The sequence below is a fragment of the Triticum aestivum genome, chromosome 7D, assembly GCF_018294505.1.
Source record: "Triticum aestivum cultivar Chinese Spring chromosome 7D, IWGSC CS RefSeq v2.1, whole genome shotgun sequence".
Lineage (NCBI taxonomy): Eukaryota > Viridiplantae > Streptophyta > Magnoliopsida > Poales > Poaceae > Triticum > Triticum aestivum.
In genome coordinates, this window is record NC_057814.1 from 362,289,647 (window position 1) to 362,361,735 (window position 72,089).

Below are 72,089 nucleotides of genomic sequence, written 5' to 3' on the forward strand. Positions count from 1 at the left end.
CTTTCCTTCCCCCTTCTCTCTTCCTAGTTGGACTAGGAAAGGGGAGTCCTACTCCTACTAGGAGGAGGACTCCCCCCCCTTCCTTGGTGCGCCCCAAGGGCCAGCCGGCCTCCCCCCTTGCTCCTTTATATACGGGGGCAGGGGGGCACCTCTGAACACACAATTGATATACGATATTTTAGCCGTGTGCGGTGCCCCCCTCCACCATATTACACCTCGATAATATCGTTGCGGAGCTTAGGCGAAGCCCTGCGTCGGTAGAACATCATCATCGTCACCACGCCGTCGTGCTGACGAAACTCTCCCTCAACACTCGGCTGGATCGGAGTTCGAGGGACGTCATCGAGCTGAACGTGTGCTGAACTCGGAGGTGCCGTGCGTTCGGTACTTGATCGGTCGGATCGTGAAGACGTACGACTACATCAACCGCGTTGTGATAACGCTTCCGCTTTCGGTCTACGAGGGTACGTGGACAACACTCTCCCCTCTTGTTGCTATGCATCACCATGATCTTGCGTGTGCGTAGGAAAAATTTGAAATTACTACGTTCCCCAACAGTGGCATCCGAGCCTGGTTTTATGCGTTGATGCTATGCACGAGTAGAACACAAGTGAGTTGTGGGCGATATAAGTCATACTGCTTACCAGCTTGTCATACTTTGGTTCAGCGGTATTGTGAGATGAAGCGGCCCGGACCGACATTACGCGTACGCTTACGCGAGACTGGTTTCACCGTTGCGAGCACTCGTTGCTTAAAGGTGACTGGCGGGTGTCTGTCTCTCTCACTTTAGTTGAACCGAGTGTGGCTACGCCCGGTCCTTGCGAAGGTTAAAACAACACCAACTTGACAAACTATCGTTGTGGTTTTGATGCGTAGGTAAGAACGGTTCTTGCTAAGCCCGTAGCAGCCACATAAAACTTGCAACAACAAAGTAGAGGATGTCTAACTTGTTTTTGCAGGGCATGTTGTGATGTGATATGGTCAAGACATGATGCTATATTTTATTGTATGAGATGATCATGTTTTGTAACCGAGTTATCGGCAACTGGCAGGAGCCATATGGTTGTCGCTTTATTGTATGCAATGCAATCGCCATGTAATTGTTTTACTTTATCACTAAGCGGTAGCGATAGTCGTAAAAGCAATAAGTTGGCGAGACGACAACGATACTATGATGGAGATCAAGGTGTCACGCCGGTGACGATGGTGATCATGACGGTGCTTCGGAGATGGAGATCACAAGCACAAGATGATGATGGCCATATCATATCACTTATATTGATTGCATGTGATGTTAATCTTTTATGCATCTTATCTTGCTTTGATTGACGGTAGCATTATAAGATGATCTCTCACTAAAATTTCAAGATAAAAGTGTTCTCCCTGAGTATGCACCGTTGCGAAAGTTCTTCGTGCTGAGACACCACGTGATGATCGGGTGTGATAGGCTCTACGTTCAAATACAACGGGTGCAAAACAGTTGCACACGCGGAATACTCAGGTTAAACTTGACGAGCCTAGCATATGCAGATATGGCCTCGGAACACGGAGACCGAAAGGTCGAGCGTGAATCATATAGTAGATATGATCAACATAGTGATGTTCACCATTGATACTACTCCATCTCACGTGATGATCGGACATGGTTTAGTTGATTTGGATCACGTAATCACTTAGATGATTAGAGGGATGTCTATCTAAGTGGGAGTTCTTAAGTAATATGATTAATTGAACTTAAATTTATCATGAACTTAGTACCTGATAGTATCTTGCTTGTCTATGTTAATTGTAGATAAATGGCCCGTACTGTTGTTCCGTTGAATTTTAATGCGTTCCTTGAGAAAGCAAAGTTGAAAGATGATGGTAGCAATTACACGGACTGGGTCCGTAACTTGAGGATTATCCTCATTGCTGCACAGAAGAATTACGTCCTGGAAGCACCGCTAGGTGCCAGGCCTCCTGCAAGAGCAACACCAGAAGTTATGAACGTCTGGCAGAGCAAAGCTGATGACTACTCGATAGTTCAGTGTGCCATGCTTTACGGCTTAGAACCGGGTCTTCAACGACGTTTTGAACATCATGGAGCATATGAGATGTTCCAGGAGTTGAAGTTAATATTTCAAGCAAATGCCCGGATTGAGAGATATGAAGTCTCCAATAAGTTCTACAGCTGCAAGATGGAAGAGAATAGTTCTGTCAGTGAGCATATACTCAAAATGTCTGGGTATAATAATCACTTGATTCAACTGGGAGTTAATCTTCCGGATGATAGCGTCATTGACAGAATTCTTCAATCACTGCCACCAAGCTACAAGAGCTTCGTGATGAACTATAACAGGCAAGGGATGGATAAGACAATTCCCGAGCTCTTCGTAATGGTAAAGGCAGCGGAGGTAGAAATCAAAAAGGAGCATCAAGTGTTGATGGTCAGTAAAACCACTAGTTTCAAGAAAAAGGGCAAAGGGAAGAAGAAGGGGAACTTCAAGAAGAACAGCAAGCAAGTTGCTGTTCAGGAGAAGAAATCCCAAGTCTGGACCTAAGCCTGAAACTGAGTGCTTCTACTGCAAGCAGACTGGTCACTGGAAGCGGAACTGCCCCAAGTATTTGGCGGATAAGAAGGATGGCAAGGTTAACAAAGCTATATGTGATATACATGTTATTGATGTGTACCTTACTAATGCTCGCAGTAGCACCTGGGTATTTGATACTGGTTCTGTTGCTAATATTTGCAACTCGAAACAGGGGCTACGGATTAAGCGAAGATTGGCTAAGGACGAGGTGACGATGCGCGTGGGAAATGGTTCCAAAGTCGATGTGATCGCCGTCGGCACGCTACCTCTACATCTACCTTCGGGATTAGTATTAGACCTAAATAATTGTTATTTGGTGCCAGCGTTGAGCATGAACATTATATCTGGATCTTGTTTGATGCGAGACGGTTATTCATTTAAATCAGAGAATAATGGTTGTTCTATTTATATGAATAATATCTTTTATGGTCATGCACCCTTGAAGAGTGGTCTATTTTTAATGAATCTCGATAGTAGTGACACACATATTCATAATGTTGAAGCCAAAAGATGCAGAGTTGATAATGACAGTGCAACTTATTTGTGGCACTGCCGTTTAGGTCAAATCGGTGTAAAGCGCATGAAGAAACTCCATACTGATGGACTTTTGGAATCACTTGATTATGAATCACTTGGTACTTGCGAACCGTGCCTCATGGGCAAGATGACTAAAACACCGTTCTCCGGAACTATGGAGAGAGCAACAGATTTATTGGAAATCATACATACAGATGTATGTGGGCCGATGAATATTGAGGCTCATGGCGGATATCGTTATTTTCTCACCTTCACAGATGATTTGAGCAGATATGGGTATATCTACTTAATGAAACATAAGTCTGAAACATTTGAAAAGTTCAAAGAATTTCAGAGTGAAGTTGAAAATCATCGTAACAAGAAAATAAAGTTTCTACGATCTGATCGTGGAGGGGAATATTTGAGTTATGAGTTTGGTCTTCATTTGAAACAATGCGGAATAGTTTCGCAACTCACGCCACCCGGAACACCACAGCGTAATGGTGTGTCCGAACGTTGTAATCGTACTTTACTAGATATGGTGCGATATATGATGTCTCTTACAGATTTACCGCTATCGTTTTAGGGTTATGCTTTAGAGACGGCTGCATTCACTCTAAATAGGGCACCATCAAAATCCGTTGAAACGACACCTTATGAACTATGGTTTGGCAAGAAACCAAAGTTGTCGTATCTTAAAGTTTGGGGTTGCGATGCTTATGTGAAGAAACTTCAACCTGATAAGCTCGAACCTAAATCGGTGAAATGTGTCTTCATAGGATACCCAAAGGAGACTGTTGGGTACACCTTCTATCACAGATCCGAAGGCAAGACATTCGTTGCTAAGAATGGATCCTTTCTAGAGAAGGAGTTTCTCTCGAAAGAAGTGAGTGGGAGGAAAGTAGAACTTGATGAGGTAACTGTACCTGCTCCCTTATTGGAAAGTAGATCATCACAGAAATCAGTTTCTACGACACCTACACCAATTAGTGAGGAAGTTAATGATGATGATCATGAAACTTCAAATCAAGTTATTACTGAACCTCGTAGGTCAACTAGATCAAGATCCGCACCAGAGTGGTACGGTAATCCTGTTCTAGAGGTTATGTTACTAGACCATGACGAACCTACGAACTATGAAGAAGCGATGGTGAGCCCAGATTCCGCAAAATGGCTTGAAGCCATGAAATCCGAGATGGGATCCATGTATGAGAACAAAGTATGGACTTTGGTTGACTTGCCCGATGGTCGGCAAACCATTGAAAATAAATGGATCTTCAAGAAGAAGACTGACGCTGATGGTAATGTTACTGTCTATAAAGCTCGACTTGTTGCGAAAGGTTTTCGACAAGTTCAAGGGATTGACTACGATCAGACCTTCTCACCCGTAGCGATGCTTAAGTCTGTCCGAATCATGTTAGCAATTGCCGCATTTTATGATTATGAAATTTGGCAAATGGATGTCAAAACTGCATTCCTGAATGGATTTCTGGAAGAAGAGTTGTATTTGATGCAACCGGAAGGTTTTGTCGATCCAAAGGGAGCTAACAAAGTGTGCAAGCTCCAGCGATCCATTTATGGACTGGTGCAAGCCTCTCGGAGTTGGAATAAACGCTTTTATAGTGTGATCAAAGCATTTGGTTTTATACAGACTTTTGGAGAAGCCTGTATTTACAAGAAAGTGAGTGGGAGCTCAGTAGCATTTCTGGTATTATATGTGGATGACATATTGCTGATTGGAAATGATATAGAATTTCTGGATAGCATAAAGGGATACTTGAATAAGAGTTTTTCAATGAAAGACCTCGGTGAAGCTGCATATATATTAGGCATTAAGATCTATACAGATAGATCAAGACGCTTAATTGGACTTTCACAAAGCACATACCTTGACAAAGTTTTGAAGAAGTTCAAAATGGATCAAGCAAAGAAAGGGTTCTTGCCTGTACTACAAGGTGTGAGATTGAGTAAGACTCAATGCCCGACCACTGCAGAAGATAGAGAGAAGATGAAAGATGTTCCCTATGCTTCAGCCATAGGCTCTATCATGTATGCATGCTGTGTACCAGACCTGATGTGTGCCTTGCTATAAGTTTAGCAGGGAGGTACCAAAGTAATCCAGGAGTGGATCACTGGACAGTGGTCAAGAACATCCTGAAATACCTGAAAAGGACTAAGGATATGCTTCTCGTTTATGGAGGTGACAAAGAGCTCATCGTAAGTGGTAACGTTGATGCAAGCTTTGACACGGATCCGGACGATTCTAAATCGCAAACCGGATACGTATTTACATTGTACTGTCAGTTGGTGCAGTTCTAAGCTATTATTTATTTCCTTATATCATGATAAATGTTTATTATTCATGCTATAATTGTATTAACCGGAAACATAATACATGTGTGAATACATAGACAAACAGTGTGTCACTAGTATGCCTCTACTTGACTAGCTCGTTAATCAAAGATGGTTATGTTTCCTAGCCATAGACATGAGTTGTCATTTGATTAACGGGATCACCTCATTAGGAGAATGACATGATTGACTTGACCCATTCCGTTAGCTTAGCACTCGATTGTTTAGTATGTTGCTATTGCTTTCTTCATGACTTATACATGTTCCTATGACTATGAGATTATGCAACTCCCGTTTACCAGAGGAACACTTTGTGTGCTACCAAACGTCACAACGTAACTGGGTGATTATAAAGGTGCTCTACAGGTGTCTCCAAAGGTACTTGTTGGGTTGGCGTATTTCGAGATTAGGATTTGTCACTCCGATTGTCGGAGAGGTATCTCTGGGCCCACTCGGTAATGCACATCACTATAAGCCTTGCAAGCATTGTGACTAATGAGTTAGTTGCGGGATGGTGTATTACGGAACGAGTAAAGAGACTTGCCGGTAACGAGATTGAACTAGGTATCGAGATACCGACGATCGAATCTCGGGCAAGTAACATACCGATGACAAAGGGAACAACGTATGTTGTTATGCGGTCTGACCGATAAAGATCTTCGTAGAATATGTAGGAACCAATATGAGCATCCAGGTTCCGCTATTGGTTATTGACCGGAGAGGTGTCTCGGTCATGTCTACATAGTTCTCGAACCCGTAGGGTCCGCACGCTTAACGTTACGATGACAGTTATATTATGAGTTTATATGTTTTGATGTACCGAAGGTTGTTCGGAGTCCCGGATGTGATCACGAACATGACGAGGAGTCTCGAAATGGTCGAGACATAAAGATTGATATATTGGACGACTATATTCGGACACCAGAAGTGTTCCGGAGAAGTTTCGGATAAAACTGGAGTGCCGGAGGGGTTACCGGAACCCCCCGGGGAAGTATTGGGCCTTAGTGGGCCTGAGGGGAGAGAGAGGGCAGCAGCCCAGGAGGTGGCGCGCCCCTCCCATGAGGAGTCTGAATTGGACTAGGGGAGGGGGGCGGCCCCTCTTTCCCTCTCCCTCTCCCTCTCTTTCCTTCCCCCTTCTCTCTTCCTAGTTGGACTAGGAAAGGGGAGTCCTACTCCTACTAGGAGGAGGACTCCCCCCCCCTCCTTGGTGCGCCCCAAGGGCCAGCCAGCCTCCCCCTTGCTCCTTTATATACGGGGGCAGGGGGCACCTCTGAACACACAATTGATATACGATATTTTAGCCGTGTGCGGTGCCCCCCTCCACCATATTACACCTCGATAATATCGTTGCGGAGCTTAGGCAAAGCCCTGCGTCGGTAGAACATCATCATCGTCACCACGCCGTCGTGCTGATGAAACTCTCCCTCAACACTCGGCTGGATCGGAGTTCGAGGGACGTCATCGAGCTAAACGTGTGCTGAACTCGGAGGTGCCGTGCGTTCGGTACTTGATCGGTCGGATCGTGAAGACGTACGACTACATCAACCGCATTGTGATAACGCTTCCGCTTTCGGTCTACGAGGGTACGTGGACAACACTCTCCCCTCTCGTTGCTATGCATCACCATGATCTTGCGTGTGCGTAGGAAAATTTTGAAATTACTACGTTCCCCAACAGTTCCAAGCAGAGCGTCATGGCGGGATCTACGTGTGAAGCGGAGTACATAGCTGCTTCGGAAGCAGCGAATGAAGGAGTCTGGATGAAGGAGTTCATATCCGATATAGGTGTAATACCTAGTGCATCGGGTCCAATGAAAATCTTGTGTGACAATACTGGAGCAATTGCCTTGGCAAAGGAATCCAGATTTCACAAAAGAACCAAACACATCAAGAGACGCTTCAACTCCATCCGTGATCAAGTCAAGGAGGGAGACATAGAGATCTGCAAAATACATACGGATCTGAATGTGGCAGATCCATTGACTAAGCCTCTTCCACGAGTAAAACATGATCAGCACCAAGACTACATGGGTCTTAGAATCATTACAATGTAATCTAGATTATTGACTCTAGTGCAAGTGGGAGACTGAAGGAAATATGCCCTAGAGGCAATAATAAAGTTGTTATTTATATTTCCTTATATCATGATAAATGTTTATTATTCATGCTAGAATTGTATTAACCAGAAACTTGTACATGTGTGGATACATAGACAAAACACAGTGTCCCTAGTAACCCTCTATTAGACTAGCTCGTTAATCAAAGATGGTTTAGTTTCCTAACCATAGACATGTGTTGTCATTTGATGAATGGGATCACATCATTAGGAAAATGATGTGATGGAAAAGACCCATCCGTTAGCTTAGCATAATGATCGTTAAGTTTTATTGCTATTGCTTTCTTCATGTCATATACATATTCCTTTGACTATGAGACTATGCAACTCCCAGATACCGGAGGAATACCCTGTGTGCTATCAAACATCACAATGTAACTGGGTGATTATAAAGATGCTCTACAGGTATCTCCGAAGGTGTTCGTTGGGTTGGCATAGATCGAGATTAGGATTTGTCACTCCGAGTATCGGAGAGGTATCTCTGGGTCCTCTCGGTAATACACATCATAAGAAGCCTTGCAAGCAATGTGACTAATGAGTTAGTTGCAGAATGATGTATTACGGAACGAGGAAAGAGACTTGCCGGTAACGAGATTGAACTAGGTATGAAGATACCGACGACCGAATCTCGGGCAAGTAACATACCGATGACAAAGACAATAACGTATGTTGTCATTACAATACGACCAATAAAGATCTTTGTAGAATATGTTGAACCAATATGAGCATCCAGGTTCCGCTGTTGGTTATTGACTGGAGAGGTGTCTCGGTCATGTCTACATAGTTCTCGAACCCGTAGGGTCCGCACGCTTAACATTCAATGACGATTTTGTATTGTATGAGTTATGTGATTTGGTGACCGAATGTTGTTCGAAGTCCCGGATGAGATCACGGACATGACGAGGAGTATCGAAATGGTCGAGAGGTAAAGATTCATATATAGGACGATGATATTCAGACACCGGAAGTGTTCTGGGGGTACCGGGTACATATCGGGTCACCGGAAGGGGTTCCGGGCACCACCCCCCGACAACTAATGGGCCTAATGGGCCAAGAGGGGGACAGACCGGCTGGTGCACCCCCATATAGGCCGAAATAGGAGGAGAAGGAAAGAGGGGAAGGAGAAGGAAAGGGGAGGATTCAGCCTCCCCCTTCCTTCCCTCCCCCCTCTCTTTCCTTTCCCGTCCGATGAATAAGGAAGGGGGCGAATTGGGGAGGAACCCCAAGTAGGATTCAGCCTACTTGGGGCGCCCCCTTGGCTGCTCCCTCTCCCTCCCACCTATATATATGAGGGGCGAGGCGCCTAGAACACACAACAACATCTGTTAGCCGTGTGCGGCGCCTCCCTCCAAAGATTACACCCTCGGTCATATCTCCGTAGTGCTTAGGCGAAGCCCTGCGTGGATCACTTCACCATCACCACATCATCGTGTTGATGGAACTCATCTCCGTCGACACTTTGCTGGATCAAGAGTTCGAGGAACGTCATCAAGATGAACGTGTGCAGAACTCGGAGGTGTCGTATGTTCGGTGCTTGATCGGTCGGAGCGAGAAGAAGTTTGACTACATCAACCGCATTGTCAAACGCTTCTGCTTTCGGTCTACGAGGGTACGTAGACACACTCTCCCCCTCTCGTTGCTATGCATCTCCTAGATAGATCTTGCGTGAGCGTAGGATTTTTTTTGAAATTGCATGCTACGTTTCCCAACAACTGTCACTAGGGTTTGCATGTGTTGCGAGTATCCACCTCCACTCGCCGGCGATTGTGTGATCAGACCTAGCAGTCCGCCGCACGGTGTTCCTTCTGCACGCTCGAATACTGTTAGAGGCGGTGCACCTGCGCCGCTCCGGCAAACTTGTACGTGGGATCCGACGACGGGCTGTTCGAGGGAGATCGGACGAGGAGCAGACGATCCACGCGGACGCGTTGCCCCAACTCTTCTTTTGCTCCATGGCATTGCGCATCTAGTGGTAACAATCTGTGATCCATCTCCTGTAGCATGTTCTTGGTCGTTTTATGTGTAGGAAATTTAGATTTGCAGTCGATGCACCCTACCGTAGAACCCAACATTTCTGCGCTGATCTAATCTTGCAACACAACTATTCGATTGTTCTCAGCGTTGAGATCTACCTGGGCCTTGGTCATCTGATCCCGCACCTTCACAATTTCCACATTACGGTGTGCCTGGTTTTCCACGGTAACCTCGGTTCCCAGTAAGCTCGTCAGGGCAGTGGTTAACTCGAACAGGACCTGAGCCGGCGGTGTTGCTGAGCCGGACGATCCAGGAGCCGCCCTAGATGGGTCAACTGCACTGCTGCTTCCATGGTTGTTGACTTTGGATCGGCATCGTGCCTGCCATGTAGATGGCAGCTCGGTGCGGCGCCTCATAGGGGTCCGGAATATTGTCGCCATCGGAACAGCCCCCAAGCCCGCCATCTTCAAGCCGGTAGATTGATTCCGTCTCTCCAGCCGACGACTCGCCATCTGAGTAGATGAGAGTCTCTCCTCCAGACTCAGAATTCACTAGAAGTTCCATGCCTGCGTAAACCCTACGAAGACATGCTTCGGGGTGGCTTGGGATTTGGCGGGTTGCGCGCGCCGAGCCGGCTCAACGATGTTGGTGTAGATGGTCGGCTCAGGTTTAGACCCGCCGATCTTGCCGATGAAGGCATGAATTCCGCCAAAGGGGACCCGGTACCCGTACTCGATTGAGTCGGCCTCGGGGCCCCAGCCGGCATCGTCGATTTAGAGCTTGCCGTGACGACTCTTGGTCATGCTACCGATGATGTATCCCTCGAGCCCTGGGAAAGTGGCCTTCAAGAACTCGAAACCACCGTGCTGAGGCCCCATGGTGGGCGCCAATTGTCGTGGTTTTGTCATGGCAGATGCCCTAGTGAAAGGACTTAGGTGCGAGGCCATCGCTATGGTGGTTAGCTTGTCAGGGTTGAACGGGACAGGAGACACGAGTTTACCCAGGTTCGGCCCCTCACAATCGAGGTAATAGCTGATGTCTACTATGCAACTTTATTCTTGTAGACACATGTTGGGCCTCCAAGTGCAGAGTTTTGTAGGACAGTAGCAATTTTCCCTCAAGTGGATGACCTAAGGTTTATCAATCCGTGGGAGGTGTAGGATGAAGATGGTCTCTCTCAAACAACCCTGCAACCAAATAAAAAGTCTCTTGTGTCCCCAACACACCCAATACAATGGCAAATTGTATAGGTGCACTAGTTCGGCGAAGAGATGGTGATAAAAGTGTAATATGGATGGTAGAAATATATTTTTATAATCTGAATAAATAAAAACAGCAGGGTAGCAAATAGTAAACGGGCACAAAAACGGTATTGCAATGCTTGAAAATGAGGCCCAGGGTCCGTACTTTCGCTAGTGCAATCTCTCAACAGTGCTAATATAATTGGATCATATAACCGTGCCTCAAAGAGCGATGAAGAATCACTCCAAAGTTCCTATCTAGCGGAGAACATAAGATGGAATTGTTTGTAGGGTATGAAACCACCTCAAAGCTATTCTTTCTGATCAATCTATCCTAGAGTTCATACTAAAATAACACCAAGCTATTATTTTTGATCGATCTAACCAAGAGTTCGTACTAGAATAACACCAAAGCAAATTCAGATTCATAATATTCAATCCAACAGAAAGAACTTCAAAGAGTGCCCCAAGATTTCTACCGAAGAAACAAAGACAAGAACGTGCATCAACCCCTATGCATAGATTACCCCAATGTCACCTTGGGAATCCGCGAGTTGAATGCCAAAACATATATCAAGTGAATCAATATGATACCCCATTGTCACCACGAGTATTCATATGCAAGACATATATCAAGTGCTCTCAAATCCATAAAAGTATTCAATCCGATAACAACGAAATATCAAAGGGAAAAACTCAATTCATCACAACAAGATAGAGAGGGGAAAACACCATATGGTCCGACTATATTAACAAAGCCCGCGATACATCAAGATCATGACATCTCAAGAACACGAGAGAGAGAGAGAGAGAGAGAGCTTAAACACATATCTACTGGTACAAACCCTCAGCCCTAAGGGTGGACTACTCCCTCCTCATCGTGGTGGCCGCCGAGATGATGAAGATGGCCACCGGAGATGATTCCCCCCTCCGGCAGGGTGCCAGAACAGGGTCTAGATTGGTTTTCGGTGGCTATAGAGCCTTGTGGTGGCGGAACTTCTGATCTAGGTTAACCCCAAGGGTTTTCGGAATATTTGTGAATTTATAGGGCAAAGGGGGTGCGGGAGGCCACCGAGGTGGGCACAACCCACCTGGGCGCCTGGGCCCCCAGGTGCACCTGTCGGTGTCAAAACCGGCGGATCTCGGGTAGGGGGTCCCGAACTGTGCGTCTAAGGTTGATGGTAACAGGAGACAAGGGACACAATGTTTACCCAGGTTCGGGCCCTCTCTATGGAGGTAATACCCTACTTCCTGCTTGATTGATCTTGATGAATATGAGTATTACAAGAGTTGATCTACCACGAGATCGTATTGGCTAAAACCCTAGAAGTCTAGCATGTATGACTATGATTATTCTGTGTCCTCTACGGACTAAGCCCTCCGGTTTACATAGACACCGGAGGGGACTAGGGTTATACAGAGAAGGGAATCTTCATATCCATATGCCAAGCTTGCCTTCCACGCCAAGGAGAGTCCCATCCGGACACGGGAGAAAGTCTTCGGTCTTCGTATCTTCACGGCCCATCAGTCCAGCCCATGTCTAACAGGTCGGACGCCTGAGGACCCCTTAGTCCAGGACTCCCTCAGTATCCCCTGAACCAGGCTTCAATGACGAGGTGTCCGGCGCGCAGATTGTCTTCGGCATTGCAAGGCGGGTTCCTCCTCCGAATACTCCAACACAGTCTTCGGACGCAACGGACGTGTCCGGCTCTGCAAAACAAATCCCACACGCAACCGCAGAGAGTATAATATTTCACGAGTCCAATCCGCTGACAACTTTTCTGTAGCGTGACATCACGTCCCTTCCCGGTTATTATTTCGAACCGTTTTTGGCCTGTCGCTCCATGTTTCGAGACGCGGTTTTATTGGCACATCTTGTCGAAGCAGAGATCGTGTCCCCTTATTGCGGGATTCTCATCAACACGAGCGTGGGTAACCCAACCGTTCGATTGGCATGATTCCTTAGGAGTAGGCAAGTTTTAAGGCCTAGGAGGGGTCGTTCGATATTCATCGCCTTTATAAAGGAGCTAAGACCCGTCCCTCCCTTCTGCATCAAACCTTTCCTCAACCTCTCCAACCTCGAGTTCCATCACCCAAGGTTCAATCTAGTTGCTTCAAGCTTTCCAGTCATGTCTGGATCCAGCCCTCAAGGCCGGTGGGTGGCTTCTTCTGTCACAGAGGAGGATATCGTGAAGCTCCGGGCAGCAAGATACCTGACCGCGGAAATCCCCCACAGGCTTCCTGCCCAAGGGCAAGTTATTCCCACTCCCAGATCTAGTGAGAGGGTCATGTTTATTGCCCACTTCCTTCGAGGGCTAGGGTTTGCGCTCCACCCCTTTGTTCGAGGGCTCATGTTCTATTACGGGCTAGATTTTCACGATCTAACTCCGGACTCCTTCCTTCACGTCTCGGCGTTCATTATCACGTGCGAGGCCTTCCTTCGTATTCCCCCACACTTTGGCTTGTGGCTTAAGACCTTTAATGTGAAGCCGAAGGCAGTCAACGGGAAACAAGCGGAGTGCGGTGGTGCTGCAATGAGCAAACTCATCAATGCTCCTTGGCTAAAAGGATCCTTCTCAGAGTCTTCCGACTTATGGCAGCAGGAGTGGTTTTACATCACTGAACCCCGCGGTACCAAGTGGGTAGCTACACCTGCGTTCCGATCTGGCCCTCCAATTCAGCTCGCATAATGGGTTAATAAGGGGTTGGACTGGGGATCAACTGATGAAGTGCAGACTTTACAGAGCCGCATACGGAGTCTCCTTGAGAGGAACACCGAACTCATCGATGTGATTCAAGTAATGTTAGTCCGCCAGGTCCTCCCGTGCCAGCGGCGGCCACTCTGTATGTGGGAGTTCAACCCGGAAGGACCACGAACCCTTCAGCACTTCTTTGGTGTGACGCACAGAGGAATGTGGAAGTTATTTTTCGGGACACGAAAACAATGGCCGGATACGAGAGAGGACATAGGCCTCGATTGCAACCATCCGGATACCTCGGTAAGCACTTGACTCCCGACTTGACTCCCGAACACAATTTTAGTTAAACATCTCATAATAGGATACTGAGAAAACCACCTTTTCCCAGGGCTGGATAAAGAAGGCGGAGCGAATCCGGTGTTCGGCCCCTCTTCCTGAAGACTCGGCTAGTCCTTTGTTAACAAGGATGCTGGTCCCAGCACTATGCCAAGTGCCGGTGAGGGAGGACAATAAGGAGAGCGAGGGAGTCAAAGGTAGCCTCGGAGGTACACCAACCACCGTGTCCGGGGAGATTACGGCTCCTTCTTCCGAAGACAAAGGAGAAGGAGAGGCTGTCATCCTTTCTCCTCATAGTAAGAAAAGGGCCGCCTCCGAAGTTTGGGAGGTAAAGGCTCCTAAGCGAGGCAAGACGTCCCTGTCTGGCGGTTCGGGCTCGGAAGGTGACGTTGTCGCACAGTTCCTCCATAAGGACGAGCCTTCAGCCGAGTTGTAAGTGAATCAAGGTGTTTTAAACATATCCCGTTGCTCTTCCTGTTACAAGGGTGACAATTAATATATATATTTGCAGCCCGGCGCGCAGTCTTCCTCAACAGTCCTCCTCCTTGGGGGATCTGCTTCCGGAGATGATGGAAAGCGAAACGCCTCCACAGGCTTCCTCGCCCAATAGGGCAGACGACTTCGAGGTGTCATCCCGGAGGATCCTTCCCGATCAACAAGTGGTGCGGGGGACATCGAAGACAAGGCCCAAAGGTGAAACTTCGGTCGCCCAGGGCCCGGGGTGTGCGGCCCCGACGGGGATCAACCATAAAGGTCTCGGGCTATCCGGTTTACAGTCGGGGGCGACTCCTGAGTCGAGTGATCATACCCCTTCAAAGGGAGTCTGCACTCCCACGACCGCCCCCAGGAATCCGGAGGCGCCGGATACAATGAAGGGCATGCTGCAACATGCATCCGTCTCGGAGGAACATCGTACCTTAATGAGTATGGTGGATGAAAGGATTCTGTCCGCGAAAAGCGGGTTGAATGAAGCCTTCATGAGCCTGCTAAGAGGCTTCAAGGTACGTATTATAATATTTTCAATTGTGCTCTATACGCAAAATGCACCTGTGTATAGGTAGTAGCCCCTGAGACTCTGGTTGGCGTCCAAAGGGAGGCAATCAGAGGATCGAAAAGATATGCCCAGGAGATAGTCTAATTAATTGAAACACAGGCTATTACCTTCATGACGGCTGCCCACGCTACGGAGGTTGCAGGCCTGAAGCAAAAACTTGACGTGGCGGATGATGACATCATGCTTATTAACAGGCGGCTCGACGAGGCACAAGGTATTTGTTTGGGGCAGTCAGTATATTTATGTATGATAACATGAGCATGAAGCTAGGGTTGTATACTGAGACATGCATAACTTCAGATGGTGCTGCCGTGGTGGAGACCCTTTGGGCTGAACTTGCCCGAGCCAAGGAGCAAGCCCGTATGAGTAATTTGGCTGCCAATAAGGCAGCTGATGAGTTAAAAGCCGAACAGGCTGCTCGGCGCCAGTGTGAGGAGAGAATTTCCGTTATGGCGTGCGAGCTAAAAGAAACCACTGCCCGGTGCGAATTCCTCGAGAGGGATAACAAAGCCAAAGCGGCAGGCCTTGACAAGGCCTTACGAGAGGCAAAAGAAGCCCGATCCGAGTCTAGAGCGGCTCGGGAGGAGATCCGGCAAGCTGGGGAGATAGCGGCCGGTAAGCCTTTCTTATTACAGACTAAATTCGGTGATCCGAAGTATGCCCCGCTTAATCAAATGTGGAGCTCCCCGGACGCATTCTTGGACTTGCCGAAGAGTGCCTCTGATGCAGCGCAATTTTACCAAGCGCAGGAAGGATGCGCAACGGAGAAGCTTTTCTCGTCACAATTCGGCGCACCAAAGCGTCCGCTGTTACTGAACGAGCAGATGGCCCAGTGGGCCGAGCTCCACAAGATATCCGGCTCTGCCATGAAGGACATCATAGTCCAGCTGTGGCCGACTAAGCCAATTCCGAATAGTTATTTCGGTTTGGTGCAGCGACTTGTTGATGTGGTGCCGCGTATCGACGCCGTTAAGTGGTCGACGTGCATTGAAGGTGCACGGATGGCCTTTGCCCGCATCAAAATGTACTGGGCGAAGATGAAGGCCGCCGATATTGTAGCGAAGAGTCCACCCAAAGGCAAGGACCATCACATGCCAGAGCATTATTTCGAGGACATCTTAGAGGGTGCCCGCTTAATAGAGGGTCGGTGCTCGAAAGATATGGTATTCGAGTGAAATGTATTGGGATTGTAAAAACAATATTATGATACTTTAAGTTTGTTCCCAAAAGTTTTGGCTCCTCCTGTGCGGCCGTTTTTTATATAATCTGAAAGTTTTCCAGTCGTCGGCTTCAGCCCCCTCGCATAAAATGCGGGGGTGTTCGGAAAAGCACTTGGTCACTCTTAATCCAACGTCTTGGTCCGTAAAGGAGGTGTCAATGCGGCGAACTAGGCAATCGGACTATAGGGCTTTAACGCTTTCACTTAGCCATAGGAGTTTTATGGTGGGTCTACGATATAGCCCCTAGTATGTACGCAATTTATCCGAATACGGTGCATTACATGGGTGACCCTAAGAACGGCCCTTCGTTTAGTACGGAAAGAATCACAAAAGATTCGAATAAGTCATCGAGTGGTTGACCAGCTCTCGCCATATCATGATAGTCAGTTTTCGGCTTTCTCTACTGAGGTGCTCATCCGGATAAACCGGGACACAATCGCAGTAGTTCTCCCTTTACTACCCTAGCCGATGTAGCGGAACGTAAGGTAGTAAGCACAGGAGCCGGGCAACCCAACTATTGACCAAAGACATGATTCGGAGCTGGTGCATATAAGGCCAAACTCGTGACGCCAAAGTTTGCTATAAAGCTGTTCGGACTTTGTCGGCAACTCATTTGTTCCCATATCGAGCCCCTGGCGATGTGCCAAGGTGCAAGTGTGAAACAACCCGAGAAAATTTAGCTCTTGAAAAGAAGAAAATACTGGACACGGATTATGTTCACTGGAACTTGATTGATATGTCAATTGCCGTTTTACAAGTAACAATGCCACGACCCAGGCTATTTGACATGCCAGTGGTCGCAGGCTGAGGGAGAAGGCACTTTACAGGCTTGAAATAGAGAGTGTGGTCTACACAAAATTATTTGGACCTCCTGTCGCACGTCTACGTTGCCTTCCATGGTGGAAGGATTCCTTAACAGGAATAACCTTTGGGTGAGTGTATGAAGCCTAACTTCGAAAGAGTCTGTGGGATGACCAATGTTTGAGCCACCTGTGATAAGAGATAAAAAGTGGTTAGAAAAGAAAAGGAGGAAATGGGAGTGCTTGTAGGTTATTCCGTATTGTGCCAACGCCGATGACCAGGGTATTTTGAGTGCATAGTTATGCCTGCGCGGTGTAAACCTCGCGAGTGTGTAAGGCGAACGGCGGAGGCCGAACTGCTAATCCAGCTCTGAGATTAATCGGTTCCATTTAATGGAGACCGGCGGCTTAATGGCCGATAAGTTATGCGGCTCGATGAGGCCGCTTTGTACTGCGGTTGTAATAGCCGTAGTGTGGTCGTCTATACGGAGGGAGTGTTCCGTATTTCCATTTACTGTTATGATGCCGCGTGGGCCGGGCATTTTAAGTTTTGCGCGGGCGTAGAGTGGGACCGCATTAGCAAGAGCGGTATGCCCCAGAAGTGCATGGTAGCTACTGTGGAGCGGGGCAATATCTGTCAGGACCCCGATCCTAAGTCACACCGATCTAGCATGTAACACACCATATCACTTTGCGGCCTCACGCACGGTATTCCCACGGGTGCCACCTTACCTGGCCCAGGACCGTTTGCGCCTTTTGGCTCACGTATATGATAGTGTCGCTAGCATCCATATGACAGAGAACCCGGGCCGACATGACTAGTCGTGAACCCAAAGTGGCACTAACTTATGGGGACAGGCATACATGAAACAACATCGAGCATGTCGGTCAGCAGCGTGTGAATCCGGGTTGTAGCAACTGGGCTAACAGGACTCCGGGAACCCGGGCTGCAGCAGGCTAGCAGGACTCCGGATGTCATCGCATGACATTTCCCCGAAGGGACAGACACAGGAACGAAGTGTATCACATGCCGGCCAGTCTAGGTGTTCCGGAGCAGTAGTACTGGGCTAGCAGGACTCCGGTAAACCGGGCTGTAGCGGACTACCATGGCTCAGTGGAAGCACCAGACTACATTTCCCCATAAGAAAGGCTACCAAGGATAGACAACTACGTTGTCGGATCCCACACATACCAAGCATTTCAAAATCATACACAGAATATGCTCGCTATGTGCAAGTACAACATGGCATCACAACAAGACGACTCAGAGTATTCATTCATTAGGCTCCGAGGAGCCAAGTATTATGAACATGGGTCTGATGACCCAGCATTCAAGTCATACAAGCAACAAGCACATGCGGAAGCTTAACTTGTCTGAGTACAGACAACTACAAACGAAAAAGGCTGAGAAGCCTGACTATCTACAAGACCCTGCCGAGGGCACAAGATCATAGCTGAGGTAACAAGCTAAACGTCGAAGTCCACGCGGTACTACTAGTGAGACCGAAGTCTCTCTGCAAAAACATAAATTAAGCAAACGTGAGTACAAATGTACCCAGCAAGACTTACATCAGAACTAACTACATATGCATCAGTATCAACAAAGGGGTGGTGGGGTTTAACTGCAGCAAGCCAGCTTTGACTCAGTGGCTATCCTGTACTACGACTGCAAGTAACTCTTTTGAGGTGGTGCACACGAGTCCACATATTCACCAAATCAATACACCACTATGGATCCGCTCCCATCTCCCTACGAGAAGGCCATCCATAGCACTCACGCTTATCTTGCGCATTTTAGAGTATCCACTTTCACTTGTCTATGAACTGTACAGGCAACCCAGAAGTCCTTTACCCCGGACACGGCTATTCGAATAGATGATGTTAACCCTGCAGGGGTGTACTTCTTCACACACGCTCTCGCCACTTACCACCATGTACACGTCGTGTATCTTGGCAACCTTCAAGCGGAAGCCTGGCGAGGGAGTCGGCCACAACCTGACTAACCACACAAGTCTCTAGTCCAAGTTTATCACCAATTCGGGTTCCATCCGCAAGGAGATCCGGCCGGGGTGTCGCTCACGGCCCCAAACGATGTGAGCAGGGTTCCCAAGCCCAACATCCGGGTGCCACTTGGTACACCGTGCCACTGTGCCTAGTCTGTCCCAAGCCCACCTGTACCGGGTGCCACTTGGTAGACTACTAACACTACCTACAAACACCAGAAACTAGTTGCAACTCCTGGACAGAGATCGAGTTGATTAATAAGCCGAGAGGGGTCGAGTTACCGGAACCCAATGTGTGGTAGTAACTGTTCATGGATCACAAACATAGAACTCAGTTCCTGAGGATGGCTGCAATGAGACAACCCACCATGTACTCCTACATGGCCTCTCACCGCTACCTTTACCAAATCGTGTTCACACACTTAGCTCTCAACAGTAGGACATGTTCACCACATTCCAATTCATCCCCGATGAATCAGACCTGACTCAACTCTAAGCAGTAGCAGGCATGACAAACAAGCATGAATGAGTAGGCACATCAGGGCTCAAAAAACTCCTACTCATGCTAGTGGGTTTCATGTATTTACTGTGGCAATGACAGGTCATGCAGAGGAAAGGGGTTCAACTACCGCAGCATGTAACAGTTGAATCGTTGTTGTCCTAATGCAGTAAAAGAGAGCAAGAGCAAGAGAGTGGGATTGTATCGGAATGAACAAGGGGGTTTTGCTTGCCTGGCACTTCTGAAGATATTATAGCTCTTCATCGGTGTCATCAAACTAATCGTCGGGATACGCCTACCGAGAGGGGACAATTACCGGAAAACAAGGAAGAGCACAATCAATGCAATGCACAATATGATGCATGATCATGACATGACAATATGCTATGATTTGTACTAATGCATCTAGCAACAATTTAAATGAAGTCCATATGAACCAAGGGTTCATATGCAAACTCCATAAGGGGTATTTAAAATGCCATTATCATGTTTTCACTTATAAGGGGCTATAAGTTGGTTGAACATGCATGAAAGTAGCATAAATGGATAGATTGGATTTTTCTGATAATTTTTCGTATATAAATTATTTCAATCTGAGCTACGGTTGAATTTCTGTGATTTTTTGAAGTTTAAGAAATTTTCTGGAATTCCCTGATTATTTTAAAACGCCAGAAAAGCTTTAGTGCGTCAGCATGATGACAGCACTGCGTCAGCAGGTCGACTAGGTTGACCCAGGTCAAACCTGACGTGTGGGGTCCACACGTCAGTGACACAGGGACTAATCCCGGTCAAAACCTGCGCTGACTGGGTTTGACCCTGCAGCAGGGCCAGCTGTCAGTGGTGGTGGGGTGGCTAATTAGAAGGATTGGCTCCTAATGACAGTGCCATCTCATCATCGTCGCAGGTTAACCGGTGACGACCACAGCCGATGGCGGAGGTTCACTGTGCGCTCGCTACATGGCACCATTCTACGCGTGGTTTGCAGCTATGGTTAGCTGTGGTTCTCGCGCATCTGGTGGAGCAAACGGGAGGAGCTGGGGTGACCGGAATCATGGCCGGCGACGAAGTTTGCGGTGGACGGAGTTCGGGTTCGACGGAAAATCTTGTCAGGTTGCGTAAACGTTTGCCTCTTGGTACCTACAGAACCTACGCGAGCTCACGAGTGCGTTGTTTATACGCACGGGTCCAGAAGGTCGCCATAGCATCGCCGGTGACAAGTTGGGCGGCGGTGAGCGTTCGGTCTTCATGGATTTGAACTCTATGGCGATGAATCCAGAGTAAAAACAAAGGGGAAACAACCGCTAGCTCACAACAATGTCGTAGCCATTCTTAGCGTGCTCGGGGAGGCTCTGGTTCGTCGGCGAGCTCGTGTTCTTCGTCGGCGGCCGAAGGTTGAAGAAGGAGTCGGGGACGACGATGCAAGGCTCTCCAGGTCGCGTGGCTCGGCCTGGACGATGAAGACTGCGGGGCGGAGCGTTTGCACGCGGTCGTGGGGCGAGGGGTGGTCGGTGGACGCAGTGGCGGCGGACGACGGCGATGGCTGCGCTGGAGGGAGAGCCAGGGGAGGGGGAAGAGGTCCACGGAGAGAGAGAAGAGGAGCAGGGGGTCGCGGGGCGTCTCTGTGGCGGATCAGGATGAGGGGGGAAGCGGCTGCATGGCTAGCAGGAGGTGGCCGCGGCTCGGCTGTGCGCGCGCCACGCACTATGCCAGAAGGCGCGAGGAAGACGATGAGGCGAGGAGGTGGGCTGGGCCCTCTACAATGTTCGGCAGCAACTGGGCCGCGCCAGGTAAGGCCAGGTAAGTTTCTGCTTTGTTTTACTTTCTTTTTATTTAGTTTATGTTATTTCATTTAGTTCATTTGCCACTGTTTTGAATTCAAATAAAATTCAAACAAGTGGCAAACTTCCTCTGAATTTATTTATGTCGCTTCATGGACTTTTCCAAGGCACATAAACTATTTCAGAAGCATTTGAAATATATTCTAGTTATATGAATATAAGTTCAAATTCAAATAGCTATTGATTTAAATTCAAAGTCCCAAAAATAATTCCTTAAAAATGTTCCTAAATTTTGGTTTGATATATAGCTCTTGCCAAAATTCTCAAACATTGCAAAAGGACATCTTGGAAACAAAGAATGAGATTTCCAGGGTTCTTTGCCCCTCTTTTATTTAAGTTTTTGAGGCTTCCACTTTCCTCAATTCCAAGTTTCAGAAATTTAGACATGATGCATGAGTGCTCTATCATGCAACTAATACAAGCAATATTCTGGGGCTGTGACAATATCAAAGGTCAAGCCCTCGCTTCGGGAGTTGTTCGGCGAGCCGAAAATGACTTCCAGTGTGATAGAGCCCGTGCAGTGAGTTTCTATGGCGGGTATTGCTCCCTTGAGGATAGTTGTGGTGGGCTTGATTCTTGAAGGATCAATGTCCATTTGCGGACAGTGCCTTGGTAGAGTAGATTGAAGCTACTACCGTCGTCCATAAGGACTTTCGTGAGATGGAACCCATCGATAATTGGATCGATGATCGGAGCTGCCAGACCTTCGGAACGGATATGACTAAATTTTGGGGGGATCCGCTCTATGGTGTATATGTCCCGTGGTGCGCGCGTGCGTTCCCTTGGAGGGGTGTGCGTCACATATACCATGTTTACGGTCTTCACTTTGGGGGAAAATTGCTTCGAACCCCAGTGTTCGGCTGGCGAGTCTCTTCGTCATCGCTGTCACTGGGCGGCCGCTTCCCCTTGTGTTCGGCATTAAGTTTGCCGGCCTGTTTGAAGACCCAGCAGCTTCTGTTTGTGTGAGTAGCTGGTTTATCGGGGGTGTTATGAATCTGGCAGGGCCGGTCCAGTATCCTGTCTAGATTGGATGGTCCGTCTCTATTTGCCTTGAATGGCTTTTCCATTGACCGGGTTTGGAGCCGATAAACCCGGCGTTAACCGCCGTGTCTCACATTATTTCGTTATTGTTGCGACGCTTGTGTTTATCGCGCCGTGGCTTGCCGTTGCCGTCTCGGACTTTGGAAGTACCCGGATCGCTGGTGCTGTTGCTTCTACGAGCGAGCCAGCTGTCCTCTCCTGCGCAAAAGCGGGTCATTAGAGAAGTAAGGGCTGCCATGGATTTTGGTTTTTCTTGACCGAGGTGGCGGGCGAGCCATTCATCCCGAACACTGTGTTTGAAGGCCGCGAGGGCTTCGGCATCCGGACAATCGATGATTTTGTTCTTTTTAATTAAGAACCTAGTCTAGAGTTTCCTGGCTGACTCTCCGGGCTGCTGGATGATGTGACTTAAGTCATCGGCGTCTGGCGGCCGAACATATGTTCCTTGGAAGTTATCACAGAAGGCGTCTTCCAGGTCCTCCCAGCTGCTAACGGAGTTCTCGGGAAGGCTGTTTAGCCAGTGCCGCGCTGGGCCCTTTAATTTTAGTGGGAGATATTTGATGGCATGGAGATCGTCACCGCGGGCCATGTGGATATGGAGAAGAAAGTCCTCAATCCATACCGCGGGATCTGTTGTTCCATCGTATGATTCTATATTCATGGGTTTAAACCCTACCGGGAATTCATGCTCCATTACTTCGTCAGTGAAGCAAAGAGGGTGTGCGGCGCCTCTATATCGGGCCACATCGCGACGTAGCTCAGATGGAGTTCATCTGCGGTTTTTGGCCCGGGCGTGATTAGGCTTGTCACGTCCGAATAGAGAGCTGTTGTCGCGTGTCTGGGCACGCCCTCGCGATCCGTAGATCGATCTGGTATGTCCTGCTCTATTGTCCAGGTCCTGCCGGAGGTCATATGTATGACCTCGAGCTGTTTTATCTCTGCCTTTACGGTAAGGTGGGGCAGGCTGGTGTTCGGTTTGAGTTGCCGCCTTGTCCCGGTCACGTGGTGGTCGGTCAGCCGCATCGCGCGATGATGGTACGGGTTCCAACGCCTCATCATCAAACTGAGGTAGCAGTTTACACTTCGGGTAACTTTTGGCTGCGCGCTTGAGGCTGTATTCCTCGGCTGTCAGGACATCAGTCCATCTATCGTTTAGCAGATCTTGATCAGCTTGAAGTTGTTGTTGCTTCTTTTTCAGGCTCCTTGAAGTGGCTATTAGCTGGCGCTTAAAGCGCTCCTGCTCGAGAGGTTCCTCAGGCACGATAAAATCCTCCTTGCCGAGGCTCACCTCATCCTCGGAGAGCGGGAGATAATTACTGTCCTTCGAGTCTTCATGTATGGCCTGTCCATCGGGGCTAACTTGCCCATCTTCCCGATCGCCCTGTTCAGCAGCTTGTTTGTCGGGGTCTTCTCTGTCTTCGGCATCATCCGGAGTGTTATCGTCTCCTGTGCCGGTGTTGCTGTCTTTCCTGCGGCGTGATTTAGAGCGGCGCCGCTGACACCGGCGCTTTGGTTGTATCTTAGGAGGGTCATCCTCAACTGGGTTTTCCTTGTCATCGCCGCTATTCTCTTTTGGTGCATCCACCATGTATACGTCATACGAGGAAGTGGCCGTCCATCGTCCGGTGAACGGCGGGTTTTGGGCCTCCTCTTCTCCGGCATTGTCGTCCATATCGTCGATGTCTTCGGAGCCGTAATCGAGCATGTCGGTTAGGTCCTCGACAATGGCTATGAAGTGGGCGGTGGGTGGGAAACAAAATTCTCCATCATCAGCCTCCGGTTCGAACCGGATATAATTCGGCTGAGAGTCCCCCGCTAAGGATAGAGTTTTTAATGAGTTTAGCACGTCGCCCAAAGGCGAGTGCCAGAAGATGTCCGCGGAGCTGAATTCGGCGATCGATGACCAATCAAGCTCGACGTACGCGGACGCACAAGGTTCGGAACCTGTAGCCGGAGACGAGTCCATGGTTCCGGTGACACAGATGTCGCTTAAAGTTAGGTCTATGTGCGGCTCCAACGCCGCTGAGTCTGCGGCTTCCGTGGCGGGGTTGAGCTTCCCATCCTCGGATGGCGTGATCTGCTCCGGATCTAAGGCCGGAGCCGTTACAGGTGCTATCTCCTGGGTATGGTCCGATGACAGATCTACGTCATGTTCATCGTGGTGGCAGGAAGCGGCTACCGTGGTCTCGAATCCGTCGAATATCAAGTCTTCGCGGATATCCGTGACATAGTTCAAGTTTCCAAATCTGACCTGATGGCCAGGGGCATAGCTTTCGATCTGCTCCAAATGGCCAAGCGAGTTGGCCCGCAGTGCCAAGGCGCCGAATACGAAGATCTGTCCGGGGAGGAAGACTTCCCTTGGACAGCATGGTTGTAGATGATCGAAGGAGCCATCAAACCTTTTGACGACGGCACAGTGGAACTCTCAATGAAAGCACCAATGTCGGTGTCAAAACCGGCGGATCTCGGGTAGGGGGTCCCGAACTGTGCGTCTAAGGTCGATGGTAACAGGAGACAGGGGACACAATGTCTACCCAGGTTCGGGCCCTCTCTATGGAGGTAATACCCTACTTCCTGCTTGATTGATCTTGATGAATATGAGTATTACAAGAGTTGATCTACCACGAGATCGTATTGGCTAAAACCCTAGAAGTCTAGCCTTTATGACTATGATTATTCTGTGTCCTCTACGGACTAAGCCCTCCGGTTTATATAGACACCGGAGGGGACTAGGGTTATACAGAGTCGGTTAAAGAGAAGGGAATCTTCATATCCAGACGCCAAGCTTGCCTTCCACGCCAAGGAGAGTCCCATCCGGACACGGGAGAAAGTCTTCGGTCTTCGTATCTTCACAGCCCATCAGTCCGGCCCATGTCTAACAGGTCGGACGCCCGAGGACCCCTTAGTCCAGGACTCCCTCAGCACCCTGGTGGGTTGTGCCCTCCTCGGGGTACCCCCCAGGTGCTGCTCTGGCCCATTGGAAGTGTTCTGGTCCATAAAAAATCCACAAAAAGTTTCGCGGTGTTTGGACTCCATTTGATATTGATTTCCTGCGATGTAAAAAACATGCAAAAAACAGCAACTGGCACTGGGCACTGGGTCAATAGGTTAGTCCCAAAAAATGATATAAAGCTGCTATAAAATGATTGTAAAACATCCAAGAATGATAATATAACAGCATGGAACAATAAAAAATTATAGATACATTGGAGACGTATCAATAGCCTACGTCCTACTTTATGTTGTATTGCTTGAGTATCGATTACAAGGGAGCGGATCCGCTCGACCTAGCTATCAATTGATTGTAACTTTGTCTATGTGCCCTAGGGGCTCGCCTTTATATACAAGTCGAGGCCCCGAGTCTTACTTAGACTCATGACCATATACATCTCTAACCCGCCATGTTCCCAAGTAAGGAAAGCTCAGGGCGGCTTGCGCCTTCCAGGCCATGAACCGCCATCCACAATGCTGGGCCTAAGAGCCGGCCCACGGCCCACGTTCTCCTTGGGCTATTGACTCACCGCTTCTATGACCCGGCCTTAGCACGGCGCGTCATATCCTGGGGTTATATCCCCAACACTCGTAATGTACTCGGAGGTGCATTGGTCACCGTACATCCATTCCCGGTTCATCTGCATGCATTGTATAATTAAGTATATCAAAAACCATTACAAAACATCATGAATAGAGAAATGACCAAATTAATACAAGTTCATCATCACATTAAAACCAAAGTACAGTAGTGATCAAATGTCTAGAGCATCTAATTGGAACAACATACATAGTTCTCATAAAACAACATACAACTATCTAGAGCATCTAATTAAAACATTTAAATGCAACAACAACAAATGCGATCAAAATTGCAACTAAGGTAACAATTGATCCAACAACATAATGATACCAAGCCTCTTTATCAATGGCATATTTTCTAATCTTTCTAATCTTCAAGCGCATTGCATCCATCTGGATCTTGTGTAGATCAACGACATCGGCAGCATGCAACTCCAGTTTCATATTCTCTTCTTCAATTATTTTCAATTTTTCTTTCAAATAATTGTTTTCTATTTCAACTAAATTTAACCTCTCGACAAGAGGGTCGGTTGGAATTTCCGGTTCACATACCTCCTAGATAAAGATATCTATGTCAAGTTGGTCGGCATAATTGTCATAAACACTAAATGAAACAAATAGTTATAAAATATAATATACCACATCCGAATCATAGACCGGACGAGAGCCGGCGGGGCGAATACCAAAACAATGGCACTATATAATAACAAACAATAATACAAGTAAGAAAAATATACAAGTACCTATATAAATCATACAAGTGAGAAATTTTTCTTTAAAAAAGATAAGAACAAGAGGCTCACCACGATGGTGCCGACGACAAGATCAGCGCGGGCGATCAACGATGATGAGGACGGGGACGGGGACGGGATGGCACCCTACACATGTGAAAACTAAGAAGTTAATTTGATCTCAAATTATGCATCTAAATCAAATAAACTCCCACATACACTCCTCCACTAAAACCCACAAACCACTCTACTTCTAGAGCATTTGAAATGAACTAAACTAGCAGTGAGAGATGAAAGGATGAAGTTGCTAACCTTTTTAGAACACTTGGATAATTGGTGCACCACCAAACCTAGACAAATCTTGGGAAAATGGAGCTTGGAGGAAGAACAGAGGAGAAAGCTTAAGTGTGGCGCGGGCATTTCATTGAACACCTGATGTTTGCTTGAACTACGTCGGTATTTCCCCAAAGAGGAAGGGATGATGCAGCACAACAACGGTAGGTATTTCCCTCAGTGATGAGACCAAGGTTATCGAACCAGTAGGAGAACCACGCAACACCACGTAAACAGCTCCTGCACACAAAGAACAAATACTTGCAACCCGACGTAAGAGAGGGGTTGTCAATCCCTCACGGGTAAAAAGATAGATAAAGTTGCAGTAGATTGGGTAAATAGATCTCGGGGGAGCGCGAGATAAAATAAATAACAATAAATTGCAGCAAGGCATTTTTGCATTTTTGGTTTAATAGATCTGAAAATAAAAGCAAATAAAAATAGATCGCGAAGGCAAATATAATAAAGAAGAGACCCGGGGCCGTAGATTTCACTAGTGGCTTCTCTCGAGAAAAATAGCAACCGGTGGGTAAACAAATTACTATTGGGCAATAGATAGAACTTCAAATAATCATGACGATATCCAGGCAATGATCATTATATAGGCATCACGTCCAAGATTAGTAGACCGACTCCTGCCTGCATCTACTACTATTACTCCACACATCGACCGCTATCCAGCATGCATCTAGTGTATGAAGTTCATGGAAAAACAGAGTAATGCAATAAGAACGATGACATGATGTAGACAAGATCTATTTATGTAGAAATAGACCCCATCTTGTTATCCTTAATAGCAACAATACATACGTGTCGGTTCCCCTTCTGTCACTGGGATCAAGCACCGTAAGATCGAACCCATCACAAAGCACCTCTTCCCATTGCAAGATAAATAGATCAAGTTGGCCAAACAAAACCCAAATATCGGAGAAGAAATACGAGGCTATAAGCAATCATGCATATAAGAGATCAAAGAAGACTCAAATAACTTTCATGGATAAAAACATAGATCTGATCATAAACTCAAAGTTCATCGGATCCCAACAAACACACTGCAAAAAGAGTTACATTATATGGATCTCCAAGAGACCATTGTATTGAGAATCAAAAGAGAGAGAGGAAGCCATCTAGCTACTAACTACGGACCCGTAGGTCTAAAATGAACTACTCACGCATCATCGGAGAGGCACCAATGAAGATGATGAACCCCTCCGTGATGGTGTCTAGATTGGATCTGGTGGTTCTGGAACTTGCGGCGGCTGGAATTGATTTTCGTCGACTCCCCTAGGGTTTCTGGAATATTAGGGTATTTATAGAGCAAAGAGGCTGTGTGGGAGGCCAACGAGGTGGGCACAACCCACCTGGGCGCGCCTGGGGGCCCAGGCGCACCCTAGTGGGTTCTGCCCCCCTCGGGCACCCCCCAGATGCTTCTCCGGCCCATTGGGTGTCTATTGGTCCATAAAAATTCCACAAAAAGTTTCGTTGCATTTGGACTCCGTTTGATATTGATTTCCTGCGACGTAAAAAACAAGCAGAAAACAACAACTGGCACTGGGCACTTTTTCAATAGGTTAGTACCAAAAAATGATATAAAATAATTGTAAAACATCCATGAATGATAATATAACAGGATGGAACAATAAAAAAATATAGATACGTTGGAGACGTATCAGCATCCCCAAGCTTAATTCCTGCTCGTCCTCGAGTAGGTAAATGATAAAAATAGAATTCTTGATGTGGAATGCTGCCTAACATGTTCATCTCATATTCTTTTCTTTGTAGCATGGACATTTGGACTTTTATATGGTTGAAAGCAATTGTCTAGTTTTGACATGAGGACTTAAATACTCAAGCATATCAACAAGCAACCATGTCTTTCAAAATATCAACACTAAAGCAAGTTATCCCTAGCCCATTATGCTCAATCATTGATTCATTCACGAAACACACTCGCATGTTAGCTACACCCAATGCTCAAGTACGATCATAGTGCCCCTTAGTTTGTGCTTTATAAGAGAAGATGGAGACTCAAGTAAAAAAATTGCATAAAGTAAAAGAAAGGCCCTTCGTAGAGGGAAGTAGGGATTTGTAGAGGTGCCAGAGCTCAAAGCAAAAAAGATAGAGATAAAACATATTGGGAGGGATGCTTTTCTTGTCAATGAAAACGACCGAGTAGTTCCCAATACTTTCCATGCTAGATATATAATAGGCGGTTCCCAAACAGAAAATAAAGTTTATTCCTTTTTCACCCATACTTTCACTTTCCATGGCTAGCCATATCCACGGGTGCCTTCTATACCAACTCTTTCCAAGGAATTTATTATTTGACAACATAAAGTAAATTCATTTTTCATTTCGGGACTGGGCATCCCTAATACCTTTGCCGTACTCTCGTGCAATGACAAGTGAATAAACACTCATCTTGAGAATAACACATCTAGCATGGAAATATATTAGCCACCCCCTACCGTTTCATGAGCGATACGAGCACACAAAAGAGAAATTTATTTTGAAAATTAGAGATGGCACATACAAATTTGCTTAGAACAGCAAAAGAATACCGTATATAGGTAGGTATGGTGGACTCATATGGCAAAACTGGTTTAAAGGATTTTGGATGCACAAGTAGTGATCATACTTAGTGCAAATGAAGGCTAGCAAAAAGATTGAGAAGCATCCAACCAAGAAACGAAAAATCTCATAAGCAAGCATTAAGCATAACTAACACCGAATAATGCACCACAAGTAGTATGTAATTTCATTGCATAACTATTGACTTTCGTGCTTGCATAGGGAATCACAAACCTTAACACCAATATTCTTACTAAAGCACAATTACTCATCAACATGACTCACATATCACATCATCATATCTCAAAACTATTACAAAGAATCAAGTTTATTTTGTCCAATGATCTTCATGAAAGTTTTTATTATATCCTCCTTGGATATCTATCACTTTGGGACTAGTTTCATATGTTGCTTTTAATAAGCTCAAACAAATATAAGTGATGATCATGAGCATCATATTTCTTTCTCTCAAAATAATTTAAGTGAAGCAAGAGAGAATTTCTTAAAAAAATTACTAACTCTCAAATAAATCTAAGTGAAGCGTGAGAGCATTTCTTCAAAAATAATAAAGCACACCGTGCTCAAAAAGATATAAGTGAAGCACTAGAGCAATTCCATAACTCATAAAGATTTAAGTGAAGCATAGAGAGCAATTCTAACAAGTCATAGCATAATTTTGGCTCTCTCAAATAGGTGTGTCCAGCAAGGATTCATGACTTAAAACAAAAAGCAAAACAAGCAAAGACTCATATCATACAAGACGCTCCAAGCAAAACTCATAATATGTGACGAATAAAAATATAGCTCCAAGTAAAATACCGATGGTCGTTAGAAGAAAGAGGGGATGCCACTCGGGCATCCCCAAGCTTAGTTGCTTGCTTCTCTTTGGATAATAGCTTGGGATGCCATGGGCATCCCCAAGCTTAGGCTCTTCTTACTCCTTGTTCCTTCATCCATCATAATATCACCCAAAACTTGAAAACTTCAATCACACAAAACTCAACAAAACCTCTCGTGAGATCTGTTAGTATAAGAAAGCAAATCACTACTATAAGTACTGTTGCAAACCCATTCATATTTTATTCTTGCATTATATCTATTGTATTCCAACTTTTCTATGGCAAAAACTCTTCAAAGAAAACCATAGAATCATCAAAACAAGCACACAACGCAAGGAAAACAGAATCTGTCAAAAACAAAACAGTCTGTAGCAATCTGGATATTTCAAATACTTCTGTAACTCCAAAAATTCTGAAAAATTAGGACCACGTGAGCAATTTGTATATGAATCTTGCGCAAGAAGAATTGGTATCTTATCACGCTTTTGTTAAAAATGAGAATTATTTTCGTGAGCGTAAAAGTTTCTGTTTTTCAGTAAGATCAAATCAACTATCACCCAACATGATCCCAAAGGCTTTGCTTGGCACAAACACTAATTAAAACACAAAAAACACAATCGCAACAGTAGCATAATTGTGCAAACACTTAAGAACAGAAATCAAAAGACAAAAATAAATTTTATTCATTGGGTTGCCTCCCAACAAGCGCTATCGTTTTACGCCCCTAACTAGGCATAAAGCAAGGATCTAAGTATTGTCGTCCTTAGTTTGGCAACTTTTGTAAGAGCTTTCTAAAACCCAGGAGGCTCTTTGCGCTTCCCTAAATTCTTAGGAAAAGAAACCATCTTTAGATCTAAAATATCCAATCGCTTATTACAAAGAGTAACCAAGGTATTCATGCGATTGATGATACCATTAAGATGTTTGAGGGGTTCGTTATATTTTTGCAATTCAACCATATGTTTGTGCAAATCACCAAGTTTTTCCAACATTTGAACTCCCTCCGGGGTGAAAGAAAACCCCTTCTTTTGAGGTGGAACCCCCAGAATTCCTTCTAAAATTTCATAGGCAGCAATCAAGCTCAATAAAATTCCCTTTAGCAGCAAAACCTAAGAGCTGTCTATGATGCAAAGCCAATCCTATGTAAAAATTACAAAGCAAAATCTTTGCGTCTCCCTTTAGGTTGCAAACACGATAGGATTCCATTGGCCTATACCAAGCATCTTTCAAATTTTCTCATTGTCGTTGCTTGAAGTATAAAACTTCAAAATTTGGTGACAAAGGAGGAGGAGTCACACTAGCCATTATGACTAGAAAGCAAGAATATGGATAGATCAGGTAGAAAAACGGCGAACGAAAAAGAGGGCGAATAAAACGATAAATTTTTGTGAAGTGGGGGAGAGGAAAACGAGAGGCAAATGGCAAATAATGTAAATTGCAAGGAGATGAGATTTGTGATTAGGAACCTGGTAGATGTTGATGATGTCTCCCCCGCAACAGCACCAGAAATTCGTTTTGATGTTTGCTTGAACTACGTCGGTATTTCCCCAAGGAGGAAGGGATGATGCAACACAACAACGGTAGTTATTTTCCTCAGTGACGAGACCAAGGTTATCGAACTAGTAGGAGAACCACGCAACACCACGTAAACAGCTCCTGCACACAAAGAACAAATACTTGCAACCCGACGTAAGAGAGGGGTTGTCAATCCCTCACGGGTAAAAAGATAGATAAAATTGTAGTAGATTGGATAAATAGATCTCGCGGGAATACGAGATAAAATAAATAACAATAAATTGCAGCAAGGTATTTTTGTATTTTTGTTAATAGATCTGAAAATAAAAGCAAATAAAAATAGATCGCGAAGGCAAATATAATAAAGAAGAGACCCGGGGGCCGTAGATTTCACTAGTGGCTTCTCTCGAGAAAGATAGCAAACGGTGGGTAATCGAATTACTGTTGGGCAATTGATAGAACTTCGAATAATCATGACGATATCCAGACAATGATCATTATATAGGCATCATGTCCAAGATTAGTAGACCGACTCCTGCCTGCATCTACTACTATTACTCCACACATCGACCGCTATCCAGCATGCATCTAGTGTATTAAGTTCATGGAAAACTGAGTAATGCAATAAGAACGATGACATGATGTAGACAAGATCTATTTATGTAGAAATAGACCCCATCTTGTTATCCTTAATAGCAACGATACATACGTGTCGGTTCCCCTTATGTCACTGGGATCAAGCACCGTAAGATCGAACCCATCACAAAGCACCTCTTCCCATTTCAAGATAAATAGATCAAGTTGGCCAAACAAAACCCAAATATCGGAGAAGAAATACGAGGCTATAAGCAATCATGCATATAAGACATCAAAGAAGACTCAAATAACTTTCATGGATAAAAACATAGATCTGACCATACACTTAAAGTTCATCGGATCCCAACAAACTCACCATAAAAAGAGTTACATCATATGGATCTCCAAGAGACCATTGTATTGAGAATCAAAAGAGAGAGAGAGAGGAAGCCATCTAGCTACTAACTACGGACCCGTAGGTCTACAATGTACTACTCACGCATCATCGGAGAGGCACCAATGAGGATGATGAACCCCTCCCTGATGGTGTCTAGATTGGATCTGGTGGTTCTGGAACTTCCAGCGGCTGGAATTGATTTTCGTCGACTTCCCTAGGGTTTCTGGAATATTGGGGTATTTATAGAGCAAAGAGGTGGTGCGGGAGGCCACCGAGGTGGGCACAACCCACCTGGGCGCGCCTGTGGGCCCAGGCACCCCCTGGTGGGTTGTGCCCCCCTCGGGGCACCCCCCAGGTGCTTCTCCGGCCCATTGGGTGTCTTCTGGTCCATAAAAATTCCACAAAAAGTTTCTTTGCATTTGGACTCCGTTTGATATTGATTTCCAGCAATGTAAAAAACAAGCCGAAAAGAGCAACTGGCACTGGGCACTATGTCAATAGATTAGTACCAAAAAGTGATATAAAATAATTATAAAAAGAATGATAATATAACAACATGGAACAACAAAAAATTATAGATACGTTGGAGACGTATCAACACCTCGTGTGCATAGGAAGTGAGAACAGAGTAGCACACACACCTCCCACGCCGGCCGGCCAAAAAATAGAGGAGAGGGCAGTTGGGGCGGGGATATATATATAGGCATCTTTCTAGTCCCGGTTGGTGTCTAGAGCCGGGACTGAAGACTGACCATTAGTCCCGGTTCCAGACACCAACTAGGACTAAAGGGGTTGCGCCAGGAGCGAGGCCCCTTAGTCCCGGTTGGTGTCTGGAACCGGGACTAAAGGTCCCAGCCGAACCGGGACTAAAGGTCCCAGCCGAACCGGGACTAATGCATGCGGAGGCATGGCCGGCGTCCTGGCTCGCATTAGTCCCGGTTCATAACACGCCCGGGACTGTTGCTCTGATCTTGCCAGAACCAAAGCCCTGTTTTCTACTAGTGACTAGCCGCCGGAGAGCCCCACCCGCCACCACAGCTAGAGTGACAAACCGTAGCGAGCTACAAAAAAGCTTATACAAAACATTTTTATGCAGTGCACTGCAACACGCGTCTAGAGAACTCCAGACACTACTGAAATATAACAACTCTATAGCCACAGACTCGCATGCGAATTACGCCGAGCACGAATTGAACTACAATGACACTCATTAAAAGCAAAACTAAAACTAAAAAATAGGTACAGCGAGTTGCAAATCTTGCTCGTACCGAACTGCATCATTCTTGATGTCGGCGCAGAGGTTTGTGACCTCGTCGGGGCCTGGATCTTGAATGACGAGGAGGAGGGAGCCATCTCGTGAGGCTGGAGGTGGTGGATTTCGCCATCTCGGGGTAGTTGTTGGACGCGACGGGAGCCCCTTCTGTCCACGCCGGAGCTGCTCGAAAAACACAAGAAAAAAATTTCATCAGTTGTTTGAGGGAGATCCACGCTGGTAGTCGCCCGCGAGGAAGATGGGTGGGTGTGGCGCGCCCGGATCCGCATTGGAGTGCGATGTAGGTGGCCTTGGCGGATGGATCCGGCGCGAGATGAGGCAAGGCACGGTGGGATCGCCGGAGTCCAGTGCTCCTGAGGCATGGCACGTCGGTCCCATAAGGTGGGGATGGGTTGGTCGGGGCGGGGGAATCATCGGTGTGGTGGCATGGGATGCGAGATGTGGTCGTGGGTGTGGCGCGCCGCCGCGGGAGGGAGGTTGAGGAGGAGGTGGTGGGGTGTGGCGTGGTGGTGGTAGGGGCCGACCCGTGGTCGCCGTCCAGATCCTAGCAGGTGGTGGCAGGCAGCGGGGCTGGGGACGTCTGGTGGTGGGGAGGGGCGCCATGGCTTGCCAGAGGCGCGGGGCGGGGCGAGGGAGGTAGCCTGCAGGATTCCAGAGAGAAACTGTGACCGGGGAAGAAGGTGTGGGTGGGGTGGGTGTTTGGGTCGGGGTGGGGATGGAAAAGGTATGTTTGTTGGGGTGTGTTTTTTAGTTTTTTCAGTTTTTGCAGTTCGGGTCGGGGTTCTGTTGAGTGTTGTTAGAATAAGGTTTTTTTATGTTAGAATAAGGGTCTTAAGCGGTGTTGCTAGAATAGACCACCCTCTATATATAAGATTCATTCACTTTATACAATTGTGTATAAAAAGGGTCAAGAAACATTTTAGTGTACTACCCTTGTGCTAAAAAATAATTGATTCTAAAAATTGGGCATTACCTAGATTCGATAGTCGTTGATACATAGATCAATCGATCGAGGGTAGAGGTCGGCCACTATGTTAGGATCTGTAGAGAGACACCGTTGACATTAATTAGAAGAGATAATGTTGAGAGCTTGGCTAGCCACAACAAATACTTATGGGGTCCTACCTTTAGGAACGCCATCACAACATTTGTGAACTGAGGGTGGACCCTATATCATATACCGGTGACGAGGAACAAAATCTAACGCCACAAGTATACGAAGTAGTGCTGGCATAGCTATTTTTGCCACGTCAGTAATATTGTGCGGATGGCGAGGATGATGGGCCCCACATACAAGTGGCGTTCTGTAAAATTCCTACGCCAACACTAAGCTCATAGTGATGATGTATGAAATAAGCCGAAGCCGCGTTGATGGAAAACGACGCGCACCAGCATAAGTTGTGGCTAGCCATTTCTCCACTAGTGAAAGAAACAAAAAATAAAGCAAGGAAAAGAACAAAAACATTAAGGTCCATGCACAAAGGAATAACAACTCTAAGCCCTACCCAGATCAAGACAAAGAAGAAAAAGCATAAACATATACTCCCTCAGTCCCATAATATAAGAGGGTTTTTGACACTAGTATGTGATGGAGGGAGTACTCCACTAATAACAAGCAAGGAAGGGTAGGAATCCACCAAAATCCAACACACCAAAGGAATAATAGTCATAACATCTATCAGTAGGCATAAAGGTTCTAAATTAGCATCCATGTATATTAAGAATAAAACAAGAACAAAAGGCACTCATCGGCCAATTTGCACATGACCATGAGCAGTGGCTCACCATTGTATGAACGAGAACCTAGGCCTAACAAGCAAGACAAATAGAGGGGAGGAGGGGAAGATGGATCAACCTACAGATCAGTGAACAAAGCAGCAGCAGGGACACGAGGCGAAGGCACATATCGAACGAGCAGCGAACGAATCCGCAACAAAATCAAACAAAAAGTCAAGGACAAGCAGCAGGCGATGACCAAGAACTGGGAAAAATAAGCATACCTACAGATCGAGTCTCAGCAATAGATCCATCGTAGTTACGCAAGAACAAGTGACCTGCATGCATACCCAGATCAAAACTCATGGAAGGATGGCAAAGAAATAGCATTAACCAGTGTCATGGCACAACAGAGCCATCGTAACCCGCTCCTCCGATTCTAGAAGCAAATAACCCCGACGGTTGCTGGACACAGACCGGAACAGCAGGAAGAACAAGCGAGGAGAGCAAACCGAGACTGAAAGGAAAGGGGAGAAGAGCTAGGCTGTTATGGCGCTGCTAGAAGGAGGGCGTGAGAGGTCCGGCCGGGGGCCTTTTGCCCACGGCCGGGCAAGATGGAAAGGATTTTCTTCTTAATTCTTGCTTGATTAGATTGATACATCTCCTCTGTTTATATAGAGAGGTTTACTTGACTCCCAAGCAAGGCTTACTTGACCACTAAGCAAGCTACCCTTATCTCTAATTAACCCTAAGACTAACGGGCTATACTGCCAGCCTAGGCCCATTAGGCCTATTACTTACTCTAACACTACACCCCACCTGGACATGCAGCTTGTCCTCAAGCTGCAGCCTAACCAACTTATAACCATGACTCGACGCAACACAAACCTAACACCTAAAAAGAAGCCTTTTACATCTCGGCTTGTTCTATTACTCTCAACCTGAAATGGACTGGGACGCTTTATTTTGGACCACTTAACATAAAGTGGACACCATCCGCACGTCGGACGTGCACCTGTACAGCCACCTGGATCTCATGGACACCACCTGGAAGTGGTCGCAAGAGCGACCAGCAGAGGCGCCCTCGCGGCGGCCGGCGGCGGAATGCAGTGGTGCTACGCGGTGTGTTCCTGTCGGTGACACCCTGCCTTCTCCCCGCCGGACGACTGTTGGTCTGCACCGCACAGGGAAGAGTGGAGGGCTTGCGATGGAGAATGGCGAGGAGGGGTGCGCCCCCCAACCGCCGATGTCGTAGACTTTGAGGTCGCTGCCCGCGGGAAAAACAGCATGCCCGCCGCCCGTGGGGGAAACCGCATGCCCACGATCCCCGACGCAGCGGACGAGATCGAGGTCCTTTGCGCAGCGAAGGGCAATTTGGAGGAGCGGCAGCTGCAGACCACGCATCGCCCGCACACGCCGACGCGCTGGGAGGCCGCGCGCAGCAGCCTGCAGCCTCAACGCCGCCGACACGTGGCGGGTAGTGATCCAAGCCGGAAGTGGTGATGGCGACGGCGGGAACTTGATCTGCTGGATGGGGACGCCCTGGGGAAGCGATGATGGCGACGGCGAGAACTTGATCTGGTGGATCCGGACTCCCGCCGGCGCGGTCGATGCGGGGCCGGAGTTGACCGGCGTTGGCTGCTGCAGCGGAGCGCCGGGCGCGGCGGAGGCCGCCAGGAGCGGCGGCTGCCACTGCAGCCAGGGCGGGGCGATGGTGGAGGTGGATGGCAGCTGCAGCGGCCCGACGAGCGCGGCGGAGGCCGCCTGGTGTCGCGGCAGCCACGGCGACGCGGTGGCGACGAAGGGCGGCGCAACCGGGTGCGGCCCGTAGGACCCGGCCAAGAACAGGCGGATCTCCTGGATCGCCTGGGTTAGGTCCCGCAGTGCCCCGAACACCTCCTCCGGGGTGAGGACGGCGGGGGCGGGCGCGACGGAGGATCCCGGCGCGGGCAGGAGCGGCGCGACGGTCGTGGTGGTCGCCGGAGGCGACGAGGTGACCGGCAGCGGAAGAGACGGGTTGGGCAGCGGTGAAGACATGATCGGACCGAAGCTAGCTGATACCAAATTGTTATGGCGCTGCTAGAAGGAGGGTGCGAGAGGGCAAGATGAAAGGGATTTCCTTCTTAATTCTTGTTTGATTAGATTGATACATCTCCTCTATTTATATATGGAGGTTTACTTGACTCCCAAGCAAGGCTTACTTAACCACTAAGCAAGCGACCCTTATCTCTAATTAACTCTAAGACTAACGGGCTATACTGATAGCCTAGGCCCATTAGGCCCATTACATACTCTAACATAGGCACAAGCCCCTTCCCTCACATCGATGACGCCTCTCCTCCGCCTCCTCCCTCATGCTGCATTGTCGTCATCCAGGCCATCACACACCGAGGAGGAGGCAGAGCGTCGCAACTATGGCGGATGGAAAGGCAGAGCACAACAACGGCGGAGCCTTGCGATGGGGAGAGGCAGCGGGAGCAAGGCTGGAGCGTGGCGGCGGCAAAGTGAGTGCGCGTGAGGCGGCTACTAGGTTTCAACGTGACGCTAGCTTTTATCCTCTGCGTTAAAAATATGAACGACTGAGACCGGCCCGAGGAGGAGGTCTGATGGCCACAAATCCAAATGCCCCAAGAAGCCCCCTACTCTCGCACGAACCAAGAATCACAAAGGAATGACAACCCTAGGCCCTACCAGATCAATACAAGGAACAAAAGGTATAAACATATAATCCACCAATAAACGAGTAAGGTTAGGAAACCACCAAAATCCAACACACCAAGGGAATAATAGTCCTAGCATCTATCAGTAGGCATAAAGGTTTCAAATTAGCATCCCTATCTATGAGGAACAAAACAAAGAACATAAGGCACACATTGGCCAATTTGACATGAGCATGAGCAGTGGCTCACTAGCATACGAACATGAATCTAGGCCTGGCAAGGAAGACGAATAAGGGTAGAAGGAGAAGATGGATCGACCTATAAATTAGTGCACAGAGCAGCAGCAGGGACACAAGGCGAAGGTATAGATCAAATAAGCAACGAACCAATTTGCAGCAAAATCAAACAAAAAATCACGAACAAGCAGTAGAGATGACCAAGAACTAGAAAAATATACGCATACCTACTGATCGAGTCTCAACAACAGATCTGACGCAGTGACGTAGGAACAAGTGACCTGCAACATTAACCGGCGTCATGGCATAGTGAAGCCATCGCAACCCGCTACTCTGATTCTAGATGGAAACAACCCCAACGCTTGCCAGACACAGACCAAAACAGCAGGACGAATAAGTGAGCGGAGTACTGAAGACCGAAAGGAAAGGGGAGGAGAAGAGCAAGTCACAAACCCACTCCCCTCCCATCGATGCCGCCTCTCCTCCTTCCTCATGCTGCACCCGCGTTGTCGTCTCAAGGCCATCTCGCACCGAGAAGGAGACCGAGAGTTGCAGCCGTGGCAGATGGAAAGGTGGAGCGCATCAACGGCGAAGCCTTGCGATGGGGAGATCCAGCGGAAGGAGAAGGGTCTAGAGCGTGGCGACGGTAAGCGAGAGCGCATGAGGCGGCTACTAGATTTCAACGCGACGCTGACTTTTATCCCTTGCGGTAAAAATACGAACGGATGAAACCGGCCCGAGAAGAAGATCCGACGGCCAAAAATCCATGACAAATAAACCCCCAAAACTGGTGTGTCCGTGACGAACGTCAATCTCCCGGCACGAATCAAGAATTGAGACAGAGAGCGAACCAACTTGTGGTTGGATGGTTAAAGAGACTGTGGTATCCCAGCCCACCAGGATTCAAATCCTGGTGCTCACATTTATTCCCGAATTTATTTTAGGATTTCCGGCGATGCACATTTAGTGGGAGGAGACGTTTCTGTCGACGACGAGGTGCCTACAGTGACTTCGTAAATTTCAAGATGACATGCCGGCTTAGTCTTTCGGAGGTAAGGTGTGTTTGTGTGCGTTGGGTGAGTGTATGCGCGTGTATATGATCGTTTGCGTGTGAACTGTGTTAAAAAAATTAAAAATTGAGACAGAGATACGCCTCGCTTTCGTCCACAGAATAAACCGCCAAACTGTGTGTCCGCGGGTGAGCGCGCAGGCTAGGGTTAGGGTTCCTAGACGCCGTCGCTTGGGCGCGTAACGCGATGGCCGCAGCCACACCCCACTCGCCGTCGCTTGGGCGCGTAACGCGATGGCCGCAGCCACACCCCACTCGCCGCCGCCGCCGCAGCTTTCATCGCCCTTCCTGGAGTATATTAGGGCCCCCGGCGGCCTCGACAAGGTCGTGCTCCGTGGCAGGCGCAGCTGCTCCGTGGAGGTACCTGATTAGAACCCTTCGCCATGCCTCTCCTCCGGTGTGGCGCGACGCATGTTAGGTTTGGGTTGGTTCGCTGTCGCGCGATTCGTCTGGATTTTGTGCCATTTATGCAGATCCGATGGGTATTCGACTGATCCGCATGCGTATTGTGTGAATTTGCGAGGTTTGTGCTGCTCAGTTATGCGATTTCGTTTGATTATATCCCCGTTTCGGTTGATAATTAGTGGTACATTGCATGATTCTGGTGTTGCCCAACTTGGAATCTGTTAGTTGGCTCCTTATGGATCCCCTTTGCCCCGCCCGCTCCCACGAGCGGCAGGGCGACACCCTAGCCGCCGCCGCCCGCGGTCCTTGCGTGGGCGGTGGCGGGCCCCTCTTTCCTCTGTGTGTGTGTGTGTGTGTGTGGGGGGGGGGGGGGTTGCGAGGCGCACGGCGGTGTCGGTGGCGCGGGTGGGCGTCCTCGCTGTGGTGGCTGCGTGAGTGCTCGTGCCGGGGTGGTGTGGCGTTTGCGCGACAGATCTGGTGACGGCGTCAATCTGCGAAGGGGCGCGGGGGTGGCGGGCGTGGTCGTTGCTGGGGCCGCCGGAGGGGTGGTGCTGGTGCTGGTCACGCCTTGGGGTGTGTGGTCTTGGCGGTGGCGCGCTCCGTCCGGATCTGACGCAGGGTGTCCCGCGGGCGGTGCTGGTTAGGCCAGCTGCTCGGCATGGCTGCTGCTCCGGCTGTGGGCGGCGGCGGCGAGGTGGCTCTGTCCTCTGGGCGTGGAGGCTTCCATTCGCCGAGCCGGCATCACGGCAACTCGGCGGGTCGGCTGCAGCGGTGGCTGGCTTTCCGGCGTTGGCTCGTTTGTAGGCGGCTCGTTTCGACCTTCGATCCCTCTCCTTGTCGTCCAGGCGCTACTTTCGTTGAAGGGTTGGTCCTTTCTCAACTGCGGTCCATTGCTTGTCTGCGCTCGGTGCAGAGGATCGAGCCTGTCTCGCGCCCGGCAGAAGGACCGAGCTCGTCTCGCGCACGGTGCCGCAGGACTGGTCGATGGAGGCCAGATTTGGCCGGCCTATTGGGTCTCGGTGCTGGGGCCTCCCAGGGGCGCGAAAAGCGGGTCCTTTCCGCTTGTATCCTTGGTTGGGGTAGCGGCGGGGCTCGGGTGAGGTGGTGTCAAGGTCTTGGATGCCGGGGCGGCGACCCTGGTGGTGGGAGCGCAGTGCTCATGGGCAGAGCCCGTGGCTCGGTGCTGCCCGGTGGCCATGGTCGTGTGGGCGGCGTGGTCGCCGGGGTGTGGCATTCGGTGGCGGTGAGTGTTGGCCGGGGTGAAAACCTGTTCTATCCTCGGACGGACCGGCGGCGGCGTAGCTTGCTCCCTTATTGAAGGCGTCGTCGCGACCCTCATGGCCCGTCGTGTTGCTCCAGGGGAAACTCTGATCCTTGGGTCGGACGGTGGCGGCACTCCGGTGTTGTAACCTTCGTGAAGGCGCTGCCTTGGAGCCCACGGTTCGTCATATGCGGCTTCATCTCTTTGTGATGGCGTCTCCACGGTTGAGGACCCCGGTGGCTCCTGTAGTGTTTGGGGTGGTGTTGCTGTGCTCAGCGCCTATGTATCCTCCCTTGGGTGTGTGCATGTATTATGGTGGCATGCGTATGTATCAGGTTATGGATGATCGTTGCTTTATATACAAAGCGGGGCGAAAGCCTTTTTTTGTAATCTGTTAGTTTCGTTCTAGAAAGTGTAGTTTAGCATGGGGAGATGCTTAATAAGGTCGTGATAAGAACAGTGTGCTTCTGCAATTTAGAAAGGGCACCACTAGGCGCCGGCAAGCCGGCCCAACCTTCCAGCTGGTCGGCTGCTAGCCGACCGATCTAAAAGCCGCAAACCATCAGATTTTGTCCTTTTTCCCTTTCTTTCGGTCCTTTTGCCTTGCATGCGCAGAAAAAAAACACAACAAACGCCATTGAACCTTGCCCGCGCGACCTCGAAGCTCCGTTGGCTCCTCACCGTTCGCCGCTTGCCACTCGCCGTTGCTGTCGGGGTTGCCGCTCGTCAGTTGCAACAAAAAATAGCAACGCGAGTTTGAAAAGCAAAACACATGGTTCCAGCAAATAATCGATATGGTTCCAACAAACAATAATGTGTTTCCAGCAAAAATGATGTGTTTCCAGCAAAACACATTGATTTGGTTCCCGCAAAAGACATACATGGTTTCAACAAAAAACTCAGTTCCAGCAAAATCGAAGAAGCGGTTTCCAGCAAAAAAATCAATGCAGCAAAAGAAGTCATGGCGTCGCCGTCGTAGCCGCCCCAACACCATCCTCACCGATTGCAGCAGGTCAAAAAGCTGGTTCCAGCAAAAATCCCGTGCAGCAAAAGACATGGCACCCCCGCCATCATGGCCACCCAGCACTATCCTCTCCTGTTGCAGCAAATCGAGAAACTGATTCCAGCAAAAATCGAAAGTGTCTCCAGCAAAAATCGAAGAAGGCAGAAACTTACCGCAGCCCACCACCGTTGCCGCCCACCATCATCCTCGCCGGTTGAAGCAAATTTCCATGCCGGTTCCAGTAGCGCATCTCATCGGTCGCAACGCGTTACCTCGGACATCGCCGCCGGTCCGAGGATGCAACAGTCTTTGCTGCAGGCTGGCAGCTCCACGGCCTCGCATCCATGGGCACGGCTCACCGCGGTAGCAGGCGCAACTCGGCGCGGTGGCATTTGGTGGAGCAGCCATGGCAGGGATATAAGAAACAGAAGGTGGTGGTGGCCACGGCCGGCCGACATCGTGTCGCCGGTGGCAGAGGATCTTGTCGGCGGCGCGCGAGATTAGGTGGAGCTGAGCTGTAGAGCAGAGGAGATGGGAGCGTAATGAGATGAGATTAAGTGGATGTGGTCGTTTGAGCCTCTAAGAAGATAAGGTGAAGGGAGGGCGGTAGACAGGCCCCACTTGAGATGTGTACGCGTGACGCCTGTGCGCGACTGGCGCAACTTTCAGCCGGTCCGCCGGGTACAAGCGTTTACCATTTAGAAATGCTGCAATCAACTCTTCAGATTATATAAATGTTGTACATAAGGATTTGTGAAGTGATAATTCCCAGTTTGCGAGCTTGCAGAGATAAGAACTTTGCAGCAGTGCTATAATTCAACGGATAAGAATAAACAACTAATTTCTTCTAGTACGAGTGATGTATGCTGGTTTTGTGCTCCATTGTACATGTAGAGTTAAGACAAAAAATTAATGATAAAGAGGTCAGAATAGAGAATACCTAAAAAGCACGGACACGGGGACGGAAAGACGGGGATACGCATACGGGGATACGGGATACGGCATTTTTCAAAAACAGCCATTCGGGGATACGGCGAGTATATATAAAATAAAATAAAAATATGCCAATATACAATTAAGACTGAAATTTAATGAGAAAGAGATCATAATAGAGGATAGTGCCCCATTTGGTGTCTCTTTTATCAAGTGATGATTGATTGATCCTCATCCCCCCATGTCATGTTGTCATTGCAAGCTGCATCTATCTTGCAAAACACATCAAACACAGACAGTACAGAAGATTAGAAGACAAGACATAATTGGAAGACAATGCAAGCATGAGCAGCAGCACCACCAGCATAAGCGGCAGCACAAGCAAGCAGCAAGCCAGCAAGCAACATCCAGCAGCACAAGCAAATCTGAAGGATAAAAGAGGAAGAGGGATAAAAGAGGAAGAGGTTGAGGAAGGAGGAGAGGGGAGAGGCTGCTGGGTTACCTGCGAGGCTGGGGGTAGCACCAGTGGTCGTCGGTCGAATCTAGGCGCCGCCGGCGGCGGCGACGATGAGTCAAGGCGGCGGCTTTGATCCAGGAGGCTGGCGGCGCGGGGAGGCTGGGAGGGAGCACCTCGTCCTTGAGACGAGAGCGTGCGGGACTTCCTGCAATAGGTTAGGTATACTGGGTTGGGCCAAGGCTGTTTTGGGCCAGGCCGTGTCCCAAACGTATCCTGCACGTGTCCCAGCATATCCCTGCGTTTTGTTCTTTTTTCAAAATCGAAATTCGGGGGATACTGCAAAGTTCGCGTATCCCCGTATCTTGCCGTATCAGAACGGCAGTTCGGCACTTCCAGCCGTGTCCATGCTTTGTAGGAGAATACCGCCCCATTTGGTGTCTCTTTTATCAAGTTCTTGATTGATCCTCATCCCCCCATGTCATTGCAATTAGCATCTTGCAAAACACATCAAACAGTAAAGAAGACATTAATCAAAAGAGAATACGAAAACATGAAAACAGTAAAGAAGTTTGCTTACCCAATTTGCAATGCTATTTGTCTCCCAATTTTAGTCTGGCTTAGCAATTTCAATTCTCAAACTCCCAACATGACACAATATTACAAATACAAACCATGACAAATTGACAACATGACATAGCCCACTAAGATCATGATAAATAGGAGCTAACAACACTCAGATGGCCACATAGTCAAACAGTTCAAATGGCAAATAGGCAGTTCAGAAGTACATTACATAACATCTAGAAACATAAATTAAATAGGCTGATGGTCTCATGGCTGAAGCCTAAAGGAGTGAATGACTGAAGGTCAAGACTCAAGTGAGAGAATCAATTATTTCCTCTTCCAATTCTAGTTCATCAAGTGAAAGATCTGCACCTTCAAGCATGCCAACATAAATTAAATAAGCTGATGGTCTCATGGCTGAAGCCTAAAGGAGTGAATGAATGAAGGTCAAGACTCAAGTGAGAGAATCAATTATTTCCTCTTCCAATTGTAGTTCATCAAGTGAAAGATCTGCACCTTCAAGCATGCCAACACGAGCAAAAGTCACAAGTCCATCTCCCCCAATGTCCCACATTCGACTTGGCCCAGTTTGATATTTTCGAGAATTCCTTGAAAGCAGGCGGTGACACCAAATCATTACCTCGGGCAGGAGCTAGCTTGTTTCTTGCAGCGCTATGGATGAAACCATCCGTGGTCCAATTCCTCTCACAACAAGAGGAAGACGCAGGCTGCTCAAGTACTTTACAACAACAACAATAAAGCCTTTAGTCCCAAATAAGTCGGGGTAGGGTAGAGGTGAAATGATAAGTTCTCGCGACCAACTCATGGTTCTGGCACATGGATAGCAAGCTTCCACGCACTCCTGTCTATGGCTAGTTCTTTGGTGATACTCCAGTACTTCAGATCTCTCTTTACGGACTCCTCCCATGTCAAGTTAGGTCTACCCTGACCTCTCTTGACATTATTAGCACGTTTTAACCGTTCGCTATGCACTACAGCTTCTGGAGGCATGCGCTGAATATTCTCAAACCATCTCAGACGATGTTGGACAAAGGTTCTCTTCAATCAGTGCTACCCCAACTCTATCTTGTATATCATCATTCCGGACTCAGTCCTTTGTTGTGTGGCAACACATCCATCTCAACATGCGCATCTCCGCCACACCTAACTGTTGAACATGTTGCCTCTTAGTTGCCCAACACTCGGCGCCATACAACATTGCGGGTCGAATCGCCGTCCTATAGAACTTGTCTTTTAGCTTTTGTGGCAATCTCTTGTCACAGAGAATGCTAGAAGCTTGGTGCCACTTCATCCAATCGACTTTGATTCGATGGTTCACATCTTCATCGATATCCCTGTCCTTCTGCAACATTGACCCAAAAAATCGAAAGGTGTCCTTCTCAGGCACCACCTGCCCATTAAGGCTAATCTCCTTGTACCCAGTAGTACTGAAATCACACACTCATGTACTCGGTTTAGTTCTTCAAAGTCTAAAACCTTTTGATTCCAAGGCTTGTCTCCATAACTTCCTATTGACCCCCATTCGACTATCATCGACTAGCACCACATCATCCACAAAGAGCATACACCATGGGATATCTCCTTGTATATCCCTTGTGACCTCGTCCATCACCAGAACAATAAAAAAAGAGCTCAAAGTTGACCCCTGGTGCAGTCCTATTTTAATTGGGAAGTCATAAGTGTCGCCATCACTTGTTTGAACAATTGTCACAACATTGTCGTACATCTCCTTGATGAGTGTAATGTACTTTGCTGGGACTTTGTGTTTCTCTAAGGCCCACCACATGACATTCTGCGGTATTTTATCATAGGCCTTCTCCAAGTCAATCAACACCATATGCAGGTCCTTCTTTTGCTCCTTGTATCTCTCCATAAGTTGTACCAAGAAAATGGCTTCCATGCTCGACCTCCCAGGCATGAAACCAAACTGATTTTTGGTCACACTTGTCATTCTTCTTAAGCGGTGCTCAATGACTCTCTCCCATAGCTTTGTTGTATGGCTCATCAACTTAACTCCACGGTAATTAGTACAACTCTAAACATCCCCCTTGTTCTTGAAGATTGGTACTAATATACTCCGTCTCAATTCTTTCGGCATCTTATTTGCCTGAAAAATGAGGCTGGGAAGCTTGGTTAGCCATACTATCGCTATGTCCCCGAGGCCTCTCCACATCTCAATGGGGGATACAATCAGGGCCCATTGTCTTGCCTCCTTTCGTCCTTTTTAAAGCCTCCTTGACCTCGGACTCCTGAATTTGCCGCTCAAAATGCCTGCTGGTGTCATCAAAGGAGTCGTCAATTCAATGGTAGAGTTCTCATTCTCCCCATTGAATAACTTGTCGAAATACTCCCGTCGTTTATGCTTAATCTCCTTGTCCTTCACCAGGAGCTGGTCTGCTCTATCCTTGATGCATTTGACTTGGTCTAACATCCCTTGTCTTCCTCTCTTGGATCTTGGCCATCTTATAGATGTCCCTTTCGCCTTCCGTTGTGTCTAACCACCGGTAGAGGTCCTCATACGCCCGACCCCTTGCTTCACTCATAGCTTGCTTTGCGGCCTTCTTTGCCATCCTGTACTTCTCTATGTTGTCTGCACCCCTATCCAGGTAAAAGCGTATGAAACAATCTTCTCCTTAATAGCCTTTTGGACATCATTCCACCACAAGGTATCTTTAGCTTCGCTCTACGAATGCAAGTCACCATCTTCATGCACATATTGTTCGCATCACCTCCTTCCTCCCAAGGGCCCTCCTTAATGACCCTCTCCTTGAACGCCTGAGCTACCTCCTCCTTGAGCTTCCACCACTTGCGACTTTTGGCATGCTTATCCCGCTAGACACGAATTCGAAAGCGGAAGTCAGCAAGCACAATCTTATGCTGAGGGATAACACTCTCTCGAGGTATCACCTTACAGCCAAGGCACGCACGCCTGTCTTCTTCTCGAGAGGATGAAATCAATCTGGCTATTGTGTTGACCAATACTAGAAGTTACTAGATTTGATTCTCTCTTTTTAAAAAGGGTGTTAGCTACGGTCATTCGTAGGCTAAAGCAAAGTTAGGACATTTTCTCCTCCTTTATTCCTGATACCATAGCCAAAGCCCCCATTCACCCCTTCAAAACCTGTGTTAGATGTACCCACATGGCCATTGAGGTCTCCTCTTATGAAGAGCTTCTCGCCAATCGGTACACTCCTAACCATGTCCTCCAGGCCTTCCTAGAACTTCCTCTTGGTGTTCTCGTTGTGGCCTACTTGTGGGGCATATGCGCTGATAACATTGAGAACAGGTCCCAACTACCAGCTTGACCAGTATAATCCGGTCCCCACGTCTCTTGACGTCTACCACTCCATACTTGAGGCTCTTGTTGACTAAGATGCCTACTCTATTTCTGTTTGCAGCTGTCCTCGTGTACCATAGCTTGAAGCCGGTATCCTCCACCTCCTTCGCCATCTGCCCCCTCCATTTGGTTTCTTGGAAGCAAAGGATATCAACATCTCTCCTCACCATTGTATCAACTAGCTCCCGAAGCTTACCTGTCAGCGACCCTATGTTCCAGCTACCTAAGTGGATCCTCCTAGGCTCGGTTAGCTTCCTTACCTTAGCACTCATCGAGTCAAATGCGAAGACCCTTGCTCATTTTCCACCACGCCGGGGTTCCGATGTGGCGCGTCGCTGAGAGGGTTACGCCCCAACGAAAATCTTTTGGGTTTCATCTCCATATGAGTGGCTGAGTTTTGACGTTGGTTCGCCAAGCCTATCACAACCCTCCTCCTTTACCCGGGCTTGGGACCGGCTATGTTGAGACAACATAGGCAGAGTTGGTTGCTCAAGTACTTTCAATGCTAAATTTTTTAACAGTCTTGTGTTTACTCCATGAGTGCCCCATCATTGCTTAGGTTCAAAATCAGCTCTATCTTCAACAGAATCTGGATTTTCAAAGGCATTCATGAAAAGAGCAAAATCAGCAAATTCTTGATAGTTTCGAGGTCATCTTGTTCTGGATAAAACTTTCCGGAGCATTTGTTTCCCATTTCTATAACTTCATGGTCGTCATTGGGGCTGATAAAAATCAGCAAGCATGTTCAAGTCTGAGCATTGTAGGTGAAAAACATTCTAGCAATACGAGCATCAGCTTGTTGTCGGATCTCAGCACTAAAACTCTCTCCAATAGCTGTTTGCTTTCATTTTCTTGTTGGAGCAGAACCAGCAAAGTGAGGTAGAGGAATTGTATGCCTAGTTGCACCATGTTCAATGAGTTGTTGGGCTGCTCTGTCTTCCTTGCAAAGTTGCTCAAAGGCAGGGTGTGGAATTTTGTCACAGGTTGCTACATCTTTGTTATTTGAAGAAGATGAGGCCTCACTCCAAGCAGCCAAGCAGCAAAGCATCCAGGCATTCATCATTCAAGATTCAACAGCAGCACAAGTATTCGACTATTCGAATGAGCAGCAGCAGGCCAGCAGCACAAGCATTCAAAGAGCAGCACAACATGGGTAGCAAACAGCAGCAGCACAAGCATTCAAAGAGCAGCAAGCAGCATCCAATAGCTTAATGGAAGAAATCAGAATAAAAGAGATGAGAAACTGCGGAGAGTCTGCTGGGTTTGGGGACTTCGCGATTGGGGTTACCTGCGAGGAGAGGCTAATGCTGCTGGGGGTAGCGGCCGCCGGTCGAGTCCAGGCGTTGCCGGCGGTGGCGGCGGCTTCGGTCCAGGAGGCGGCGGCATGTTCACTGCTGCCTAGGAGGCTGGGAGCATCTCGTTCTTATGTGGAGAGCGTGCGTGCGACCCTGCAAGATCGGGTGTATTGGACCGAGGCTGTTTTTGGGCCAGGCCGTGTCCCAAATGTGTCACTTACGTATCCCGCTGTATCCCTGCTTTTTTCTTTCTATTTTTGAAATCAAAAATCAGGGGATACTGCTGGATTCACATATCCCGCCGTGCCCCCGTATCCTGCCGTATCAGGACAGCAAACTGGCATTTTCTGGTGTGTCCGTGCTTTTTTGATGCTAACTAGGAGAGCCTCTAGTCCTCTCCCTTCGTCTTCATTTCTTCGTCCTCACCCCATTTGTTTTTGGAAGTAATATCATGTTGTCTTCCATGCGTTGGACTTTCAGTTTGTTATATTGTGAAACCGCATGATGTAATGATGAGTATCACTAAAGTATTCTGTATTCGCAGATCCGTCTTTTTGGAGGTCAAGTAACTTCATGGAAGAATGACCATGGCGAGGAGTTGCTTTTTGTCAGCAGCAAGGTAGATAATCCTGTCTTTGGCCATGTGTATCATGGGTCAATCGTTGTATGGGTACATGGGTGCATGTTTTAGATGAGAACATGCTCAGTTTGTTTGGAGGTCGTCCTTGCTCCTCTGAATTATTTTGTTGAACATTCTTGCTATGTCCCTATCACTGCCTGATGCAGTATGATTCTAATTTTTGCATAATAGATCCGCCTCATCTCTGCATTTTTAACTTTTTTCATGATTGCTTCTGATTTTACCATTGGGTTTCAATCAGATAATTCTAGTTCTTTATAGCTCAAGTGCTAATCGTGATATATATTGCACTGCAATGCTTGTCATATGTGTACTTATACATCCAGGCCAGGTTAATGCCTCAGTTTCTGAAAGTAAAATTTTCTTTTGCAGGCCATCAAGCCTCCAAAACCGTTTCGTGGTGGGATACCTATTTGCTTTCCCCAGGTATGCAACCTTCATCCATGATGACCTGGTCATGTTAAAATTATTTTCTGCCTATCACTGAGAACTACCATGTTGATGCAGTTTGGAACTCAGGGAAATCTTGAGCAACATGGATTTGCAAGAAATCGGCTTTGGGCTATTGATGATAATCCACCCCCTTTACCAGTAAATCCTGCAATTAAAGCTTTTGTTGATCTTATTCTGAAGCCTAGTGAAGATGATTTAAAGATGTGGCCACACAGGTTTTTGTTAGATGCTTAAACCATGAATAGGCACAATTATCTCTTTTATGCATGTGATGATGTATACATACATTTCTGACTCTGCTCTTGGCTTATTCAACATTAACAGTTTCGAGTTTCGCTTGAGAATTGCTCTTGGTGCTGGTGGAGATTTGAGTCTCACGTCTCGAATCAGGAATACCAACACTGATGGAAGACCTTTTTCTTATACATTTGCATTTCACACATACTTCTCTGTTTCTGACATAAGGTAAGGTCGCTTATGTTTTTTCGCTTTGTTGTCTGCATTATTTTTTTAATCGACTGCTCCATTTTTTGACATCTTGTTGGAAATTCAGAATTTGGTTTTGTACAATTGTGCACTGCTTTAATAGTCATGCGCATGTATGCAACTATATTCACTCGCTCAGTCTTGGTTTATGCCGTATAAATTTGGGATGTAGTATAGTACTAGTCCCTTCATCCGGGTTTATTGGGCCAGCTAGCAAGCTAGCTCTGTGTGCGCTTGAAAGGCTCCTGACATGCGTGTTCTCTCTTTCCTCGGTTCCCCTTTGCTGGATGTGTGCTCAGTGTTCTCTCTTTCCTCGGTTCCCCTTTGCTGGATGTGTGCTCAGCTGTAAGATGCTTGTCGGTAAAATTGCCAAGTAAGCATCTTTGATGACGTGTCAAGTAATGAATGAAGAGAGTGTGAGGTTGAATGAAAATGAACCAACACCGTGTGCACAAACTACAAGGTAAAGAAAGAGAGCAAGCTTCCATATTCGCTCACCTCCTATTGGTCAACCTTACATACTCCCTTCGTCTTTGAATACAAGGCCACTTCATATTTTTGTTCTAACTTTGTCCATTAATTTTACCAATAAAATGAGAGTTATATGCCACAAAAAGTATGCCGTTGGCTGCACATCTTAGTGAACTTTCTGATGATGCGTATAGATTTTTTGAGAAGTCAAACTTTACAAACTTTAACGTGGAGAAAAACTTACACATCTGGGATACCAAATACATGGCATTAGATACATCACAAGACGTATTTTCATATTGTATATATTTAGTATTCTAGATGCAAATAATTTTCTCTATAAACTTGGTCAAAGTTTGTAAAGTTTGACTTACCAGAATATCTATATTCACTACATTATGGAATGGAGGGAGTATTTTTTATGACATATAACTCATATTTTGTTGACCAAAATTATGAGTCAAAAGTTTGACACAAAAAACGAAGTGGCCTTGTTCTCAAAGACGAAGGGAGTACAACCATTGGAGTACGTGTATGATGCATTGTTGGTTGATGACATGGATATATTGACCAACAAACTAACCAACAAGTTATTGGAGATGCTCTTAAAAAACAACAACAACAACAAAGCCTTTACAACGTGTTTGTTTGGAGGGAGTTGCCGATGGGGAATGGGAGTTTAAGGTCTATGGGAGTTAAATTCCCTTGATTGGCTCAGGTACATGGGAGTTAGAATGGGAAGAGGAAGGGGAATTAAGAGGTCCAACTCCCTTGAATCTCTTCCCTGGGAGGACCAGGTAATTAAGCGTGGGAGTGGGAATTGACGTAAAAAGAAAAAACTGTTCGCTCACGTCTTGTTGTTTAACGGCTGATGAAGCGCTCATTTTTCTTATCCAAACTCCTGTGTCGTCAACAATTCACAGTCCTGTAACTTCCTATAGAATTCCCACCGATAATTACTACCACACACCAAACATGGGAATGGGACTAATAATCTACTTCCCAAGTCTAATTTCTTCAGAAACTCCCCCTCGTAAACTCCCATGCCCAATCCCTCAAGCTGCCAAACACGCTGTTAGTCCCAAACAAGTTGGGGTAGGCTAAAGGTGAAACCCATAAGATCTCGTGACCAACTCATGGCTCTGGCACATGGATAGCAAGCTTCCACGCACCCTGTCCATAGCTAGTTCTTTGGTGATACTCCAATCCTTCAGGTCTCTCTTAACGGACTCCTATGTCAAATTCGGTCTACCTCGACCTCTCTTGGCATTCGCCGCACGCTTTAACCATCCGCTATGCACTGGAGCTTCTGGAGGCCTGCACTGAATATGCCCAAACCATCTCAGACGATGTTGGACAAGCTTCTCTTCAATTGATGCTACCCCAACTCTATCTCGTATATCATCATTCCGGACTCGATCCTTCCTCGTGTGGCCACACATCCATCTCAACATACGCATCTCCGCCACACCTAATTGTTGAACATGTCGCCTTTTGGGCGGCCAACACTCAGTGCCATACAACATTGCGGGTCGAACCGCTGTCCTGTAGAACTTGCCTTTTAGCTTTTGTGGCACTCTCTTGTCACAGAGAATGCCAGAAACTTGACGCCACTTCATCCATCCGGCTTTGATTCGATGGTTCACATCTTCATCAATACCTCCATCCTCCTACAGCATTGACCCCAAATATCGAAAGGTGTCCTTCTGAGGCACCACCTGCCCATCAAGGCTAACCTCCTCACACCTAGTAGTACTGAAACCGCACATCATGTACTCCGTTTTAGTTCTACTAAGCCTAAACCCTTTCGATTCCAAGGTTTGTCTCCATAAAACTTCCTATTTACCCCCATCTGACTATCGTCAACTAGCACCACATCATCCGCAAAGAGCATACACCATGGGATATCTCCTTGTATATCCCTTGCGACCTCATCCATCACCAAGGCAAAAAGATAATGGCTCAAAGCTGACCCTGATGCAGTCCTATCTTAATCGGGAAGTCATCAGTGTTGACATCACTTGTTCGAACACTTGTCACAACATTATCATACATGTCCTTGATGAGGGTAATGTACTTTGCTGGGACTTTGTGTTTCTCCAAGGCCCACCACATGACATTCCGCGGTATCTATGCCTTCTCCAAGTCAATGAACACCATATGCAAGTCCATCTTTTGCTGCCTGTATCTCTCCATAAGTTGTCACACCAAGAAAATGGCTTCCATGGTCGACCTCCCAGGCATGAAACCAAACCGATTTTTGGTCTTGTCATTCTTCTTATGCGGTGCTCAATGACTCTCTCCCATAGCTTCATTGTATGGCTCATCAGCTTAATTCCACGGTAATTAGTACAACTCTGAACATCCCCCTTGTTCTTGAAGATCGGTACTGATATACTCCGTCTCCATTCTGCTGGTATCTTGTTTGCCCAAAAAATGAGGTTGAAAAGCTTGGTTAGCCATACTATCGCTGTCCTTGAGGCCTTTCCACACCTCAATGGGGATACAATCAGGGCCCATCGCCTTGCCTCCTTTCATCCTTTTTAAAGCCTCCTTGACCTCAGACTCCTGGATTTGCCGCACAAAACGCATGCTGGTCTCATCAAAGGAGTCGTCCAGTTCAATGGTAGAACTCTCATTCTCCCCATTGAACAACGTGTCGAAGTACTCCCGCCATCTATGCTTGATCTCCTCGTCCTTCACCGGGAGTTAGTCTGCTCCATCCTTGATGCATTTGACTTGGCCAATATCCCTCGTCTTCCTCTCTCGGTTCTTGGCCATCTTATAGATGTCCCTTTCGCCTTCCTTCGTGCCTAACCGTTGGTAGAGGTCCTCATACGCCCGACCCCTTGCTTCACTGAGAGCTCGCTTTTCGGCCTTCTTCGCCATCTTGTACTTCACTATGTTGTCTGCACTACTATCCAGGTATTGGAGATGCTCTTAGAGCAAGTAAAATAAGGTAGCGCTAGTGGTGTGCGTCGGCTGTGCATGGCGCGCCCAAGTGGCGTCGCGACCTGCGATGGATGCAGGCGGTTGCTCAAGCGGCTGCCGTGGCGGATCCCCCACTCGGATTTGATGCCCCTGAGGTTGGCTGCCCAACGGCGGCTTGGTCGTGGCTGTGGAGCTCAGCGGTGCCTGTTGGCCTCGACCGCTATGCGAGGTGCCGGGGATGCCGTTGAAGTGTCAACTCAAGACATTAGGGATCAAGGATACCCTGTATTTTTGTGTTCGACTAGGGCCTAGAATGCTCTGTTTCCTTCAGAAAAGATCACAAAAGACACGAAGGATTTTTATACAGGTTCAGGCCGCCATTGATAGTGTACAATCCTACCTCTTGTTCATTGATATGAAAATGAGAGGGATTACAAGTGTTGTTGTGTTAAAAAAGGGGTGCTAACTTGAGTGCATGAGCACTCCTATCTCAATTTCTCTAAACGAGATGAACTACCTCCTCGTGTTGTGTGGGATGAGTGAAGTAGTACTAGCTGGTGTATGTATTCTTGCTTGTCTTGAAATGGCCACGGTACTCCCCTTATTTAGGCCTGGGGGCACCACAAATAGCCGGTGGATTACGTGTGAACGGATACAAGTAGAAGTAGGCGCCTGCGCATGTGCAATTTGTCTTTGGTCTTCATAGTTGATAAGCTGACACCGCAGCATGTCAAACACTCGAGTGCTCCTGGTAGATGGTTGGTTCGTGCTTGTCATCGTCCTGCATGATATGACACGAGGCACCGGTTCACTTGGTCAAAAGGTTGTTTGCTCTGTTTCCCTCACCTGACCGATAAGGCTTGCACCTTATCGACCAGTGGTTCCAGCCCGGCCTGTACACCGTGACAATGGCCTGTACACCGTGACAATGGCGGTAGACCCGCGGTAGGCTACACCAAGTATCCTGCATAGGCATTAAATGCCGGTCGGTGGCGAGGTTCTGTGTCCGCGGTGGGTGTTGTCTGCATGCATGACACGTACACCGAGTGGCCAGTGTTTGGGGCTCCGAGCACCAACCTTGTGACCTCATGGTTGACGTTTTTAGAGCTTCCGCCTTGATTAAATGTGGAATTTATCGGCCGGTAAATTAACTCAAGGATCTGTGTGCCTCTCGTGTGGCTTCTCTCTCTCGGTAAAAAATGTGTTGCTCCCTCTTCCGTATTGCCAGTCCATGGATTTTTTGATGGGGCCCGCGTATGCTTGGGGTACCTCGGTTTTTGTTACGTCGATAGACGTGCCGCTTCAGCGTCTTCCCCCGGCTGGTGGCCTCTGGCTTGGAGCGGCCGGATCTGGAGCTTTGGCTGCCGGAGGCCTGGAAGGATGTTGTGACTGTCTTGGAAGCGGTATGTGGTGACTCTCCGTCAGGCTGGTGGGCTGCGGTGGTGTTGGTCTGGGTAGGGTCTTCGGGATGCTCTTCGGCTTGCACTGCCGGTGGCGCTTTGGCAAGATTTTTGTGGTGTGGCATGTAGCATCTGCTTGCTCCAGTTCGGTGGTGGTGAGTTAGAGACGTCCCCAGCATAGGTGCTTGGCTCTCCTGGCGAAAGCCATGCTCAACTTCAGTCTGGGCTGGTGGCGAGGCATCTCTCTCAACTTCAAATTCTTGTCTTTCGGTGAAAGCTGTGTCTAATGGTGGCGCCTAGGGTGTCATTACTTTGTTGGAAGCATTGCCTTGGAGCCAAGTATTGTGTTGGGAGCATGGGGTTAGTGGTGATGTGGTTGATCTGGAGCTGGCAGCGATCTCATAAGTGTGGAGTCATTGGTGGTGCATCCGCGTTGGGCTGGTTGCTTGGTCGACGGTGGTGGGCAGTAGGAGCACCCTCCGCGTATAAGGGGAGTCGGGCGAGTTATGTCAGCCAACCTCTTGGGATCGGAGCGGCATATGTTTGCTCGGACATATCGTTCCTCTTGGGTATCATGGAGCATGGTTATTGTATAGCTGGCTGCTGGCTATATGTTGTTGCAGTGTCATCATACTTGCTCTAAGATATAGTGCATTGAGACTGCCCTTAGTGGCTGCATGCAATAATGGCACACACTAATCTAGCTGCATGCCATAACCACACGCAGCGGCTCGCGTACACGGGGTTCCGAAGGAGGCGTGCGAGAGGAACGAGGATATTAACTGTTTACACGACTAATACTCTTGGAAAATTTGGATTCTCTTAGGCGCCCTATGCACCTGGATGGAGGGAGTACTATGCACTATGAGGATAGTATCATAGACTCGCATCACAGTGTATGATACTCCCCACTACGAGCAGCATAACTATGTTCGGTGCATGCTTTTCCATATTAATACTAAATTGAAGAAAAGATAATACTGATATATTCTTGTGTGGTCATTCTAGTGATTGTGCTAATTAGAAATACTCCCTCCGTCCCACAATATAAGACGTTTTTACAAGCTTGCCGTCGAGTTACTGCAATTGCTGGAAGTGCTGAATTCTTTATTCTTTTGCCTTTGTTTCTCATTGATAATAATATTTGAGACTGCCACTGCAAGTATTCTCACTTGTTATAAACCCTGTAGTGAAGTACGTGTCGAAGGGCTGGAAACAATGGACTACCTTGACAACATGAAGGGAAAGGAGCGTTTCACAGAGCAAGGAGATGCTATTGTATTTGAATCAGAAGTAGGTGTATTACTTCATGTTAAATATCTACTACCTCCTTTTCGGTTTACAGGGCTTATATAAAAACTTTCGTTTTACCGTTTTATAAGTCTCATTTCTATTGCTTCCCATCACACGCTCAGATATCGAGGTGCATTAAATCACTGCATGTGAGGATTAGAAGAAAAATCACCCATGCATGTAGAAGTTGTTAGTTATTTATTGGTCATGCATGCATGCATTGCAATTAATGCATTGGTAAACATAATTATTTGAGGAAAACGAGCGCATTAATTGAGTACTTCTGCAAACTACGAAAATTACTCCACCACTCATCATCTATCTTGGTTGGTGAGATTTTTGAGTTGAGCCCTATAAACCGGAAAGGAGAGAGTAACTATCAATGTAAATACTTGATATCTCATGCTTCCTACCTGTAATTGATTTGTCATAAAGGTTGATAAGGTATATCTTGCTGCACCCTCGAAAGTTGCAATTATTGATCATGACATGAGAAGAACATTCGTCGTGACAAAAGAAGGACTTCCAGATGCTGGTAAGCTTGATTTAATGGAAAACCTGTTTATGTTGAATTTAATGAAATCTATTGCTGCAAATTACTTTCATCTTCATCATTACCTGTTCTCTAGTTGTTTGGAACCCTTGGGATAAGAAGGCAAAAGCTATGCAAGATTTTGGGGATTCAGAATACAAGCACATGCTTTGTGTGGAGCCTGCAGCCGTTGAGAAGCCAATTAGCCTCAAGCCTGGTGAAGAGTGGAAAGGAAGGCTTGGGCTCTCCGCTGTTCCTTCCAGCTACTGTAGTGGGCAGTTAGATCCATTAAAGGTCCTTCATGGTTGAGTTCTCACTTCTTCCTCTTGTACAGGTGATGTTTTACTCTAGCTAAGCTGTGTTCTGGTTTCAATTGCATCACTTATTGGATTATGTTCTGGTACTTACATACCACTGCAACAAGAAGTCTCTTGGAGTATTATGGTTATGAATATACCTGGTATGTGATTAGCAGCTGACTAGAAGATGAACTGTCTTTTCTTTGTCGCTCTTCCATACACCACCTTTGACAGATGGTGATTCTCACATGCCCCCATCAACAAGTCTGCTTTAGGGTGAAAGGATTTTGAAATTGTAGGCTTTTGGTATTCGTTGGCAATTGTAAAACTTGCATTTTTTTAAACTTTGCATTATGGCCATCAGCCTGATGAATTTGTTCTCACGAAGTGTCAATTGCATACCTATGTGAGCAGCTAATTGCACAGTAACTATCATTTCTATGAACCTTGTGTCCTTGTGTACCTATGCTCTTGTTCTAACTCACGAAATATTTGGCCTCTGCAGAAGCACTTCATTGCCCTTTCCTATTTGATGCTGGGCTGACTCGGACATTGCCTTGACCTTTCTTCCTTTTCATCATCCTCTATCTTTTGCCCTTTTTGTATCTACAAGTGAGTAGTAGGGCTGTTCTAAAATAACAGACCACGTCAGTTGTTTTTAGCCCAGAGCAGGTCAACTCGTCCGTAATCAAGTCCATCAGTCTAAAGTAACGTTTCGTGTGGTTCAGTGGCCATACTGAGGAATGTTACCATGTGGTGCAGTTGTAGCATTTTGTGTTAATATGTACTCCCTCTGTTCGGAATTACTCGTTCAAAAAATGAATGTATCTAGATGTATTTTAGTTGTAGATACATCCATTTTTGTGACAAGTAATTCCGAACGGTGGGAGCAGTAGCATTTTCTTCCTGCAAAAAAATTTATGTAGCCATGTCATTTTTTTTTGAGAACCGCCCTCAAGGCATTTTATTCATTTTGGTGGACTAAGTCTGATTGTACAATGTCAAGCAGAAAATCAGGAATTACAGGAAAAATAATAGAACTAGTGTGGATCGCCAAAGACTCTTTGGCACAAGTATGGGCAGCAACGTTTGCATCACGACCAGTCCAATGAATCTCAAATCCCTGCAAGTTCGGAAGATAGGTGCGCTTCTCCCTGAAGATACTCCCTCCCACCGAGCGATCATGTTGGTGCCATGCATCATAGACTGCCTGGTAGTCAGTTTTCAGCACGACTCGGTATGGCCCTTGCTCATCGTTAGGTGCATTTTTTTTGAGAGCATACCAAAAGCGTACCATATTTTTATAGAAGATAGAGAATCAATGTTGTCGGGGGGATGGACCCCGGGTAGCCTCATCCACTCAATGACGTTTCAAGACATCGAGGCTAGCCAAAGCCCCTCATGCCGACTGGCCGCACGCCCGGCTTCCTAGGCTGGCTAGGACCACGTGGCCGGATTCCAGAAGACGGGGCACCCCCAGAAGACGGCTTGGGGAGCGGGTCGGCTTCCAGCAGCCGGCCCGTCCTTTCCCACGGAGTCTGCACTCACCCACTACGACAAGATGGAGCCTAGCTACGGCGCCACCTGCTCCCCCCCCGAATCCTGGAGAAGCGTGGCTACAGTGCGCGCTGACCAAGTGGCCATCTACTTGCCTGACGCGGGACTGTAGGCATATGGTTCATGACGCAGCCCTCGTCAGCAAGGATGGGTCTACATCAAAAGGCAATCAGCGTTGCCCGCAAGCGGCGGGCCCTACCAGTCAGCCGGATTCTTGGCAGCCGGCGGGGCCCTCCAGAGGCGGGCCCCAGCAGCCGGCGGAGAACCCGGCGACCCTAGACACTGACGTTCGGGTCCTACACCCGGACATATTACCACTGTACCCCTGGGGGTCGGCCTATAAGACCCCCAGGCTTCACCCATGAAAAGGTTTCAGCCTTCATTCCACACACACTCACCATAGCTAGGAGAAGAGAGGTAGCTCTACCCTTCTTCCTCCTCTAGCAATACAGCTCCATGAGCAACCTTGTATACACTTGATCATAGTCATCATAGCAGGACTAGGGGTGTTCTCTCCGGAGAGCCCCGAACCTGGGTACATCTCGTGTGCTACCGAGCTCGTGCTCACTCTCGCTTCAGGAACCCGACGCCGTCTTCATGGCTCCACCGACGATAAGCCACCCCCTGGCATCTGACATGAGAATACCACGACAAATGTACAAGCGAGGAATGAGCTAGATGCGTACATCCACACTCGGCCACCACCCATTACAACCCACACAAACTACTCTAAGCTTCTCTCTCACAAAATATAGTAAACCACCAACTCCAACACCGGCTTGTCTCCATTGTTCTACAACTCTGAAGATGTCGTCGGCCAACTCCAACAGGGTCCTCTGTTGGTGCGTCCTGTTAAACACGCACACGTTTCGTTACTTTCAGAGCTCCCAAGCAACTAAGATGACTAAGGTATCGAAACCTCTCTTCAAACCCCTAGCCAAACTCCCCCGATCTCAATCCACCAATCCAGGAAAGTATCCTGTCCGTCCGGAGTCCTGATGCTCAAGTTTAATGCATTGAAGCAAACGTGCCACACCTCGCGTGCATATCCGCAGCATACCAGAATATGTTCTGCATTGTCTTCATCCTGTAAGAACGTGTCGAGGGTTGATCTTGTAGACCATGCTTGGCCCGGCGGTCCGAAGTCTAGATACGGTGCTGGACCGCCAACCAAGCAAAGATCTTGCACTTGAGAAGTGCCCAACTCTTCTAGATGCGAGATGCATATGGGGCCCTGACATCATCGAGGCACAACCGTTGATATGTCAAACTAGCCGAGTACACACCAGAAGATTCGGTTGGCCAAGAGAAGGTATTGGACACACTGGTATCTCGCTGAACGGTGCTAATGGACAGATTGAGGTGGCTGTAGATGACCCACAAAAGCGAGCTCCCCCCACAACGTCCTGTTACCATCTTCCGTTGTCCAGACCCTCCTTGACCGTGCGTCTGTTTCTGGTGTGCGTATCTACGTGAGCGTGAATCATCGGCGCTATGTCAACCGCTGCAAACACATGGATCCAACGGTCCCTCCAGAATAAGACCTTAGTGCCCTCCCCTACCTCGATCTTGACCATACTGTCAAAAACTGCTCCGGCATCCTTATCATTGATCATGTTCAGACCCTGCCATGGTCTCTTTCGACCCGTGCGCTTCAGCCACTCCCACCTGACCCTGGGAGCAAGGCCATGCAATTTGAGGTTTCTAATTCCAAGCCCACCGAAGCACGTCGGCTTGCATACCACGCTCCAAGCTACCATGCATTGTCCTCCGGAGGCCTTCTCCTTGCCTGCCCAAAAAAACGCCCTCATCCATTTATCAAGTTCTTCAAACACCCATGCCGGCGCGTCCGTGATCATAAATGGTGGATCGGTTTCGCAGCGATCACAGACTTGACCAACACTAGCCGACCTGAACGCTGTAACAGGCCTCGTTGCCACCAGGGGGCACACTTCTTCGCTCTATCCAACATAGGCTGCCAGTCCGCCCTTTTGAGCTGGTGTATGGCGAGCTGCAGACCTAAGTATTTGCACGAAAACTTCCCCAAATCGCACTGTAACATGTTGAGAATTCTATTTTGTCCAACTCGTCGCCATGAATAAGAACCGCGGATAATTTGCAGTAGTTGACTCTCAATCCCGAAGCGTCCCCAAATGCTTTGAGGGCCATAGTAACGAACTTGAGATCCACCTCGTTCGGCCTGACGAACAATGCCACATCATGCGCATAAATCGAAACACTCTGAGTTGGCTTGACACATGTGAACGGGCTCAACACTCCTAGCTCTGCCTCCTTGACCATAATTCGCGACAGCACATCCATAGCTATGATAAACAGCAGGAGGGACACCGGATCCCCTTGCCTTAGCCCTTGCGCGTGCATGAAACTCCTTCCTGGGATCCCATTAACAACAACTTTAGTTGAAGCCATCCTAAGCAGGATTGATATCCAAGACAACCATTTTTGACCAAATCCTTTGCTCCTCAGAACCTCAAACAAAAATGGCCACGCAATCGAATCAAATGCCCTTGATATGTCCAGTTTCAAGAACACCCCAGCCTCCTTGCGAGCATGGATCTTCCTTGCCACTTGTCTAACTAGAAGAAAGTTGTTGTGTAAATGCCTACCACATATGAAAGCAGATTGATTGGCTGCGACAATTTCCTTCATTTTACGCCTCGCTCGATTGGCTAGCATCTTGGCGAACAGCTTGACGACGCTGTGGGTAAGACATATTGGTCGAAAATATCCCACAACCTCAGCATCCGATTTCTTCGGGTGAGCACTATATGCGCTTTGTTTAGCTTCCCAAAACCCCGACCATCCTCCACATATAGTTTCATCACCATCGCCATGACATCATTTTTGATGATGGGCCACTCCCTCTGGTAGAATGCGGCCACAAATCCATCCGGCCCCGGGGCACGGTCCGGCGACAACTCCTTAATTGTATTCCAAACTTCTTCCTCAGTGAAGATAATTTCTAGATCAGAAAGGTCATGGGCCTCCATCCCCACAAATTGAGACCTTTCTGATATGCATTTCCCAGCGAAGATAAATGCATGTCCCAGTAATTGTTCATAGGCCTCCGTAAAGATTCCCCCTTTCTCTCTTGCTCCGTAATTAGCTCATCATTGTGCCTAATATGGGGGATGAAAATTTTCAATCGTCGTCCATTCGCCACAGCTTGGAAAAGCTTTGTGTTCGTGTCCTTCGCGGATCCATCTCAGCCGGGAACGCTGGCGCTCAATGGTATGTTGCAGAGGGGACAATCCCAACAACGCATGTTTGATAGTTCTCCTTAACCACTGCTCCTCGGGAGTGAGAGCACGGGCCTCCATGGCGCGATCGAACCTGAGGATGATTTAGTTCGCTATGGCAATCTGGCTCTTCATATTACCTGTCTTCCTCTGACCCCAAGATTGCAACGCAACAGCCGTATTGCGAAGAAGAGCATCCATCCTTTTGAAAGGATCAATAATATTTGCATCACAGACCCATGCATCCCGTACTGCTTGATCGAACCCATCCAGTCTAGTCCAGTACATCTCAAACCAAAATCTCCTCTTGGGGCAAAAAGGCGCAGAGGTAGTTAGGTGTAACGGAGCATGGCCCGATATGTTGGTGGAGAGGGCTTGGGGAAGAACGTCCGAATGACTGAGCTCCCAATCCACTGACACAAGCACACGGTCAATCTTTGTCATCACCTGCTGATCCCTTTCATTCGTCAATGTAAATCTCCTTCCATGCATGTAAATCTCCCTGAGCTCGTTGTTGTCTACAAACTCCTTAAATCTCCTCAAAATGCGCCTATTGATATTATTATTGCTCTTCTCATCCGCTCTAAGTATCATGTTGAAATCACCCAAGACCATCCATGGTCCTGGGCAATTTGCTCTCCTACCATGAAGATCACCGAGGAACTGCGTTTTAGGTCCTTCTCCTTGCGGTCCGTAGACTACCGTCACTCACCATGACAATCCATCCTTGTTGTGTACTAGCCCGGTGATAGAGTTAGCGTCCTGTGAAATGTTATCAATGTCCAACACCGTTCTATCCCAAGCCAATAGAATGCCCCTGCGAGTCTCCACCACCGGCAAATAATCAAAGCCATCAAACGATGGTCCTATCCATTGCATAACTATGAATTGATCAACTGCATCAAGCTTTGTCTCCTGCACACACACTAGATTAACCTTGGCCGCCACTACAAACTCCTTAACGGAATGCTTCTTGGCAGGGTTGTTTAATCCCCTCACGTTCCAACACAGTACATGCGAGTTCTGATCCATAGATATCGCAAGTACAACCCACTCCCGGAGGCAGCCCTCACGCCGAATCCATCACCACCGTAGTGCCTGCCATCAAGTCACACGCAGGTGGTACCTCCTTCCCGAACAGAGCCGCAATGACTCGGACGTGTTGATGTTGGGAATCGTTGCATCGAAAACAAAAAAATTTCTACGCACACGCAATGACCTATCCATGGAGATGCATAGCAACAAGGGGGAGAGTGTGTCCACATACCCTCGTAGACCGTAAGCGGAAGCGTTTCACAACGCGGTTGATGTAGTTGAACTTCTTCGTGCTTCAACCCATCAAGTACCGAACGCACGACACCTCCGCGTTTTGCACACGTTCAGCTCGGTGACGTCCCTCGTCTTCTTGATCCAGCAAGACATCGAGGTAGTAGATGAGTTCCTTCAGCACGACGGCGTGGTGACGATGATGGTGAAGTGATCCTCGCAGGGCTTCGCCTAAGCACTACGAAAATATGATCGGGGGTGTAAACGGTGGAGGGGGTGCCGCACACGGCTAAACAATTGTCTAGTGTGTGCTAGGCGCCCCCTCCTCATATATATAGGTGGGAGGGAGAGGGGAGAGGCCAAGGGGCGCCCCAAGTAGGCCCGAATCCTACTTGGGCTCCTGCCCTTGGCCGCGCCCCTGCCATGTTTGTCGGAGGGGGAAGGAAAGAAGGGGGGGGGGAGGGAAGGAAGTGGGAATCCTAATCCACACTTACCTTTCCCTTCTCCCCTTTCCTTCTCCTCCTTAGGCCGGCCCATATGGGGGTGCACCAGCCCCTTGTGGCTGGTGCGTTTCCCCTCTTGGCCCATAAGGACCATATCTTTTGCCGGGGGTGCCCGCAACCCCTTCCGGTGACCCGATAAGTACCCGGTACCCCCCGAAACACTCCCGGTGTCTGAATACCATCGTCCTATATATCAATCTTTACCTCTCGACCATTTCAAGACTCCTCGTCATGACCGTGATCTCATCCGGGACTCCAAACAACATTCGGTCACCAAATCACATAACTCATATAATACTATATCGTCATCGAACGTTAAGCGTGAGGACCCTACGGGTTCGAGAACTATGTAGACATGACCGAGACACCTCTTCGGTCAATAACCAATAACGGAACCTGGATGCCCATATTGGCTCCTACATATTCTACGAAGATCTTTATCGGTCGAACCGTTATGACAACATATGTAATTCCCTTTGTCCATCGGTATGTTACTTGCCCGAGATTCGATCGTCGGTATCTTCATACCTAGTTCAATCTCGTTACCGGAAAGTCTCTTTACTCGTTCCGTAATACATCACCTTGTGACTAACTCCTTAGTCGTTTGCTTGCAAGCTTATGATGTGTATTACCGAGAGGGCCCAGAGATACCTCTCCGATACTCGGGGTGACAAATCCTAATCTCGATCTATGCCAACTCAACAAACACCTTCGGAGATACCTGTAGAGCATCTTTATAATCACCCAGTTACGTTGTGACGTTTGATAGCACACAAGGCATTCCTCCGGTATCCGGGAGTTGCATAATCTCATAGTCGAAGGAATATGTATTTGACATGAAGAAAGCAATAGCAATAGACTGAACGATCAATATGCTAAGCTAACGGATGGGTCTTGTCCATCACATCATTCACCTAATGATGTGATCCCATTATCAAATGACAACACATGTCCATGGTTAGGAAACCTTAACCATCTTTGATCAACGAGCTAGTCTAATAGAGGCTCACTAGGGACACAGTATTTGTTTATGTATTCACAATTAGGTTTCCGATCAATACAATTCTAGTATGAATAATAAACCTTTATCATGAATGAGGAAATATAAAATAACAACTTTATTATTGCCTCTAGGGCATATATGTTTCAGTTTCCCACTTGCACTAGTCAGTAATCTAGTTCACATCACCATGTGATTTAACACCCATAGTTCACATCGCCATGTAACCAACACCCAAAGAGTTTACTAGAGTCAATAATCTAGTTCACATCGCCATGTGATTAACACCCAAAAAGTACTAAGGTGTGAGCATGTTTTGCTTGTGAGAGAAGTTTACTCAACGGGTCTGTCATATTCAGATTCGTATGTATTTTGCAAATTTCTATGTCTACAATGCTCCTTACGGAGCTACTCTAGCTAATTGCTCCCATTTTCAATATGTATCCAGATTGAGACTCAGAGTCATCCGGATTAGTGTCAAAGCTTGCATCAACGTAACCCTTTACGACGAACACTTTGTCACCTCCATAACCGAGAAACATTTCCTTAGTCCTCTAAGGATAATTTTGACAGCCGTCCAGTGATCTATTCCTGGATCACTATTGTACCCCCTTTGCCAAACTCATGGCAAGGTACACAATTGGTCTGGTACACAGCATGGCATACTTTATAGAACCTATGGCTGAGGCATAGGGAATGACTTTCATTCTCTCTCTATCTTCTGCCGTGGTCGGGTTTTGAGTCTTACTCAACTTCACACCTTGCAACACAGGGAAGAACCCTTTCTTTGACTGATCCATTTTGAACTTCTTCAAAATCTTGTCAAGGTATGTGCTTTGTGAAAGTCTTATTAAGCGTCACGATCTATCCCTATAGATCTTGATGCCCAATATTTAAGTAGCTTCACCGAGGTCTTTCATTGAAAAATTCTTATTCAAGTATCCTTTCTATGCTATTCAGAAATTCTATATCATTTCCAATCAATAATATGTCATCCAAATATAATATCAGAGATGCTACAGAGCTCCCACTCACTTTCTTGTAAATACAGGCTTCACTGTAAGTCTGTATAAACCATATGCTTTGATCACCTCATCAAAGCGCATATTCCAACTCCGAGATGCTTGCACTAGTCCATAGATGGATTGCCGGAGCTTGCACACTTTGTTAGCACCTTTAGGATCGATAAAACCTCCTGGTTGCATCATATACAACTCTTCTTTAAGATATCCATTAAGGAATGCATTTTTGACATCCATTTGCCAGGTTTCACAATCATAAAATGCGGCAATTGCTAACATGATTCGGACGGACTTAAGCATCGCTACGGGTGAGAAAGTCTCATCGTAGTGAACTCCTTGAACTTGTCGAAAACCTTTTGCGACAAGTCGAGCTTTGTAGACAATAACATTACCATCAGCGTTAGTCTTCTTCTTGAAGATCCATTTATTTTCTATGGCTTGCGATCCTCGGGCAAGTCCACCAAAGTCAACACTTTGTTCTTATACATGGATCCTATCTTAAATTTGATGGCCTCAAGCCATCTGTCGGAATCTGGCTCATCATAGCTTCTTCATAGTTCGTAGGTTCGCCTTGGTCTAGTAACATGACTTCCAGGACAGGATTACCGTACCACTCTGGTGCGGATCGTGCTCTGGTTGACCTATGAAGTTTAGTAATAGCTTGATCTGAAGTTTCATGATCATCATCATTAGCGTCATCTCTAGTTTGTGTAGGCATCACGGGAACATTTTTCTCTGATGTACTACTTTCCAATTTGAGATAAGGTACAATGACCTCATCAAGTTCTACTTTCTTCCCACTCACTTCTTTCGAGAGAAACTCCTTCTCTAGAGAGGACTCATTCTTAGCAACAAAGATTTTGCCTTCAAATCTGTGGTAGAATGTATACCCAATACTTTCTTTCATGTTTCCTATGAAGACACACTTCTACGCTTTGGGTTCGAGCTTATCAGGCTGAAGCCTTTTGACATAAGCGTCGCAGCCCCAAACTTTTAAGAAACGACATCTTAGGTTTGTAGCCAAACCACAGTTCATACGGTGTCGTATCGACACATTTAGACGGTGCCCTATTTAACGTGAATGCAGCTGTCTCTAATGCATAACCCCAAAACGATAGTGGTAAAAGGTAAGAGACATCATAGATCGCACCATATCTAATAAAGTGCGGTTACGACGTTCAGACACACCATTACGCTGTGGTGTTCCAGGTGGCGTGAGTTGTGAAAAAATTCCTCATTGTTTTAAATGAAGGCCAAACTCGTAACTAAAATATTCGCCTCCGTGATCATATCGTAGAAACTTTTATTTTCTTGTTATGATGATTCTCCACTTCACTCTGAAATTCTTTGAACTTTTGAAATATTTCAGACTTGTGTTTCATTAAGTAGATATATCCATACCTACTCAAATCATCTGTGAAGGTTAGAAAATAACGGTATCCGCCACGTGCTTCAATACTCATTGGACCGCATACATCAGTATGCATTATTTTCACTAGGACATATGCCCGTGCGTTGCAACGGGAAAAAATTAGCTAGCATTTTGGTCGGTGTCGCTACACCAAAATGCCTACCAGTAACACGACATCCGAACAATGACAGGCGGCAGAGAGTCACCAATGCTTAGAAAGAAAAAGGTAATCCTCGGCGCACGACATGGACACACAACCACACACATCCCTGTTTCCTTCCTTGCATGTTCCTTCCATCCTACACACACAATCCTTCCTAGTAAGTTAATTCTTTTAGCCCACACGTCCCTCTTTGCAGCGTGCATCAAGTCCCAAATCAATCCTTGGTTTCATCAGGAGTTTAATCACCCTCTCGTCCGTTGTCACCTTCCCATTTTCTAAGTGTCTTGTTGATATTACAACCAACTTGCTAACCTATATAAACGGGTGGGAATTGTCTTAAAGGAGGAAGTTGGGTTTATTTCACATGAAATATCGATTTTTTAGCCTACTGGACTGGTGATTATGTTTTTCTCATGTGGCTCCCGACGCAGAAAAGCCTAACAACTACAGTATTGTTTGATGCTCAAATAGGCCCAACGATTTGATTAAAAAAAGGCCATGCAAGCAGCCTTTAGTAATGTATAGAAAGGCATCTTGTCTGTTAAGGAACATGTGCTAGCTCACTTGGTTAACTCAGGTCTTGTCTATTAACGCATAAATATTTCCCATGATTTTAGGGCGTGATTTTCCCCATGATTTTAAGTTGATAAAAATATATCCTAAGTTGATAAAAGAAGTGATCTAAAAAGTTTCATCTAAATATACCTAAGTAGGATATTGTTTTACATATTTTATTCTAACAACTACATTGGTATAATTGGAATTTAACTAAGATTTTCATTTATAAATTTGACATGAAAGTATTTTGGTTTTCCCATAGGCTTCCTCTCTCCACTTTATTTAACAGAAAAAATAGAGCTACTACAACCTACATTACCGTACCTATTGAACATCAATTAATCAAATATAATGAACGAACTAATTTGTGCATTAATTTGCGCAGACCCGGAGACGTCATCAATTTCTTTCCTTCCTGGCTCATTCATACCATATGCAAGGCTCTAATTTATTCTCTCTCATCGTACTGATTCCTTTCCTTCCAGGCTCATTCATGGCGCCATGCAAGGCTCTAATTTATTTTCCTCTCCCATCTTGGGCATTTAGCATTTAATTCCTTTCCTTCTTGGGGTCTTAATCATGGCATGGAAGGATTCGTTCTCTTCCTTCCTTATTTCTCTCTCGGGCTGTTTGAAACCCCGCTCTGCAAGCTCTCCTTATTATTGATATCAAAGAAACTCGAAGACATATTTAATTTAGGATGATTGAATGTTAAAGTTCGAGGTGGTACTATTAAAACGGTGAATCGGCCCTCTTTTCCAAACACCAGAGCATCACCGTACTGGTGGACTTGGCCAGATACCAAACAGAAGGTCGCCGGTTCAAGTCTTCGTACCTGCAATTACTTTTTGCCAAAAAAAGAGAAAATTGTTGGGCCAAAGCCCAAGTTGCCCGCGCCATGCCCTGAGGTGGGCCGCCTCAGTTTGATTTTTGAAGGTCAGGCAGATGGAGCGTTGTCATGAGCTCCCCGATTTAGTACCACCTCGTTGATATATTAAATATAAAATCATCAAAGCGGGACGAAACCAAGAATATCACCTTGCTTTAATAGTAGGTATAGATTAAGTCATTAGCTCGCTCCATTGTTTCGGAGAACAGAGTTTTAGTCATCTTGCCCATGAGGCATGGTTCGCAAGTATCAAATGATTCATAATCAAGTGATTTCAAAAGTCCATCTGCATGGAGTTTCTTCATGCGCTTTTACACCAAAATGACCTAAACGTTAGTGCCACAAATATGTTGCACTATCGTTATCAACTTTGCATCTTTTGGCATCAATATTGTGAATATGTGTATCACTACGGTCGAGATTCAATAAACCATTGACATTGGGTGTATGACCATAGAAGGTTTTATTCATGTAAACAGAACAACAATTATTCTTTAACTTAAATGAATAACCGTATTGCAATAAACATGCTCTAATCACATTCGTGCTCAACGCAAACACCAAATAACATTTATTTAGGTTCAACACTAATTCCAAAGGTAGAGTGAGTGTGCAATATTGATCATATCAACCTTGGAATCAATTCCAACACTCATCGTCACCTTGCCCTTAACTAGTCTCTGTTTATTCCGCAACTCCTATTTCGAGTTACTAATCTTAGCACCTGAACTGGTATCAAATACCCAAGGGCTACTACGAACACTAGTAAGTTACACATCAATAACCTATATATGAAATGTACCTTTGTTCACTTTGCCATCCTTCTTATCCGCCAAATGTTTTGGGCATTTCTGCTTCCAGTGACCATTTCCTTTGCAGTAGAAGCACTCAGTTTCAGGCTTGGGTCCAACTTTGGGCTTCTTCACGGGAGTGGCAACTTGCTTGCCATTCTTCTTGAAGTTCCCTTTCTTTCCCTTTGCCCTTTTTTGAAACTAGTGGTCTTGTTAACCATCAACACTTGATGCTCTTTCTTGATTTCCACCTTCGCCGATTTCAGCATCGCGAAGAGCTCGGGAATCATTTTCGTCATCCCTTGCATATTATAGTTCATCACGAAGTTCTAATAGCTTGGTGATAGTGACTAGAGAACTTTGTCAATCACTATCTTATCTGGAAGATTAACTCTCACTTGATTCAAGCGATTGTAGTACCCAGACATTCTGATCACATGCTCACTGTTTGAGCTATTCTTCTCCATCTTGTAGGCAAAGTACTTGTCAGAGGTCTCATACCTCTCGACACGAGCATGAGTCTGAAATACTAATTTCAGCTCTTGGAACATCTCATATGCGTCGTGGCGTTCAAAACGTTTTTAAAGTCCTGGTTCTAAGCCGTAAAGCATGGTGCACTAAACTATTAAGTAGTCATCATATCGAGCTTGCCAAACGTTCATAACGTCTGCATCTGCTCCTGCAATAGGTCTGTCACCTAGCGGTGCATCAAGGACATAATTCTTCTGTGCAGTAATGAGGATGATCCTCAGATCACAGACCAAGTCCGCATCATTGCTACTATCATCTTTCAACTTATTTTTCACTAGGAACATATAAAAAATATATAGGAGCTATACCGTGAGCTATTGATCTACAGTAGATATGCAGAACTATCAAGACTAAGTTCATGATAAATAAAGTTCAATTAATCAAATTACTAATGAACTCTCACTTAAATAAACATCCCTCAAGTTTATCTAAGTGATACGTGATCCAAATCAACTAACCCATGTTCGATCATCACGTGAGATGGGGTAGTCATCAATGGTGAACATCTCTATGTTGATCATATCTACTATATGATTCACGTTCGACCTTTCGGTCTCCAGTGTTCTGAGGCCATGTCTGTACATGCTACGATCATCAAGTTTAACCCAAGTATTCCGCATGTGCAAAACTGTCTTGCACACGTTGTATGTGAACGTAGAGTCTATCACACCCGATCATCACGTGGTGTCTCAACACGACGAACTGTAGCAACGGTGCATACTCAGGGAGAACACTTTTACCTCAAAATTTAGTGAAGGGATCATCTTATAATGCTACCGCCGTACTAAGCAAAATAAGATGCATAAAAGATAAACATCACATGCAATCAAAATTTGTGACATGATATGGCCATCATCATCTTGTGCTTTTGATCTCCATCTCCAAAGCATCGTCATGTTCCCCATCGTCACCGGCTTGACACATTGATCTCCATCGTAGCGTCGTGGTCGTCTCACCAACTATTGCTTCTACAACTATCGCTAACGCATAGTGATAAAGTAAAGCAATTACATGGCGTTTGCATTTCATACAATAATGAGACAACCATAAGGCTCCTGCCGGTTGCCGATAACTTACAAAACATGATCATCTCATACAATAATGATTATCACATCATGTCTTGACCATATCACATCACGACATGCCCTGCAAAAACAAGTTAAACGTCCTCTACTTTGTTGTTGCAAGTTTTACGTGGCTGCTACGGGCTTCTAGCAAGAACCGTTCTTACCTACGCATAAAACCACAACAGTGTTTCGTCAAATTTGCTGTCTTAACCTTCTTCAAGGACCGGCCGCAGTCAAATTCGATTCAACTAAAGTAGGAGAAACAGACACCCGCCAACCACCTTTATGCAAAACTAGTTGCATGTCTGTCGGTGGAATCGGTCTCATGTGCGTGGACATGTAAGGTTGGTCCAGGCCGCTTCATCTCACAATACCGCCGAATGAAAATAAGACGTTGGTGGTAAGCAGTATGACTATCACCGCCCACAACTCTTTGTGTTCTACTCGTGCATATCATCTACGCATAGACCTGGCTCTGATACCACTGTTGGAAATCATTGCATGGAGAACAAAATATTTCTTACGCACACGCAATGATCTATC

General features: G+C 46.9%; 1 protein-coding gene across 1 annotated transcript; it reads left to right on the forward strand.

Moving 5' to 3' along the window:
- The first annotated feature begins 39,848 nt into the window (after nucleotides 1–39,848).
- LOC123169532 (putative glucose-6-phosphate 1-epimerase) lies at nucleotides 39,849–58,513 on the forward strand. Its single transcript, XM_044587403.1, has 9 exons — nucleotides 39,849–40,107; nucleotides 49,568–49,642; nucleotides 50,036–50,089; nucleotides 50,171–50,331; nucleotides 50,441–50,581; nucleotides 56,595–56,697; nucleotides 57,133–57,232; nucleotides 57,327–57,563; nucleotides 58,034–58,513. The coding sequence occupies exons 1-8, from the start codon at nucleotides 39,982–39,984 to the stop codon at nucleotides 57,536–57,538; spliced, it is 972 nt and encodes a 323-aa protein (XP_044443338.1). The 5' UTR covers nucleotides 39,849–39,981; the 3' UTR covers nucleotides 57,539–57,563; nucleotides 58,034–58,513.
- The last annotated feature ends 13,576 nt before the right edge of the window (nucleotides 58,514–72,089 follow it).

What these genes read in the sequence shown, in the direction of transcription:
- LOC123169532 (XM_044587403.1), top strand. Translation starts at nt 39,982, where the DNA reads ATGGCCGCAGCCACACCCCACTCGCCGCCGCCGCCGCAGCTTTCATCG. An exon ending in TGCTTTTTGTCAGCAGCAAG is followed by an intron (nt 49,643 to 50,035) that starts GTAGATAATCCT and finishes TTTCTTTTGCAG; the next exon opens with GCCATCAAGCCTCCAAAACC. An exon ending in CTATTGTATTTGAATCAGAA is followed by an intron (nt 56,698 to 57,132) that starts GTAGGTGTATTA and finishes TTTGTCATAAAG; the next exon opens with GTTGATAAGGTATATCTTGC.